Source organism: Podarcis melisellensis (genome assembly GCF_964234715.1).
Source record: "Podarcis melisellensis genome assembly, chromosome: 7".
Lineage (NCBI taxonomy): Eukaryota > Metazoa > Chordata > Lepidosauria > Squamata > Lacertidae > Podarcis > Podarcis melisellensis.
The window spans coordinates 25,812,873-25,884,961 of record NC_138539.1 but is presented as its reverse complement, the minus strand read 5'-3'; the positions used below and the strand labels follow the sequence as shown (position 1 = coordinate 25,884,961).

At 41.8% G+C, this 72,089-nt stretch overlaps 1 protein-coding gene and 2 long non-coding RNA genes across 7 annotated transcripts; 2 read left to right on the top strand and 1 right to left on the bottom strand.

Annotated features, from left to right (window-relative positions):
• The first annotated feature begins 15,499 nt into the window (after positions 1-15,499).
• Positions 15,500-22,876, top strand: LOC309374583. The gene is made up of 3 exons (XR_014170633.1): positions 15,500-15,626; positions 19,531-21,952; positions 22,326-22,876. It is a non-coding gene; the product is annotated as an uncharacterized lncRNA (long non-coding RNA).
• Positions 22,724-67,765, bottom strand: TRIQK (triple QxxK/R motif containing). Of its 5 annotated transcripts, none has more exons than XM_081919639.1 (5): positions 66,673-66,803; positions 63,720-63,906; positions 51,690-51,770; positions 34,336-34,421; positions 22,724-25,555 (listed from the first exon to the last, which is right to left on the bottom strand). In XM_081919639.1, the coding sequence occupies exons 3-5, from the start codon at positions 51,748-51,750 to the stop codon at positions 25,442-25,444; spliced, it is 261 nt and encodes an 86-aa protein (XP_081775765.1). In that variant the 5' UTR covers positions 51,751-51,770; positions 63,720-63,906; positions 66,673-66,803; the 3' UTR covers positions 22,724-25,441. The 5 variants fall into 5 exon arrangements, with proteins under 5 accessions (XP_081775765.1, XP_081775767.1, XP_081775764.1 ...); XM_081919641.1 differs by lacking the exon at positions 63,720-63,906 and adding an exon at positions 55,611-55,742 and having other exon boundaries at positions 66,673-66,767; XM_081919638.1 differs by lacking the exons at positions 63,720-63,906; positions 66,673-66,803 and adding an exon at positions 67,140-67,765.
• Positions 51,787-53,793, top strand: LOC309374584. The gene is made up of 2 exons (XR_014170634.1): positions 51,787-52,081; positions 53,713-53,793. It is a non-coding gene; the product is annotated as an uncharacterized lncRNA (long non-coding RNA).
• Positions 67,766-72,089: the final 4,324 nt, after the last annotated feature.

Sequence of the window (72,089 nt, the reverse complement as noted above, 5' to 3'; positions counted from 1 at the left end):
ATTGCATGCAGCATTAGGAGATTATCAGCCTTGGACTCAATCAATTAATCAGCCACTTTTAATTATATTTGCATATTACTATATCTCAGTATCAGGGCTTTTCTATATCGAGAAAGCTCTGATCACATGAGGACACCTGGCTTCCCATCAGCACTGCACTTCATGAAAAATAATCATGGGATCTAGGTGAGCCACATGATCAGTTCTTCGATACAATATCTTTATTGTCATTGTCCCATACAGAACAATGAAATTGAAAATCTACATAAAACATTCAAAACCCCCTAAAAACTCTGAAACCCCATTTTAAAATACACTATACTATAGAGACTCCTTACGCTGCGTTTAGAACCAGAATTGCATTTGCGTAGAAACTGTTTCTCAGGCCTGGTCTTTATAACCCTATACCTTCTTCCAGAAGGCAGAAGCTGAAAGAGATCATTTCCGGGGTATCCTGCGCTATCTCTGCAGCTTTCTTATGGCACCTGACAGCATAGATTCCATACTGTTAAGTTGTGGGTGAACATATCAGACAACACAGTGATTCTTCAAACAGCTCTTGTTTATTCACAGGCCAGAACAGAACTGAACTGAAGGGTTCAGTCAGCCTGCTTATATAGAGCTCCAGTACAACGTAACTGCAACAATTTTCTAAAACTATCCAATCACTGAACGCCACTTTCAATCCCTTATTTGCATAACTATCTACAGTTTCCCCTGCTGGCCCAGGGTGAGAACTTCAGTACATAACACATACCTTACCAATAGAATGTGGGGGTCAGTCACTGGGTATCGGGTTTCCATAAGCTAGCCTGCCACACTGAATATCATACATTAACAGTGGCTGTAGAAAAACTGACGCTCTGAGGTTGGCCTCCACATCACGCTAGTAATTTATAGAAGCTCTGATCATGTGGGTTACTCGGGTCTCTTGATTATTTGCATCTCTGTTAGACAGATAAACATGTGTTGTCCTCTGTCAATAATCCCTCAGCACTTAGGAAGCTTTATAGTTAATTCCAGCGGAAGCCAAGTTGTGGTCAGAATGATTTATTGCCACAATCAAATTCATTCACACATCATGCAGTCTTTATCTAACACGTTCTGCTGAAACCTCACCCATATGCCCTTGAGAATTAAGCTATCTCGCGAATAATTTCTGAAGATTTTCTTTTCTGCTGCAATTAAAAGCCCATTTTACATACAGTAGTCATCTCATTTTTGTAATTATTTTCAAACAGTTTCCAGTTGCTTATATATTTATCCTGGAGCCACCTTACTATTCCCTGCTGGAACGCCGCATATGCAGAAATGAATCCTTTGAATAGTGTAGTGACAAATTTTATTCTGATATATCTATCTGGAGCCTGACTAAATCTCATTGGAATTAATTTGCCAGAAAGTCTAAATCTGTGTTCTGTTCATTGTTGGGTAGAGGAAGAAGAGATCAATTAATCAGTATATCGAGCAGCAGAGCAAGGCCATTATATTATGGCCTGATAGTCAAATGACTTCACACATGTATCCCCTGTATCTGACACCCTTGTATTTGGGGACGGAGGCAGTTCAAAAGATACAGCCAACAAATGTCTTTGGCAGCATAATACCCTAATCTAAAATAGGGATGTGGGAGATGGTGCGAAGGGTTCACATTTGAAGGTGAATCGACCTAATTCACAGTACGCAAACCAAAACACAGTTGTCCTTCAAAAAATTCACACAAAAATTCTGAATTTTTCAGCGCAGTTCTCCAGCCAAGTAATGTGTACAAAAAAATTATATACTAGGGTGGAGGGCACATGAAATCCATATGGTTGCCGGTTCGTTTGTGTCTAAATGTAGCTAATTACATATGAAAGTACAATGTGGAAGGGGGAGGGAGTATAATCAATTAATTAAAAAACTAAATACAACCAAAACCAGATTTTAGAAACTCAAAGAAGGTCTACCATCAGCCAAGTGTTGCTTATGCGTAGCAATTTATCCCATGATAATGGCACCCAAGCAGTAAGCCAAATTTCAAGTGCCTTAAATAAAGGGTACTTAGTAGCACCCATTTTAGTTGTACCATGACTATGCCTCCCTGGCTTATTTGGACCGGTAGCAACCAGAATCTGCCCTATTCTCATGCAGACTGTCAGGTAGCATGGCCTCATGCTCAGTGATCCTGCCACTCAAAAATGTACTATGGAAAGCAACCTGATCCCGAGGGGGTTAAATAACAGGCCTTCATTCAGAGGAAGATTTTAAATGGCAGAGTTCTTAAAATAGCACTCACAAGCATACAAATTAGTCCTTGAAGCCTGACTTTTATTTTTAATGAGTTTCCAGGTATGATTGCAACAAGCCTCCTATTTAACAAGCAGAAGCTGATATCCCAGCTGTGTAATGTTCGAATGTCCCTCAACAAAAGAGAGGAGAGAGAGAGAGAGAGAGAGAGAGAGAGAGAGAGAGAGAGAGAGAGAGAGAGACTGCATACAAAAGGATAATGAAAGGATCTATGTCAAAGTTCGCCCATCGAGCACCTGCACATCAGAGACCCATGAAACTTTTTACCACCCCTCCCAGATAAATACCTGCTACCCAATGATTCTCATTGCCGGTCTCTACATACCTGGTAAATTAACCAAAACTGTTGCTTGAAAGCCTGGAGGAAAACAACAGTGGCCACACAAGTGACCTCGCTTTGTGGCGAAAAGGCAAAACAATCTGCCTGGGAAGATCTAATTAGAAGCAATTAGCTAGTAGCCAGGTGAAACAGGTCACACACGGACTGCTCCCCTCCTCTCTCTTTGCATTGATCAATAGATGTAGTTCTTTAAAATAATTTTTTTATTATTAATTTGCAAGAAACAGGCTGTAAGCGCCAACACAACATTATCAAAGCAATTAGTTTCCCCTCTCCCACCCCTCCCCCAGAACAAAAGACGGATACAACAAATTTTCCCATAAATCTATATGTGTAGTTGGCGGGTGCCAGTCACCAGGATGTTCATTTGAAAACAAGTGCCATTTTTTTCAGAAAAATTGTCCATAACAGTAGCGTCATTCAGGGTGTGTACTATCTTAGTTAGTTTCTCAGACAAAAAGATTGTTATCATTGTGTGATGTGCAGATGATCAACTCTTTTCTGGTTTGTTGTTGTTTTTGCTATGAGCAATCATGCCACTACCAGAAGAAAAGTGATAAATTCCTTGCACAATAATTGAAGTTGAGAGTCTTTTAAGATTGTTAATAAACCTAGGTATGGGTTGCATTGTACATCCTGATTTTTAATTCTGCTTATTTCTGTCTTCTTGAGGTAGATGTGGTGGATTTTTAATTTACTTGTTTTTAAATGAAGAGAATAAAGTCAGCTATATTTTCACATGAATTATTTTATGTTCATTACCTCAATATTTATGTGCAATTTTATTTATTTGCTTTATTCGAAAACCCAAAGCTTTGTGTCTCTCATTTCCCTGAGTGTTTCAGGTCTGTACTAAGACCCATGAGAGTTGTACACCCACACAGTTTATGCTACGACAGCAGTTGTATAATGAAAATGGGCTGGTGTGTGTTTTTTCCCCCAATTTAAATTAAAGCTACCTTTAATTTGCAATTTTAATATACTGTAAAAGATTATTATACGGCAGCAAGCTTGCCAAAGGAGATCTTTAATTTTAGTGTGAAGAAGGTCTTCTGTGAATGAATGTGACACCAGAGAAGGGAAACAGACAAAATCAAATGAAACACATTATGAATGTATAATAATTTCATACACCATAAATTCTTCTAAAGAAAGTTAGCTTCTCAAAAGAGAACTTACCTATGGCAGACTTTCATGATTCCCCCACCAAAAAACCCTAACCCCACCCAGTAGATAAGAGTTGCTATATTTATTTTTTAAAAAATACAGTGTAGTTTTAAAATACAGTGGTACCTCAGGTTAAGAACTTAATTCATTCCGGAGGTCCATTCTTAACCTGAAACTGTTCTTAACCTGAGGTACTACTTTAGCTAATGGGGCCTCCCACTGCCGCCATGCAATTTCTGTTCTCATCCTGAAGCAAAGTTCTTAACCCGAGGTGATATTTCTGGGATAACAGAGTCTGTAACCTGAAGCATCTGTAACCTGAGGCGCCTGTAACCCGAGGTACCCCTGTATGTATTTTATTGGTGTTGGGGTGGCAGTAATATTATACAGGCATGTGCATTTCATAAGACCCTTTCCCAGATACGACATGGGATGGAGCAGGAATTTGGTTCAATTTGCATTTTCCTGCGAACTTACATGATCTGCACTTTCCCAAACAATACACAAACTGTTTTGGAACAAGTTCTGTTAGTAAAGCTTTGGAACCATATTTTTGGTCTGGATAATTCCCCCCCCCCCCCGAAGAGTTAGTTTTTATTCATCCTATGGCTTCAAGCTGTGCAATATTAATAACTGCAATGGAGGATGCTGTCCCATTGGCAGAATTGAAGCAAGATTCAGTTGCTAATCCAGTACATGGAAAGGGATGGGCAGCTTGCCAGCTTGTTTTGGTTTTTTTGCCTCAATGTCAGGGACCGTGCTGAGGAGGAATGCAGGTCCCTTAGTGCAGGGACCGCTGCACTAAGGAGGAATGGTGGGAGCCTCCCCCCCCCCCGCTCCAGATCTGGATCCTCAATCTTCCCAGGAGCAGGAGGACAGTATAGATTTGGAACAGTGGTTTGCAGAGGGGCATCGTTCAGAAGGCAGAAGCTGGGAAGTACTGGATGGGGAGCAGCTAGGAGAAGAAACACTAGGAGAGAGAAGGTTAACAGATTCACTGTCTCTGGAAAGCATTCATCCGCTCTCCCCAAAGTCAATAAGAGCTGAGAAAGTGGCAGAACAGAAAGCACACAAAGCACAGAGGGGACAGGCTCAGATTCCAAAACGTAGCAGTGATATGGATTAATAGGGACGTAAGGGGGTGGGGAAGACAGTATGTTAAAAAGCAGAGACATCACCTTGCCAACAAAGGTCTGTATAGTTAAAGCCATGGTTTTCCCAGTAGTGATGTATGGAAGCGAGAGCTGGAGCATAAAGAAGGCTGATCGCCAAAGAATTGATGCTTTTGAATTATGGTGCTGGAGGAGACTCTTGAGAGTCCCATGAACTGCAAGAAGATCAAACCGATCCATTCTGAAGGAAATCAGCCCTGAGTGCTCACTGGAAGGACAGATCCTGAAGCTGAGACTCCAATACTTTGGCCACCTCATGAGAAGAGAAGACTCCCTGGAAAAGACCCTGATGTTGGCAAAGATGGAGGCCACAAGGAGAAGGGGACAACTGAGAACGAGATGGTTGGACGGTGTTCTCGAAGCTACAAACAAGAGTCTGACCAAACTGTGGGAGGCAGTGGAAGACAGGAGTGCCTGGCGTGCTCTGGTCCATGGGGTCACGAAGAGTCGGATACGACTAAATGACTAAACAACAACAAGGGGGTGGGATTCTTAATTGGGAGCACTGCCATTTCTAGGCATGTTCTTTGTTCTCTCGCTGTGATTATTAAAGCTTCTAACTGGTAAGATGACTCCTTTTCCTTTGTTCTGCTTATCTCCTGCCATGGAGAGAGGAAGCTGATTTCCTGAAGCCTGACACTCAAGTAGCAAAATTTCTTGGGCTGGTCCTGCTTCAGGAATTGACAGAAGACTCCTGACTACGGCCTGGGCAAGGATGCTGATCCTGAATGCCAGCTTTGATTTCCCCTGGATTCCATGGGGTTACCTGCATGTGGCATTTCTCTTTAAACCTAAAAATCACTTATTTGCACCATTTCCCATTCAGCTATATGTACACGCATCCAGATGCCAGATTCCCCACTTGTGTAGCCCTCGACTTCACTGGGATTTAAATAACCTAATGTTGCACGGGATTGCAGCCCGCAATTATTTCCCGACTAAAACAGTTCAGCTATTTTATTCTTTCAGCATATACTGTGTAAACACTATTTATTTCCATTCTCTCACTTTTAAAATTCAGTTGTCAACCAAGCACTGAGGTGCTATAGTCAACTGGTGCTTCAATTAACACCTTATTAACTTCCAGCAGTTTAGCTGGGAGCACTGGACCTTCCCTTCGATTTTCTAATTCGAAATTATACATTACATCATTCTTTTAAATGGTACTTTCCCAGCAAACGCCATTTGGCAATCTGCACACAGCTATTCTTTATGCCAGTACATTTTGCATCCTTCTCTGGAAAGAAGTTCTTTGAACATTTCTGTTAGCGTTGCACAATTATGTGTATGTTACAAAGTATTATGTAAAATGCTCAATCTACCTCCATTTGTATTTGTCATGGGCATGCTATTGTAAACCTCCATTTAAAAGAAAATGAATTCAAGGGCAGTATAAAATGTTTATTCTATTCTGTTTTGAATAAATGTAGGTCTAGGTACCATAGAACACTTTTAGAATCAATGGTTTTTTGGGGGTGAAATCATAGGCTATGGCCCCTTATTTGTCATAGTCTTCTTTAGACTTTCATAATATTTATAAAAGCAATTTGTGATAAAAGGGTGGTACTCAATGATAGTCCTACTCCAAGTAGACCCACTGAAGTTAATAAACATGACTTAGTTTCATTAAGTAGAGTCTTTTTGAGCAGGACTTAGTGGAATACAACCCATAGTTTATAAATAGTTTCCCACCAATATTTTGGATTTTTAAGGGGGAAGGGAGTTTCATAAATGTCTGAGAATTGAAAACCTGCCTTCAGGTTCATATACAGCATATTCATATTCAGTTAGAAGAGGGGACCCTAAATTAATGGGGGGAAATAGCCAAAGATGTGGGTGACGCCTTACAGGGTTGTTGTAAAGCAAAGGTGGGGAATCTTTTCTGGCTGATGTACCAGATTTTATTCTTCTTTATCCCAGCAAGCCAAGTGGGTGGAAGCACACAGTGGTCAGTCACCTGACACAATATGTTTGACTGTTTGCAAAAGGGCTTTCAAACAGCCCCGCACTGCTCTTTGAACCTCCCATTTTCAAAGTAGTTTCAAACAGCAGTGTGGGTCTCTTTGAAAGCCTTCCAAGGAGGGGAAAATCTTTAGCCGTGGTTTCAATGGAAATTGCTTTCCGCTTCCAGAGCAAGGTGTGACCTCACTGCAATGGTGCCCCCTCCCCATAAAACCCAGCTATTATGTGCTCTATCTTCTGGTGGTAGCCAAAAACAGTTCCCTTTCTGCCAGCCTTTGGATAGGCTTTTGAATATTTAGAACAGATATGACAGATGGATGTCTTAATGATATGTTTTAATTGTATTTTCTGGTAATTTTGTTTTTATATTGTTGAGATCTGTTCTGGCATCACTTGTGATGAGGGACAGAGTATGAAGTCTAAAAATAAAAAATAAAGTAATAACAACACTCTTGTTTCCCTTGGTTGTTTCCGTATCCGCATATTCCAACGAGTGTCAATAGTTTTGTTAGGAATGGTCCTTGTTATGGTGGAAGCGAGGAGAGTGACAGCTTTTAGCATTATATTTAATAGGCATGGTGGCAAATGTATGCTCTCTAAGTTTTGCTCCAGGGGATTTGGAACAACTCCTGTAGCTGAAATTAAGAGGGATACTAAATGAGCTCTGTTGACATGCTTTATTTCCAACATAGTATTGTGGTACTTTTCTTGTTGTTTTGTTCCTAAAGTTATATGTGAGAGGTATTTTAATATCTATCATAATGGCTGCTTTAGGGCAGGCATCCCCAACCTTCGGCCCACCAGATGTTTTGGACTACAGTTCCCATCATCCCTCATGACTGATACTGTTAGCTAGGGATCATGGGAGTTGTAGGCCAAAACATCTGGAGGGCCGCAGATTGGGGATGCCTGTTTTAGAGCTTCTGTTTCCCAGAATTTTATATGGTCAATAGGAACCTAGTGTTTATCTGACGTAATAGGAGGAAATGTCTAGTAAACCGAAAACACATTTCTAGCCTCTTTTCATTGCCATGCCTTCAAAACAAGCTTTCCCAGTCATAATAGTTTTGCGATATATATGTTAGATCATTGGTGCTGATATCTGTTATTAGTTCTGTCATGAGATCTGCACTCCACAACATCTTCACTCCATAACAGATCAGGATCTCAAGACTTTCCCTGGAAAACCATAATCGGCTAGGTGTGCAAGAAAGCCATTTTGCTCACCATTTCAGATCTTTATTTTCCACCTGATATTCAACATTCCATAGCATGCTCAGCCACACCCATCAAAAAATACAATGGGGAGACTGAAACTGCCTCAGCCCCTAGGAGTCTACTTCTATGTTAATGTCTCATTTCTATTGAAAAGGATATCAGGAGCCAGCCAATTTAATTGGATTGTCCCACTCAGGCTTCTGTCACACCACAAACCTATCACGGTGTCAAGCAAATCCAGTGTACACACAGAGATTGAAGAAACATCTGGGTTGATCATAATTCCGTCCCATTCCCTAGTCATGTTATCATTCACCTCATGGTCAGGTTAAAATAATAATAATAGCAATGAGAGAGAGAGAGAGAGAGAGAGAGAGAGAGAGAGAGAGAGAGAGAGAGAGAGAACGAGACAGAGGGCAGCTGCTCTCAACTCAAAATGCACAACAGTGGAGAACCCCCTCAGGAGAAGTTCTGACACCAAGGACTTTTACCTCATTGACAGCACAACACAGCTTGTCTGCTTGGCTGCTGCTCTCAGAAAAAGAAATGGCAAAGGTTCAGGCCGTTAAAGGCATGATTGATGGGTGCTGTCAGTCCCTACCTGTCAGCCTGCTGTAATGGCAGGAATGAGCAACCCTCCCGGGACTCGGCCCTTTGCAACACAGCCACCAATCCCTTTCGATGAGAGTATAATATCTGGTTGCCACTCCCCTCCCCTGCAGCAAGTGGCAGGCTGCTTCACAGGCTGCAGAAGAACAAAATAAGTCACTCTAGTCATGGTGATGCCAGGAAAGAGGCTTCCCGTGGGAGTACAAATAAGTCACTTAGAACACACAAGGCAGAAGGTTCAGGACAAATAAAGGGAAGTCTTTCTTTTCATGCTATATAATTACAGAATTCGTTGGCATAAGATGTGGCAGCAGCAGCTACATGACTTAAAGGTAAAGGTAAAGGGACCCCTGACCATTAGGTCTAGTCGTGGATGACTCTGGGGTTCATAGCTGTCAACTTTTCCCTTTTCTTGCGAAGAATCCTATTCAGAATAAGGGAATTTCCCTTTCAAAAAGGGAAACGCTGACAGCTATGCTGGGGTTGTGGCGCTCATCTCGCTTTATTGGCCAAGGGAGCTGGTGTACAGCTTCCAGGTCATGTGGCCAGCATGACTAAGCCGCTTCTGGTGAACCAGAACAGTGCACAGAAACACCGTTTACCTTCCCGCCGGAGTGGTACCTATTTATCTACTTGCACTTCAATGTGTTTCCAAACTGCTAAGTTGGCAGGCACAGGGACTGAGCAACGGGAGCTCACCCCAAATTCATAGAGGATGGCACTTGAAAGGCATTTATTTTGCATTTCCTTACATATCCTGCCTTCCTTCTAAATCTAATATTGAGATAAAAAAATCTCCATTTAGGAGGCTTGTTGAAAGAGGGACATCTTCAGTGGGCTCCAAAAAGGAAATGCCTGTCTGATAGCCCAACATAGCTCAGTTGGTACACCATGAGACTCTTAATCTCAGGGTTGTGGGTTTGAGCCCCACACTGAGCAAAATATTCCTGCATTGCAGGTGGTTGGACTAGATGATATTTGTGGTCCCTTCCAACTCTATGATTCTATATATAATGGGAGGGGTTCCAAATGATGGGCAGCTCCACACTAAAGGTCAGATTCTGACCTGGTGAAGAAAAGATCTCTTGCTAGGATGGTATTTGCAGGATTCCCTCTCCTGCAGAATGAAGCGATCAGTTAGGCATGTGAGGGATAAGACAATATCGCAGGTATCCTGGTTCTTAGCTGCATGGGGCTTTGTACACCAGTCCAACACCTTGAATTTAACCCGGTAGCTAATTGGCAGACAGTGTTGTTATTTCTTGGTTACAGACTGCTGTTAATTCGCAATACCCATGGGCTCAAAACATGAAATGCAAACCCAATGAATCAGGAAACAATCATCTGAAAGCCAAAGCATGTTGTTGTTGTTTAGTCGTTTAGTCGTGTCCGACTCTTCGTGACCCCATGGACCAGAGCACGCCAGGCACTCCTGTCTTCCACTGCCTCCCGCAGTTTGGTCAAACTCATGCTGGTAGCTTCGAGAACACTGTCCAACCATCTCGTCCTATGTTGTCCCCTTCTCCTTGTGCCTTCCATCTTTCCCAACATCAGGGTCTTTTCCAGGGAGTCTTCTCTTCTCATGAGGTGGCCCAAGTATTGGAGCCTCAGCTTCAGGATTTGTCCTTCCAGTGAGCACTCAGGGCTGATTTCCTTAAGAATGGAGAGGTTTGATCTTCTTGCAGTCCATGGGACTCTCAAGAGTCTCCTCCAGCGCCATAATTCAAAAGCATCAATTCTTTGGCTATCAGCCTTCTGAGCCTTCTAAGCCAAAGCATAATTCAGCTCAAAAAACCATAATACAGCAGGGAATAAAAACATTCTAAGTCACAGTCCACCATCTCTGTATATTCCAAAGGTTTTGGTGAATGGATACATGAATGGAAGTTCAGCACTGAAGATGCCCTCTGCGTCTCAAGAGGCAAGGAATTCCATAAGAGAGAAGGTCCTGTCCCAGGCCACCAATATTCATAGGCAGAACCACAAGCAGGACTTCCTCTGAAGACCTTAAAGATTGAGCGGGCGGATAACAGGAAGAGGTGCTCCTTCAAGCTATTTAGACCCAAGCTATTTAGGACCTTATACAATAACCAACTCTGCGCTACAAAGATGCAGAAGGCTGGCAACATCAACCCCACCATTTGGGAATCCCTTGCAGACCACAGTGCCTAGATACAGGCAGTCAGGACACAGTAGTGACCAGAGGAGGAGTGCAGAAAGAAGAAACGCCATGGTACATCTGCAGCAGCACAACCAATCTGCCCCAGCTGCAACAAAACATGACTCTCCTGTGTCAGGCTCTACAGCCACAGCAGGTGCTGAGACCTTCTAACAGTTTGATTTCACTCCTCCATTGTCACCCAAGACAGAAGGAAGCCAGCAGAAACATCAGAACCTTGAAATGAATCTGGAAGTGTATCAGCATGTGGTTCCCAGGCATTGACAAGACCTAGACGTTCTTAGGGTTCAGTAAGGAGGTGGCTTCCTGTACCCTGAGACTAGGCATCAAAGGCAATGCACCAGTTGGAGAGAGCAAACAATGGGGAATAGCTTTTGCTTGCTTGTGGGCTTCCCCAAGGTGTTAAGCTGGCTACAGTCAGAAAGAGAATGCTGAATGAGATAAACTTATGGGCTGATCCACCAGGCCCTGTATAGCATGTCCTAAGGATATTCACCTGCCTTAAAAATATATATATCAAGAAAGAGTGCCACAAGGAAGAAAGAGCTTTCATGTAGAAGAGTTAACTCTACAAAAGATTCAGGCAATAGACATTCAAATTCAAAGATGTGCTCCAGTGACTTCAGGTATTTCACAATTGTGAGTCTTTAGGGCAGAAAACCATCTCATTTTTATGTCTGCATTAAACCATTACCCATCTGGTGCTCTTGAGGTAGGGTGTAGCGTAGATCAGAAATAAACTTTTAAAACTGAGAATAAAATACCAGCGGAAGATCTGTTTATTCCATTGTGCACATATCAGAAGCAATCTGTGAGCAGGGTTTTTAATCATTCTGATTTCTCCTAAACCCAGGGTAACCATTGCAGCTGCCCAGCCAGCTCCCAGAGTTGTTGCTCTGTGGGGTTTGGGGGGGGGTTGCACCCCACTAGCCTGCACATCTGGATTATCCTGCTTTAAAAAGGAGCGTTGAATTTTGAAAGATACAAATAAGTCTTGCATCAAAATGATTCCACAGCTCCCTAAGTTAATTAAATGCTAATTTTCTAGTGAGGTGACAACAATGGCAGGGACCTGTTATCAGCATGGTAGCTGGTGCCAGCAACCAATGAGAGAGCTTGTGCTATTATTAAACCCCATTCCTACATTAATTAATTACCTTCACAGCTGTATTATTCAGAAGTGGGACAGCAGTGTGGATGGTAGTTAAAGAGGAAAAATATACATTATTAGCAGTCATTTGTGATAGTTATTGTTTCTATGACCTTGTTGTTCTCAAAACCTCTTGTGTGTTTGCATTCCTGTAGTGCTGCTTTAGAAAGAGCCATCCAGGGAAAACTCTCCTAAGTATAGGCTTCCTCTTGCTAAAGCCATTTCCGCAACTTAAGAACTGGGTACATGAGTGGAATGTTAATTAAGGGCAAGCTATTTCCCTGAAATGTGTGCATGTGGGGAAAATAACCGAGGAAGGACCTCTCCCTCATTTCCCTCACAATCCAGGGGCAAGGGACAAGGTAGATGTAAGCTTATCAATCTGGACTGTCAAAGGCAAGAAGACCAGCCCACCTTCTAAACAGCCGAATAACAAGTGACCAATGAAACCAAATTTAAGATAGCAGAATGCAATAATAATAATGCATTGCAAATATTTGTTAAGATTAAATAGGCAAGAACAAAAGTTAACTTGCAGGTCCGTTGTGCTACGGAGAAGAGGGCCAGATCAGAGACTACAACTTTTCTACAATCACCTATGAACTGTACTATTCCGTGTATAAGACGAGGTGTTTTTTTCTTAGAAAATTGTGCGTAAGTGACCGGCGGGTGAGAGATTTTCGGCAAACCCCCCCTAAAAAAAAGCTCAAGAACTCTGGGCAATCCTCCCCCCCCAAAGCTACACAACTCTGGGCAATCTCCCCCCATTTTTCTAATTTGGAGTCCCCCAAAATAGGGGGAGTCTTATACACAGGGGCGGGTTATACATGAAAAACAACAGTATGTCCATTAGAGAGTGGGAGAGAGATTGCATCTTATCTCTCCACCCGCTCTGTGCTGGGATGCACGAATCACACCAGTGGCATGCAGTGATTTTTTTTCATAGGGGAACAGTTAGGGCCAGAGGCACTGATTTGCGAGGGCAATTGGAGTGGGGAACGTGAGCCAGACCTCACAACGTCTCAACGTCACATGTATGAGCATTTTGCCCCACTCCCTAAGCCAGGCAGAGGCTTCCCAGGCTTTGGGAAGGAGGTGCCATGCTTTAATACTTTAATACTCTAAGACAGAGGGCCTTTTTAGTAGTGGCACCCACCCTGTGGAATGCCCTCCTATCAGATGTCAAGGAAATAAACAACTATCTGACTTTTAGAAGACATCTGAAGACAGCCCTGTTTAGGGAAGTTTTTAATGTCTGAAGTAGGGAGCCGTTACTACTTATAGAGGCTCCCTCCACAATACAAAACCCTAATTGTGAAGGGCTCTAAATCATGTGGAGAACCCTCAGGGCTCTAAAATGTGTAGGAATGATGAGCTGGAGGGGGTGGGGCTTTTCTTCATCTGTTTTTCGATGCACAGGGAGGAACCTAAATAGGGATTTTGTCCGGGGCACTTGGTTGGGATATAGCACCCTAGGAAACCAGTGCAAAATTTCATTTTGGTCCCCCCCCCCCCACTTTACACAGGGTGGAAGAAAATAAATCAAGTTCTGCTTCCATTTCAATCAATTGCGAAATTATGCTATGTGCTAATGATACAACAATATTTGCCCCAGGGAATTTTTAAAGAACATTATTCGCCTGGTTTCGACTGACACATCTAGTTAAACTGGTGGTAAATGCTTTCAAACCAAGAATGTTTTTCTATCTATTATTTTAGCAATACCAGTCCAGACATCGTAAGCAACAGGTAGGGCACACCTGTAACAATTCCTTGGAGTGCTCTATGCAGCAGATGTAATGATGTTCCATAAATGAATTCAAAAACCTGCCAGGATAATAAAGCTGTAATGTGAAAATCATGCTTGAAACTCTTGTTTATATATATATATATATATATATATATATATATATATATATATATATATATATATATATATATCCTACTTGCTTGTTCAACTCACATAAATATTTTTGAATGCCTCTTCTTACAAACTGCAACAGAGAACAAGAGCAAGCATCTGATACACCTTTATTAATTCATTCCTATAGCTGCAGTGGCATTGCAGGTCTGTCTTATTTGCCCCAGTTCCTAGCTGCCAATATGATAATTTGCATTTATGTACAGGCAGCAACCGTTTTAAGCGTGCCTGATATGGGGGCAACTGCACACGCAGGCATTGCACTGAGCCCGGAAGTGACATAAAAATGCCACAAAAAGGAGATGAACGGGCTGGCGCAGAGGCGAAATGAGGTGTTTGCAGGCTTTTTCAACAGTGTTCCAAATATACACGCTTTCACTTAAACATGCTGTGCCTTGGAACCTAACCCCCACATAAACTGGGAGTTGCCTGTAGCACATTTTCATTTGAGGCATCTGAGAAATGAGACGTAGGAACTTTGTAATTCTGGGATTAAGCTGCTTCTGTCACTACCTAGTTACAGATGCCCTTGTATTTTAAAATAACAGAAGGTGGTTGGGATGGGGGTTGGGGAGAGAAGATTTTCCAACGTAGAGTGAGATGTAGCAGTGTTGAGCAATGATTATTACATTTTGTTTCTCACTGGCGGTTTTATTAATTCTTTTTAAGGTACTGATTTTGGCAGGGTTTGCATCTTCTTATGAAACTGTCTTTCGTGCAGATGGCATCAAACTAAAACATGCGCAATCAGACCCTGTATTTTAGATATCCACCTCTTCCTAGATTTATTGAAAATCAGGTCTGGTCTGGTCAGACACAGACGTGGAATCTGGAGTGAAGCCAAACTGCATAGTTTTGACTCAGGCTGGTCTCCATTTTTTGATTATATAAACAGGGAGAGTCATACAAGTACTCCTCCCAAAGCCCTCATTGCATTTGGGCTATATAGGTAAAGGTAAAGGTACCCCTGCCCGTACGGGCCAGTCTTGACAGACTCTGGGGTTGTGCGCCCATCTCACTTAAGAGGCCAGGGGCCAGCGCTGTCCGGAGACACTTCCGGGTCACGTAGCCAGCGTGACATCGCTGCTCTGGCGAGCCAGAGCCGCACACGGAAACGCCGTTTACCTTCCCGCTGGTAAGCGGTCCCTATTTATCTACTTGCACCCGGAGGTGCTTTCGAACTGCTAGGTTGGCAGGCGCTGGGACCGAGCAGCGGGAGCGCACCCCGCCGCAGGGATTCGAACTGCCGACCTTTCGATCGGCAAGTCCTAGGCGCTGAGGCTTTAACCCACAGCGCCACCTGCGTCCCTAGTTGGGCTATATACACTCATCTTAAAACCTTGGTTATACAGTATATAACTGCATCTCTGTAATTTGTTTTTTATATATATACTGAATACTATTTGTGTATAGTTCTGTTATTGTATGGTTAAGTTAGTTTGTGCATGTTTATGATATATCACTAAAATTATTATTTAAAAAAAAGAAAATCAGATCTGACCTTGGCCCATATTAGGCAACGATGATGCCTTCAAGCCCTGGCATGCAACAAACATATCCTGCTCAGATGGACTTCACAGTGGGTAATGGACCCCACCACCTCCAAACCTCCACTTCCAGTAAGTAATTCAAAGTGGAGGAGATACATCTGGGAGAGCATTATTCACTGACAAGGCAAGGACTGACACCCATAGACTGCTAAAGCCCAGAAGCTAGGGTCCTAATGCAGACCAAGTATAGAGTCCAGAAAAAAGAATCAGATCTCCAGGTGCCAGTTAATCTGGGTGCTCTGGTTGATTTATGGACAGCGAAATCCAAACCACAGCTAGGGAGCTATGGCTCAGACCCACAGTATCCCAGGACCTACTGCTCATGTCAGCAGCAGGGAAATTGCTGTTGTGGTAACTCTGGACTGATATAGCTGAGGGGCCCAAACTGAACTCCATTCAGGGAATGGAATATCTTAGGATTCAGCAGATCCATAACTGCCTGTGGTCTGCCTCCATCCTGCAATTGCCAACTTTGGGAACCTACACTGGCATTTGACAATGGGGACATTGCTGGTGATAGCTTCTCAACTGCCTGGCTTCAGTGAATGCCTCCATGATGATGGAATTCCCTCTACCTCCAGCAGATGGGGTTGGCCACTGGATCCTAACCCTATCTAGCAGCACAGATTTGGGGATTTTTGTTGTTGTTTAGTCGTTTAGTCGTGTCTGACTCTTTGTGACCCCATGGGCCAGAGCACGCCAGGCACTCCTGTCTTCCACTGCCTCCCGCAGTTTGGTCAGACTCATGTTTGTAGCTTCGAGAACACCGTTCAACCATCTCATCCTCTGTCGTCCCCTTCTCCTTGTGCCCTCCATCTTTCCCAACATCAGGGTGTTTTCCAGGGAGTCTTGTCTTCTCATGAGGTGGCCAAAGTATTGGAGTCTCAGCTTCACAATCTGTCCTTCCAGTGAGCACTCAGGGCTGATTTCCTTAAGAATGGATATGTTTGATCTACTTGCAGTCCATGGGACTCTCAAGAGTCTCCTCCAGCACCATAATTCATAAGCATCAATTCTTCGGGGATCAGCCTTCTTGATGGTCCAGCTCTCACTTCCATACATCACTACTGGGAAAAATTGGGGATTAGTCTCCCTCTCTTCTTTATTTGCATTTATCCAGCCTTACTATGTGGTATACGCGCATGCACACACGCACGAGTTGGACTCAAGTAACTTTTACTCAGAGCAGATACCTTGGAAAGTTAGTCATGGTCATTAATTTCAATGGGTTTGCAAGTTAGTTGAATACAACCCTATATATTTTCATTTTATGCTCATCTCTTTTGTTTTTGGTAGTGTTTTATGCTTGGTTCCGAGGGGTGTTTTTTGGGCATTTGTATTGATTTTTGTAAATCGGCCAGAGAACTTGGGTCTCAAAATGGTGTAAGCAAATAAGTGATCTCTCTCTCTCTCTCTCTCTCTCTCTCTCTCTCTCTCTCTATATATATATATATATATATGTCAGATGACGTGGGTATGGGTGAACTCAGAATTGGCTGCCCACCCCAGGAACAAAACACTTTTTTGTTTTCTAATTCCAGTGGTTTCTAATTTACATCTTGAGTGCCTTTCAGCATTCAGCAGCTCTCTCACTATTTCTAACATGTATGAGTGCTAACAAGGAGGAGCAGGAAGGAGAGAAATCAGATGAACGTGTTTGCCAATGTAGAGTTTACATTTACGTTACAGAACAATTTAAGTGAAAATGTGTGTAATCCTCACCTTTGGAGTTTTCCTTTAGGTGCCCACCAGCCATCCATGCACGGAAATGTGTGCATGTGGCGGTAACATTTAGTTTTTCAGCAGTTCGAATGAGTCTGGAAAATGGGTTATTTATACCAAGCAACAAAAGCACAGGCCATTCTAGATAATATAGATCTGCCTCTATGTCCTGCTCTGAGTAGACCCAGTGGGCTTAACTTAATCATCACAGAGCTACCATCAGCAATAAAAAAATAATTAAAATTAAAATTAAAAATCAATCCTCCTTCTCAGAAAGCTTTATAAATTGTAGTACTGTGGCAGGAAAAGAGGTCTATGAAGAACTCTCAGCACCCATAACAAAATGCAGCTCCCATGATTCTTTGGGGAAGCACTGATTGTTTAAAGTGGCGTGATATTGCTTTAAATGTGTGGTACAGATGGGGAAGACCTTTGATTTTAATAGATCCACTCGGAGAATGACTTAGCTTGATATAACCCCAAAGTTCTGTTTGAAGAGTTTGACCTTCAGAGCTACCTACTAAAGAATAAATTCCGTATTATTTGCCAAGGGTGATATAATTTTGCAACCAACATGAATGCAAACTTGCATATTTTTTATTGTTTGCATAATTTGTTCTTTGGCTAGACAGGGGAAGAAAGTAGCTCCACATGCCACTCCAACCTACCTGCTCAGTTGCCCTAGTGACTTCTTGAGTTTCTCCAGGTACAGCCCAGTTTTAAGTCACCGAGTTTCTCCAGTTGGTGGATACTGTGCTGTGTAACAAATCCTGTGCTTCTACATATCCATGGAACATACACAGCTTCAACGAACCCCAGTGTTCATGCTCCTTGATGCAGTAACAGAGCAGAATCCAAATTCCTTAGATGCAGGCAACCTGGATATTCCTGCAGAGATGCAGGTGCTTGTAGGCTATTATACTCGGTCTCCGTGTCTCCTGCTCCTGTTTCATTTGACTGATTGTCTCTTTGTCAGCAGCTGCAACCAGTTCCATTCACCCTGCCAGCTTCAGCGTAAGCCAATTGCAAGGTCAATTTTCACTTTGCTACAGAGGAGTTGCAAGGCAGTAAAACCTGATCATGTGGCGTTTTCCATGTTACTGGCACATGTCATCTTGTTTGGCCCTTAGTGTTCCAAGTATATACATGCATGTGATGCATATCATTCCCATAGAAAAAGACCCACTCTGGTCTCTCTTCAGATCGTATAAATCTTTCGCCTTTTACTGAAAAAGACCCACATTAGTACAGTGGAAAGATGACCAGACCTAAGGAATCCAGAGTTCTCATCCTATCTTAGCTATGGCCACACTGTGACCAATTTTATGTGCATGCATCTATTTTTGAATCTCTCACATCTGTATCACACTCTTCCTCCAAATCCTTCAGGTCACCCACCTCACTACTCGCATGCCTGAGAGTTATGCACATTTCTGCTCTGCTTGCAAAAAGTTCTGTAGTCTAAAAGCTGACACCAACATTGCCTCAAGAAAACACATCAGCTGCACTACTCCTTGTTCATTCTAAAGGGTGTAAATGAGTTAAAGGTTAATCAAGGGGGTTAAGTGGTTTTAACTACAGTACAGGAAGGTAATAACAAAATACATACTTTTAAAAAAAATGTAATGTAATAAATTGTTGGGAAGGATTGTGTGTTTATCTGATACGCATAATTTACTGTGGAATCTGTTTGTAATTGGTTACTATATATACAAAATTATGTTGTTATGATGATTATTGGAACAAGTTTGCTAGAAAAGGCATTTCCCCCCTTGAAACAACCATTCCTTAGGCTCACCTTCAAGCACACACATTCTGGCAGAAATGTGCCATCCTTTAAGGCTTTTCCCTTGCTGTCATGCCAGAAGCCTTTATAAATGTGAACTGAGATGCCACTATTTCCTGCTGAAAGCAAGGCTGTTTGTAACAACTGTCTCAAGAGTTCTCACCGGCTTAATGAGCTGGTAGCTGCTTGTTCTGGAAAGGCAGGCAATCATATGTGTCTTTATCTGTTCATTAATCTTAGCCATTCTCAAGCTGCTCTTCTCTGGCAATTCTTTACCTTTGTGCTGCATCGCCTCTTCCTCAAATGCCACCGAGTTGCAATAAATAAAAGTCGAGAGTTCCAGGGCTCTTTCGTAGCATTATTAAATCTAATAATGAACCCAAAATGTTGGCAACCTATCCTGAGAGGAGATTTCCTTATAATTGGATGTTTTTTTTTTGCCTCTGCCCGGTGTCATTTCAGGAGCTAATGCCTTCAGAAAGCTGATCTATAGAGGTGTACCTCAATCTGACAATCTATTTGTCATCGAGAGCTTTCTCCAGATAAGCAAGGCACACTAATTTAAGTGCAACTTCCAACAGGACCCCTATTGCGCTGCAAAAAGATGCCGTGGTAAACTGAGTGTTTGGCTTCAGAATTCATGAAGAAATCAATTTTGTAAACATGGAAACTCAATGTGCAGCTGTCACACTGTATAGTACAGGGTACTCCAGGATAAATGTACTCTGGGATAAAGGGTACTCCAGGATAAATGGCTTGAGAACTTCAGCTCTAACATGTCTATTAACCACTGTTTCATTGCTTGAATCCATAAATGAATAAATCCATTTCCTTACTGGGCTCCATAATGTCTATTAAGAGCTCATTAAACGTTTCCAAAGAAATACTTGGTTGCAACAGTGGTCCCGGAAAAGGGTTTCTCGAAGTACTAGGAGAATGCACTCTCTTTGGGGAGTATTGTTGTACCAATTGGGGGCAGAGTTTGGCAGGCCTTGCCAGTATTTGTTAACACATGTGATTTCTGACCGCCGCTGCCCCCCAGGAATGCTGAGATGAAGTCACAAGCTCTTGACCCATTAAGGTTTTAGGAATAACACTTACAATTACATTAAAAGGTTTATCCTCCATTCAGTGAGAGAGACACCACTTCAAATTGTCCAGGAAATAAACATCCCAAATGCTAATATTCAGAGATGTGTAAACAATCACTCAGTGGATCATTCATTACCCTCAGGTGAGATGCTAGGGACCATTTGAAAATTAGCAGGGGTGGCTCTTTTCTGGGGGAAGGGCCAAAGATCTGTGGTAGAACATCTGTACTACATGCAGAATGACCCAGATTCAGTTGAGAGTAGGGTTGAGAGACTTCTGACTAAAACCCTGGAGAACTTCTGCCAATCAATATGGGCAATACTGACTATATGGACCAATGAGCTGACTCAGTGGAAGGCTGTGTCCTATGTCCCCTCCCTTTTAACATTACAGGTACTGTATGTTACAAATGACTTAATAGAGTCAAGTTCAAATAGGTGAAATGCTTTATCTATTATTTTTTGGTCAAGAAACTTCTGGACTTATTTACAAGGCTTCTGCCTAAAACCAAAAGGCAAGTTTCCCTTCCTAAGTTCTTTTCCAGATATCTGTAGATCCAACCATAACCGGCTGTTGGCTGGTATAACGTCTAAACACTTTGACCCTCCATGCATGTTTACTAGAGATATGTTCCACCAAGTTCAGTTCAACTTTCTTCCTAATATGTGCCCTTCGGATTGAAGCCTTAGCAATCCCTATTTTGGGGGAGTAAAGTGGAATGTTGATACATGAATTCACCTCCACAATTTCACCAAGTTAAAAATTATTCAGGGTGCCTGAGGTAAACACAGAGAGGGGGGAAATAGGACAGTGTTTTAATAATTATATGTTTGTCTTTGATTTAACATGCAAAACAAACTGAATACAATTATACAATAGTCCTGAAAGTTACAAGTTTTACGGTAAGGTTACCAGATGTCCCCGTTTCCCAGGGACAGTCCCTGGATTTACAAATCAGTTCCCTGACAAAATCCATCCATTCTGACTGAAGTTGAAAAGTGTCCCCGGATTCATTAAAAAAAACCTGGTAACCTTATTTACAGGCTATTGCAGCTCCCAGGTACTTGTCTGGTACTGGTAATTGCAGTGCCGCCCAAACTGGCAATAACTGATACTGTTGTCTCAACTGAGGACAGTAAACAGATTGGCCCATTTTTTAAAAATAAAAAGGCTCCTACAATGTAACATTTCACAGTTGTGCATGTTTATTCATCCAAAAAAGCTACAAAATAATGCTGAGGCATCTGTTTGAGAGACACTGGAACCTAACATTTTGGCTGTCTCTTCACAAATTTGGGATTCAGTAAACATTAGCAGAGAATGGTACTGGTTAAGGGCATTGACATGCCATATAAAGTTCCTTTTCCCCTTCTTGGTAACATTTTAAATCTATATGTTATTATATAAAACATGGCACACTGAGGTTAAGTTAAACGGTCACATAAAAGGATATGCATTCAAAATATTCTTTTTTTCTGATTTAAGTACAGTTCACACAACTTATCAGACCAGTGGTATGTGGTAAAGGAAGTGCTTTTTTTTCTGGGGGGGACGCAGACCCCTAAACATTTTGTGAATCTTTGTACTTTTGTCCATTTGCTGTATTTATTTTTCCTGATTTGAACTGTAAGATGGTGATTTTCTTGAGTCAAAATGAGAGTACTCCTAAACATTTTTTAAGAAGAAAAGCACTGGATAAAGGAACAAGCAAACACTCCTCCACTCCCATTCCAAAGAAAGCTGGTGCCAGGGTTGGGAATTGCTAGGCATTTGTCATGGCCCACACCCCTTGGAGGCGGGACGCAGGTGGCGCTGTGGGTTAAAGCCTCAGCGCCTAGGACTTGCCGATTGAAAGGTCGGCTGTTCGAATCCCTGCGGCGGGGTGCGCTCCCGCTGCTCGGTCCCAGCGCCTGCCAACCTAGCAGTTCGAAAGCACCTCCGGTGCAAGTAGATAAATAGGGACCGCTTACCAGCGGGAAGGTAAACGGCGTTTCCGTGTGCAGCTCTGGCTCGCCAGAGCAGCGATGTCACGCTGGCCACGTGACCCGGAAGTGTCTCCGGACAGCGCTGGCCCCCGGCCTCTTAAGTGAGATGGGCGCACAACCCCAGAGTCTGTCAAGACTGGCCCGTACGGGCAGGGGTACCTTTACCTTTTACACCCCTTGGAGAACTATTATGCTCTGAAACTGCTTGGTTCTGCTCTCTTCCTCCTTGCTAGTCCTGCCTGTTCACCTGCCCTCTCTGGCATGCAAGCAATGACAAAAGGGAGGAGATGGATGATGGGCTCACTGTCAGGCTGGTGTGCCGAAAAGTGAGTGGGCAATGGTGCATTGAAGAGGAAAAGGAAGGGCCATAGAGAAAGGGGTGCCAACTCAAGACTGCTTCCACCATACAGTGAGCATCACTAGTGCACTGTGCAAACAGTTGATCTCATAATTTTTCCTCCACAGACGGGAGAAATCATGCATGCTGGGTGCCAAAGTGCAATGATGGTGCCAGTTCTCTAAGTTGCATGAACCAGACCCCGGTTTGTTTATTGTTCCGTTGAGAGGGGAAAGTACACAAATAATCATAGCCAGTTTATTCATTTGCCAATTTCATTCCCACAATTACAAGCAGAATTCACTACAAAAAAATGCCAGGAAGCAATTCCAACACTACCTCTCTCTCTCTTTTTTGCAATTTCAGTCAAGTACCATATTATCATTTCTTTAGTCATCAAAAACCTGAATTATCCTGCCAAAAGAAGTAAAACTTTACATGTAAAGTGACCAATTTTTCAGTTTGGATTGATCTGCATTATGTTTCCTGTTTTTGGAATGTTTTCATGTTGTGTCTTTCAACTTGGATGCATTATGATAGCTGACTTTCAAAATCTTTATGACAAACAACAACGAAAGAAACACCTATGATTTGGTCCACAGACTGAGCAGAGTAGCTTTATGGTCAGGATGTTAAAATGAATTTCAAGGCTTCAATAAACATACCAAACAATTCTCTATTAAGCTTCCATATCCTCATCAGCACTAGGGCTTCTCTGATGCCCCATTAAAATGAACGAACCATGTGAACAGCATCATAAATTTCCCAACCATCAAATCTGCACAAATTCATCACAATTTAAAAAAAAAATTGCAGACCTTATCATATACTCAGATGCATTTTTTGTATTATCTATTTTTTCCTTGGAGCTGAGGTTAGGGGAAAAAAACCCTTATACAATATATTTAGAATTGTATCATACAAGAAAGTATTAAGGAGCCAGGATGTTTCAAATTTACTGGGAATTTGTATGGAAAAGGTTTGTTAACCGTTATTTGAACTTATGAAAAATGACTGCCTAATTGCCAAAGAGATTTTAAAAAAAAACAACCAGCAACCATGTATCTTCCATGTTGATATTGCAGGAGCAGCAATGGTATAATTAAAACAGAATTTCAACTTTATATTAATGAAGCAATGCGCTAATTAAAATCAACATCGACTGAACTTTCTATTTACATTCGTTAAGATAGCCCAAGAGGCAAGGAACTCTGCTTCAGAGGCATATGTGAATGCTTGAGCTTCTGTCATCCAGGTGCCATTTCTGACAGAACACATGTGCCTTGAACAGTTGGCAATGAATGAAAAAGATGACTGCTGATATATATGCACAAAGGAGCCAGGGTGACACTGAAAATAAACTTGCACCAAAAAATATTTTTTTAAAAAAAGGAATAGAAGGGTTCTTCTAAACAGAGAGGTTTGCCGTGTGATTCTATGTATAGATGTGCTACAATTACAAATTATTAAAGCATGCTTATTTGGGAAGTGTTTCTTCGGGCAACTCTTGATAATTTGGAAGCTTTGGATCGTAGAGTTTGATCAGAGTTGACTCCAAGTAGCTTTTACTGAGTCGAGGCTCTCCATATTCTATACAAACATCCATTGAAAGCCACAGCAGAGAATGCTTTGATGGTAGACGTAGGTCCCATTGGGAGAGGGAAGAGCAGTGTAGTGACCCGTCTGTTTCCATTAGCTCCAATCTTAAAATATTTGATTACACTTCTCTCGTCTGGTTCTTGGTTCTCTCACTGATGGCTATACTTGAGCACAGTTTAATTTGCTGTTAGGAAATAAATCCAAGTATATCAACTTGTACGCCAATACCATAAATTACCTTTAATTATTTTCTCGGTTAAAATCTGCTTTCATTGCAAATGGAAACGCGAGGTGGTTAACTCAAGGTGATCTTTGCAAATTAGTTTTTTTAAAATCCCTATGAATTAAGACTGCTTGTTTGATATCGACACTTGCAGAGGTTGCAACCAACCTAGGCTGCAATCCTATACACACCTATCTAGGAACAAGTCCAATTGAACTCAATAGGCCTTACCTATTCGTGAATTGTCCATAAATTGTGCTGTCCTGGTTAGCATCCTCTGGACTCTTTTGAGCTCTGGATCTTGGCATTGGGCTGTTTTGCAGTTAATAACAATGACCATCTTCCAGCCAACATTCAGCATTTTACAATCTCCTTATTCTGAATGGGATTTAAGCACGTTTTACTCTCTCACTAAAATCAATGCAACCTATGTGTGTTTTTGCAGCATTGTGGCCAATGGTGCAAGAGCGTACACTTGATGCATTGATATGGAGAAGACTGTGCTGGTGTGGTCGAATCCCTCTTCTCCAGCTTGTCTACACTTTTTGCTCGCAAAGTCAAAGTAAACCTTGGCATACTAATACTTGCTCTCACTAATTACTGGGTATGATCCAGCTATGGTTAAGCACATTTAAATTCTCACTGGTATTAGTCTAAGAATTAAACATATGCTTGAACCTTTCCTACTGCCTTTAATGCAACTTAACATTCTTAATAATGGAAGCATGCCCACAGACTGCATAGACAATGTAACTTCATCCAGTTCCATCCTGTTTGGTTTTGGTTTGTCATCCTTTGAAAATAACAAATTAATTCCAAGATGAGTCCAGGGAAATCAGAGTCTGCCCTCCAACATGGTAATGCTCATAAATGTAGGAAATTGTATTCCGGAATCAAATATTTTCCAGCTCAAATTATGAAACAAACTATGAAAAGGCTCTATATCATTGAATAAGCCAGGCTGAATAACAGAGGTTTGGTCAGTGGGCTTCATCATTAAAACCCGTAAGCCTTGCTACAATATTTCAAAAGTTTCCAAAGTGCAGGAACTTGTTCAAGTTATGGCCACCTCTGTGAAGAGACGGCTTGTTCTTCATCATCATCTTTTCTAGAAAAAAAAGCTTGCAAAAAAGACATCTGCTAGTTTTCATCTTGATCCAGTTCAAGGTCAACCTCTTCGGACAGGTTAAGATAAAAGAAAGCATAACATGCTACCAGAAATACCAATATAGCTCCAAGGATGAGGCTGACTTCCTGTAGCAATGATAAGATCGGGGTTGAAAGAAAAAAAGTTAGACAAGTCATCATTTCAGTTTAATTAAGAACAAATGACATTTTTCATTCATAAATACATTAACACTGTATGCAATTTACTCAACACATTGTAAATTATCATGGTAGGAAACTTACCCTGTAATTTACTCAAGCACAGTCTGATGACCCTCCTCATGCAAGGCCCCAAAGCAATGAGCTACACAGTTTACTTAACCAATGTCAAAATACACTTTAAAAAAACAATAACCGTGAACAAACACCCTGACCAAATAATGATATAATCTAAACTGAAGGCCACTTTTGGTTTGTTGGTTTGTTTTACCACATGAGCAAACCTAACCTTCCTCATGATCTTCAAATTTCTAAAGGGCTTTCACATGGAAGATGGAGCAAACTTGTTTTCTCCCGCTCTGGAGGCATCAAGCTACAAGAAAGGAGATTCCGACTAAACGTCAGGAATAACTTTCTGACAGCAAGAGTGGAACAAGTCTCTCTGCACTCGCCTTCCTTGGAGGTTGTTCAGCAGAAGTTGGATGGCCATCTGTCATGCATGGGGTCCCTTCCATCTCTACAATTCTATGATTTGGTGGTTAACATGCATTAACAGTAAGGGCTAAAGCAGATGTGATATTAATGCATTTCTTACGTTTAACACACACATCTTTATTAATGTAAATAGCTGTGGGGATGAAGAACAGCACGGGATTTTTGTAGGTGAGGAATTCAATTCCTTTCCCCCTGGCACAAATCTGATGACAATCTCCACCCCTCAAGCTACTGCTTTGGCCAACAACTTCTATTAAGGCCAATAGGACCAATCACTGGGGTGGGGCTGGGGCTTTTCACTGGAATCACAGCAGAAGCAAAGGCTTCATTTCTCTCTCTTCACCCACTGTGGTCCTAATCTTCTTCAAATCCCCCCCTTTTTTTAAACTGCACATTTTTTAAAAGTGCATTTAATGTCGCTTCTAGTCTGGTTATCAGAACTGAATCTGGTGACCATGCGGCTAAAGAAGAAAGATTACTGTATAACAGACTTAGCAAGAGGTTTGCCCAGGACTCTGAAGAGGGACAGAATTCACAGAGTACTTTAAAGGTATCCAAGTGCCCACCAGTAGCATCACACATTTTTAACAGCACCCTCTTCCTAGGCAATATATGTGAACTTTGAAAGTTCCCTATCTTTTCTGGGAGCTGGAAACAACCTACCATACCGATTAAAAAAAAATGTTAAGGAAACACCCCCCCCCCCAGGCACTTGGAACTTAAATTATAGCCCGTGTCTCAAACTTACTGCAGGAAGAACGTGGGGCAGGTGGACAAAGACCAAGGCTCTTGCACCTTCTGAAAAGACTATTTAAAGCTAAGAGCCATTTCACCCAGGCAGTTTCATCTAATGCTGAAAGGCTGTGACCTGACACAACGAGGCCTGGCTCTAGGGTTGACATGCATAAATGGGGCCTTTGGGAGACGATCTTCCTCATTTGAACGGCATACATAATTAAGGCCTCTCTCACACACATGTGTTTGCACATTGTGTAACTCGAGCCTACTTTATAACTTCGAGCTGGATTTAATAATTTCATGTAGCATGCAAGTTCTCTCTCTGCAAGCACTTCTGAAAGTACTCACGTCAGAGAGAAAGCAAAACAATGTCATCCCGAGAAAGAGTTAACGTTCCTCTGTCAATTCTCTCCCCCGTCGCAAACTCCTCTGGAACACACTTCATTTGCATTTACATGAATCCGTTTTATATTTTATCAGTATTTCATATCCATAATTCAGTATATGCCACCGCATACACTTTTCAAATATTATCGCTTCTTGGGGCGAAGATTTCTCAGTGGATTGTCATTCTGCAGGTAGCACAAATTTCCTTTTCCACACAAATAATGTGACTCACAGGTTTGAAACAACAACAACGCCATTTAAAAACTGTTGGTGTGCTTTTGTTCCCAACCCATAATTATAAGGATCGTCAGGTTGGTCTAAACTTTGGGATCTTCTTTTGGTTTTATCTAACGGAATTTCAAAGAAAAGATCTTTGTAAAATTTGTTTTCAGAAAGCGATGGGAATAAAAAAGAAAGCAAGAGATGGGGGACTGCAGGCACACATCTTCTCTATGTCAAAATGCAATGGTCATATAAAGCAGAATTCATTCATTTTCTTGTATCTACTACAGTTGTGCTCCTAGACCTATCTGGGCCCAGCAATAATGCTTAAGGGGGTCCTGGGCAGGAGGACCTCAGGTGGTTTTCCACTCTCTGGGTCGTTTGTAGTCTTCTGATTTCTTCTATCATTGCTTGCTCTCCTCCTCAGCTTCTTCTTTCCTGCAATCTGATAATTAGGGGCAATAGAGAAGGAAGGAAGGAGTCCCCTTCTCTTTACTTTGTCAAAAAAAGGGGGAATTTGCTACACCCCAGAAGGTTAGAGGATAATCCAGAACACACTTAGTGAGGCAGGGCATGCAGGTCATTGCAGGAGGAAGGAAGTTCTTGCCATAGATGGCTTCCCTCATTTTTCTGCTGACAAATTCCCTTCTAGCAACTGACAATCACCATTAGATGCTACCCTATGTAACAAGCACTGCTTGTTTTTAAGGGGAAAGTATGATAGAACTGTAAGAGACGTGGGTGGCGCTGTGGGTTAAACCACAGAGCCTAGGGCTTGCCGATCAGGTCAGCAGTTTGAATCCCCGCAACGGGGTGAGCTCCCGTTGCTCGGTCCCTGCTCCTGCCAACCTAGCAGTTCGAAAGCACATCAAAGTGCAAGTAGATAAATAGGTACCGCTCCGGCAGGAAGGTAAATGGCGTTTCCGTGTGCCGCTCTGGTTCGCCAGAAGCGGCTTAGTCATGCTGGCCACATGACCCAGAAGCTATACGCCGGCTCCCTCAGCCAATAAAGCGAGATGAGCACTGCAACCCCAGAGTTGGCCACGAACAGACCTAATGGTCAGGGGTCCCTTTACCTTTATGATAGAACTGAAGACATTCACAGTAAGGATTGTGACTCTTAATTTTTTGTTGAGCAGCAGAAAATCTATTCTGGTTTTCAGCATAAGATAAGGAGTTTGCAGACTGGCTGGATGATTCCTTTGCATCTGTCTTTGCAGATAGGACAGATCCCTTTGCTTAAACTTTTTCGGAAGGAAAACCAAGGAGCTGAGGGAAATGGGAGTTAGAAGAGATGGCTGTGTTGTACCTTCGCTGCTGGAGGCAGTAAGCCTCTGAATACCAGTTTGCTTGAAATCAGAAGTGAGGAGGAGGATGCTGCTGCACTCAGTTTCTGCTTGTGGGCTTCCCACAGACATCTAGACTTGACAAGCCATTGGCCTAATGCCTTTCTTTTAACAGGAAAACTATTTACGCATGGAGAGGTTTTAATAGACATAGGAAAGCACATAAATTCTGCAGTCTACCACAGTCATCCTGCTTCAACAACACGGAGTCAAAAACACTGGATATTTATTGCCCACAAGTTACTGTGTTGACATTATCAACAAAAGATAAAAATCACTCATTGGGGAAATTAAAAAAGTATTAAATGGCAATGACTAAATGAAAGTTTGTTACTTTCAATCCAGCATAAAAATGATAGGCAATCAAAATGTGACAGGATAGACTAATTAGCATGCCAGTTTTGAAATTAAAAGTACCCTACTGGGGTTGGTTTAGAAAAGTTTAGGGCCCGTTTTGAAGTAAGGGGGGAACCATACATTTTTTTTAAAGACTAAGTTTGTGCAAAATGCATCCCTGGTGAAAACTCAACCTGTCTACCTGGGTAAATAATAGAAAAATAAGCAATAATCAAGATTATTATTATTTTAAGAATAATGTTTAATTAAATTAGTGTTTATGAAACTCCATGAAATCAAAATGTCGTTCTAAGCTGAATTGATCTTCTGTGCCCCCCAAATCTAAAAAACTTCGTATTAAGCACCTAAATATTCTACCTTATTCTTAATATGTCCCGTTCCTACTGCTCCAACTTACTGCTGCCTCAAATGTGATGAATCTTCAGTATGGCTATTTCCTTCAGTACAGATAGGAAAATGAATGCAAATTGTGTATATGTTACCACAGCTTGCTTATAAATATAGCCCATGGAAATATTGTACTGGCATGCTGGCAGAGAATGCAAAACTCTGAAACTGGCATTTAGGTCGCAGGCATTCGATTTCACACCATTTTTCAGGCCAGACACGGAGGTCCAGCTCCGAGGACCTTCTGGCGGTTCCCTCACTGCGAGAAGTGAGGTTACAGGGAACCAGGCAGAGGGCCTTCTCGGTAGTGGTGCCTGCCTTGTGGAACGCCCTCCCATCAGATGTCAAGGAAATAAACAACTATCTGACTTTTTGAAGACATCTGGAGGCAACCCTGTATCGGGAGATTTTTAATGTCTGACGTTTTACAATTTTTTATGTGGTGTAAGCCGTTCAGATGGGCTGGCTATAAATTTTATTATTATTATTATTATTATTATTATTATTATTATTATTATTATTACAGTGATACCTCGGATTACATACGCTTCAGGTTACATACGCTTCAGGTTACAGACTCTGCTAACCCAGAAATAGTACCTCGGGTTAAGAACTTTGCTTCAGGATGAGAACAGAAATTGTGCCATGGCTAAAGTGTTACCTCAGGTTAAGAACAGTTTCAGGTTAAGAACGGACCTCCAGAACAAATTAAGTTCTCAACCCGAGATACCACTGTATTTAGGTGCAAGGATACCCAGGTCCTTGCACAGGTTGTATGAGCTAATGTGCATTGTGGGAGTTGAAATTAAGGTACAAGGGACTGCTGAATTTAGAGACTGTTTGGATTAACCCATTGGCTAGACTTTCATATCACAGCAAGTTGGTTCAAATGCAACATTCCCAGTCTCCCAAAGCGAAGTTTCAATAACCAAGAACATGCTACAGGCTTACATCCGCCCTCCTTCTACTTCCTCCTCTTTTCAGTTACTCATATCCGATTATTTCCTCTTTAACACAAACCACACTTTGCTACAATATCCAAACTAATAAGCTGTTTTTACTTCCTTATACTCCAAAGAGCTAAAACATAACCAAGCCATGCTTTGCAATTCTGGTTTAGAGGGCAAGTATAAACCATTATTTTCCAGGTTTTGATGTCAAGGTAACTTATAGGTAAAGGTAAAAGTAAAGGTAAAGGTAAAGCACCCGTGGGCAGTTAAGTCTACTCAAAGGTGACTATGGGGTGCAGCACTCAGCTTGCTTTTCAGGCCCAGGGAGCCGGCATTCATCTGCAGATAGTTTTCCAGGTCTTGTGGCCAGCATGACTGAACCACTTCTGGTGCAACGAGACACCGTGACTTAAGCCAGAGTTCACAGAAACGCCATTTACCTTACCACCACAGTGGTACCTATTTCTCTACCTGCACTGGTATGCTTTCGAACTGCTAGGTTGGCAGAAGATAACTGAACCTGAGGACATGAGGGCAGAGAGACATAAGGAAATGGCTTGCTCATGCAACACTAAACAATGGTTTGACTTTACATCAATACTTCAAGAAGCTTGCTTCTCATTCAGTTGCCAACCAAGTTGTACAATCAAGTGTCCAGAAATCGTGTGAGGAGTGTGCATATGTGACTCAACCCTATGCTTCAACACTGAAAACACAACACTGAAGTATAATTCTGCTTCTGCAAGATTTCCTTTTACTCTCATTATCAATTTGCATAGTACTTTTCACATGCCACATACTGCACAATCTTTATCTTCTTTAACTACCATCATCCAGCCAGGAAAAGGCACACCTATTTTACAGATGGCAACTGAAGCTGAAAAATAGTTCTTTCCCAGCAGCTCTGCTGGGAATTCGTTATATGTTTTTTACGTTATATTTGCTATTGTTCTGCTTTGTAATTATGAAATTGTTACTATGCTATTGTTTAGCTATGTTAGTATGAAACTGTTACTATGTTACTTGGCTGTGTTATTATGAAATTGTTTTTGTAGCATTTGAAATGTGTTCCTGTGTTGTTGTTGTTTTGTAAACCACTTTGAGCATGATTTTTGTGTGTGGAAAAGCGCTATACAAATCTAAAGAATGAACAAATGAATTCAAGACTCCAATATATGCATTGTTTGAGGCTATCCTCAACCCTATGCTGTGAGGCCACTTGTCCGGATAGCTCAGTTGGTGGATCATGAGACTCTTAATCTCATGGTTGTGGATTCAAGCCCCATATTCGACAAAAGATTTCTGCATTGCAGGGGGTTGAACTAGATTACCCTTGTGGCCCCTTCTACGATGTAAAATTAAATCAGAAAGGTAAAATTAAATCAGAAAGGGACAGAGAAAATTGCATAACTTGATAGGTTAATAATCTGCCTTTTAAACAAACAACAAAAACGGCAATCTATTTTTTCCCCATTAAAACCTGGCACACTGCACTAACTTAGGAGACGATGTTGTGAAAGCAGACCACATTGCGTGGCAATGCTTGATCGAGATCAGCTATCAGAGAGCGAAAAGAAACCACTGTTTCGTGATTATAATAGCAAATTTTGGAAGACAACCAAATACATCATCTGGCGGCTCAACAGCTGTTACAGCATGGTAGTAATACCTTGCCATTTGCTGTAAGCTATAACTTGGGGAGGGGGGGAATTGATTTCTCATCTGCCAGAAACAAGGAAATGTACTTCTTTGAACATTACTGACATTCTTCTCATTAGGAATAGCTCATTTTTGCATCTATTTTTCCTGATCTGCATCCTTCCCTCAGCATGGGTTGCTAAGCTGATTTTATGTTAATTTATTTTGAACCAAAAATAAATTGAGAGGAAAGTATTGGAAGCAATTTAAACAAACTACATATGTTTAGCCAAACTCTACGACAGGGTCATGTGTGGGTGTGAAAATATTATAAATATCCTTCAGATTATTATTTATTACCTTCACTTGTTCTCCTTCCTTTCTTTAAGCTTTAAAAACAGAAGTTCCAAAATAACTGAGTCCACCAGCTTCCTTGCTGGGTCATAAGAGAAGGCAATCGTTTTCCATGCTGGACAGAAAGATGAAAACTGTAGGCTGGATATCAGTTATACAGTGGTACCTCGTGTTGCATACGCTTCAGGTTACACACATTTCAGGTTACAGACTCCGCTAACCCAGAAATATTACCTCGGGTAATATTCAGGATGCGACCAGAAATGCTTCAGGATGAGAACAGAAATTGTGCTCTGGCAGCGCAGCAGCAGGAGGCCCCATTAGCTAAAGTGGTGCTTCAGGTTAAGAACAGTTTCAGGTTAAGAACGGACCTCCAGAACAAATTAAGTACTTAACCCGAGGTACCACTGTATGTATTTATGACAAAACTGTAACCGTTTACAGTAACATCTAGACAAAAAATTCCATCATGGTCAACAGTCAGGGTTCTCTCTCTCTCTCTCTCTCTCTCTCTGTGTGTGTGTAGGTAACAGTACTTGCCATACATGCTGGCTCCAGGGGGCTAAGGCACTATTGACCCCCTCTATGGTTTTTTTGAGGGGGATAGTCCCTCCCATTGTAAAAACTGGACAAAGAGGGACATTAGGACATCACGCAATGTAGCTCATGTGGCGTCAGTACATTGTGCAACATCACACACGCGAGGTCAGAACGCTGCATCAGGGTCCCTCAATGTGGTTCAGAAGATGGAGCTTCTGGTACTCACTAGTTAGAGGAGTTCTGGCACCACATATTTTGCTGCCTTGCAGAAGCCATTTTGTGCTGACCCCCACTTTTATCAAAGCATGGGTACCAGTACATTGTGGGGTTTTTAACCAAAGAAAGCACTGATGTGCAATAATAATGAGGGCTACAATCCTACGCACGTTCTTTGGGATTATGGCCTGCTGGGACTTACTGTTGAATAGATATGAGCCAAACTGGGATAGCTCATTTGGTAGAGCATGAGAGTCTTCACCTCAGAGTCGTGGGTTTGAGCCCCACATTGTGCAAAAGATTCCTGCATTGCAGGGGCGAGGACTAGATGATCCTCATGGTCCCTTCCAGTTCTCCAAGTCTATTATTCTATGCTGTAAAACATTCACTGTCTGCCTATGGGAGTTGTTTTAAAAAAATATTCCATGACACACAGTAGTTGATAAGAAGCTTTAAAAATAAATAAAATGCTGCCTATCAAAATTACTTTGCAGCTTTATTCTATGCACCCTGCATAGACAAGGAGAGGATGGCATCACCGAAGAAGGGGATTTTCATAGCAGACCCTAAGTAGCATCTTCACTGCACAGATTTCACTGCATGCTGAAGAGAGACCTCTTTGCCCTGGCCTTTGACAGTGAAGGTATTTTGTTTTGTGGGACCCACCTCTTTTGTTGAATTTATACCCATCTGTTGCCTTTGGAATGGCTTTATAATTGGAATGGTTTTACAATTGCATATTTCATCGTTGCAACTCGCCCTTGGACTTTATGGTGGCGTAGGGGCAAGAGATCTTAAAAATAGGTAAACTGAAGCTTAATTCATAAATAACAAAATGGGACTGATTCCTAAGCAGAGCCGTGTCAGATTGCAGCCTCCGAGTTTCAGTTATTCCAGCTTGGCTGTAGGTTAACGCAAAAGAAATCAGTCATGAATATTTTAGATCCTGGCATTCCACTTAGGGTTTTGAAGTGTCATAAACAATATCTTTCAAAGATCAATATTCACACAGGACATCTATGGGGAAAAGAAACTCAACATCTCTAGGATGTTGGTGTAAGCTATCAGTTAGATATACCTTCATGCCTGGCGCAGTTTTCTTGGCCTCTGCTTTTAATCTTGTTGCTTTTAACATTGGCCTGGTTTTCTTGTAATCTTGTTTTCCTATTGACGGGGGGGGGGGGAGAAAAAAACAGTTACTGAAAACACTCCATGGTAAATGAGGGACAATTATTTTAATGTCTGCAGCATATCCAAATTTTCCTTTACAAAGCACAAAAAGACCACTGTATGTTAGAGCTGCTTGTAGAGTGACAAACTTTGAAATGTTTGCTCTAATAGGGAATACATATGACAGTATAATTTATTATTTACGAATGGTCAGCCTAAAAGACTGATGCTACGCCACATCATGCCACATCCAATGTAGAAAATTAAAAAGGGAAAGCCCATGATGAGAAAAGTTTGACGAAATTGAGAACAATTGTGCATAGTATTTGCATGGGTTGTGGGGTTAATTAGGCATAAGATAAAACTCTTACTTTTTCCGAGACAATTTTCAAGAGTTCGTAACCACTCCGCCTGTAAATTGGAAGGTTATTAGGCCTACACCCAAATTCAGTTCTAGAAAAAATAAAAAGCACTTCCTGCCTAGTAATAACAGGTTTTGGCCATGTTGAAATTGTTTTCACAGTATCCCTTTTCATGCCTCATGTCACAAGACTGCATTATGGCGGCTGGCTGGCAGATCAGTGTTAGATTAGCTGAAAGCTATACTTTGCAGCCTTGTAGTCATTAAGGGCTCTGATCTTAAGCAAATGCATTCAGGACTACTGCTAGGCCAATGCCTGAGAGATTGTTTCTGCTGCTAAAGTTACTGTTTTGGGAAGGGTGGTGGAAAACTTACCTTCCATACTTACGCACATTTTTACTGCCTTTTTAGTTTTCCTACTCTGCTGTGGCCTGAGTGCCAAAACAGACCAACAAACCAACCTGGAAAGGGCTTTTTCACTCTTATGGGCAGATCCACACCTTAGATTTAAAGCACATGACTACCCCAAAGAATCCTGGGAACTTAAGAGGCCAACTAAGTTTGTTCTTGGTATGAACTTCCGTGTGCATGCACGCTTCTTCAGAAGTGTGCATGCACACGAAAGTACATACCAAGAACAAACTTAGATGGTCTCTAAGGCGCAATTGCCAATTTTTTAAATTTTATTTATATATTTCTACTGCATCAGACCAACACGGCTACCTACCTGAATCTAGAATCCTGGGAACTGTAAGGGTGTTGAGAATTATAGCTCTATGAAGGGAAAACTACAGTTCCCAGCTTTCTTTGCTGGAGGGGGGAGCAGCTATCTGTGGTGTGACCATCAGGGAGTATGTGGTAAACATTATAAAGCCATGTAGCCATATAGCTAATTAGACACGGCTATAGGATGATGTCACTGAGGGCAAATGAAGCCCCACCACCATTTTCGGTGAGAGGGCAAAGAAGGAACTTATCCCCTTTGCCCAACTGAGGCAACTGAGTTGACGCTCCTTGCCTTGCCCCTCCAGTTGTACATGACTTGGGGCAGAATGCGGATGAATCTACAAAAGATGTACACCACACCCCAATCCCCGTGTGCGTTCAGGGAAATGCCTGGATGGTGCTTTGGTCTCCCGGTTGCACTGCGCTCCTACTCTTCCTGTACAAGAGCTTTCTTGTCCTACAACTGTGCCCAACATGTGGTTGCTTCGGCAGGGAATGGGGAGGAGATGAGACAATGCATGGGTGAACTATGGAACTCCCGCAGGAGGCAGTGATGGTCACCAACTTGGATGGCTTTAAAAGAGGGCTGGACAACTTCAAAGGCTTAGCAACGGCTACTAGCCACAATGGCATACACTTCTGAATACCAGTTGCTGGAAACCACAGGAGGGGAGAGTGCTCTTGTGCTTGGATCTCGCTTGAGGGTTCGCCACAGGCATCTGGTTGGCCACTGTGAGAACAGAATGCTGGACTAGATAGGCCATTGAGCTAATCCAGCAGGGAGCAGGAATAAAACCATGGTCTCACCCCTCGCTATACAAACACATGTTCTACATGTGAGTAACACATAAACAGGGCTTATGTTTTCTCTCTGGTAATTGGAGGTGCAAGTTGTTATTGTTGTTGTTTTTAAGTGACTCCCAGTCCTTAAAAAAAAATAAAAATCTAAGATTAGGAGAAATGTTTTCCTTACCGAGAAGTCTCAAGATGCATTTCTCTGGTGATCTGTATTATATACCAGAGGAGCAGTGGAGATTTTAAAGTCTAAAGCATGGGAAAAATTGTTCTTTTCTCAGAGGAAAGTATGGTCATCATGGAATAAGGGGGAAAGAGTTTACATGACTAGAGCTCCCCGCCAGTCATTATGATATTACCATGTGCTATGCAATAGTAAAGGACCTGTCAGAATTTCCATTATGAATTGACTGAGTTTATATGCTCGTAAAAATTCACTCCAGGGTGAAACTTGGCTTAAAAATATATCTGAACCTGTAATACTGTTTGGAGCCAATTTCAACTAAGACATGCAGCTGCTAAAAACTTTTACTTGCGAACAAACTGCAGACATTTATTCACATGGGGCTTTGAACACAGATTTATAAGACTTTAAGAAGAAAACAAGGGGGAAATAATTGTTTCACTTCAAGATCTCAGAAAGTCTGAAATATACCCTCATGTCTACACTGAAAATGAAAGGTGGGACAACTAAGACGTGATTTACATCACAGAGACCTGCTGTTTCTAGAGATCAGCCAAAATGAAATAGGTGCAGCTTTGGGAAAGCAGAGGGAATGGTGTAGATGAGCTATCCTATGTGCTTGGCATTTCCTCAGAGTAAATTTGAGTACAACCTTACTGTAGATATTTTGGAAGTACAGCGGTGCAAAATGCAATGGGTGAAAAGCAGAAGAGCTCAAGTATATAGATGATATAGATGTTGATAAAATGTTAGAAGGGGGTTCGTTCATCTTCCCTTTCCCCTGGGTTTAGGATCTAATTTATCTTGTGGGTTTTATGGACAATGAACTAATATACATAACCAACAATTCACTCTGGCTTTAGACCAATGTGCGCTACAACTAGCTAGATGGTGAAGTGACCACCTGATTGTCCTGTCTTGGAAACCATATCTAATTTTATGCCTAGGTTGCCTGAATAACTTTTACCATTCACTTCACCGGGCTTTGCCATGCAGCCAACTACAAAGTGCAGTGGATGGGCAGAGCCAATTTTGGCTTTGACCAGTTTTGGGAATGGACCAAGCATCCCCCTTGCCCTCCAAGCATAAACATGGAGAGCAAGGCATCCTTGCCGTCTCAATGAGCCACTCGTCTTTGAGGCAAATGTGTGGTGCAGAGCAATTGTATGCAGGTACCATTTCCGCGAGGGATGCGGGTGGCGCTGTGGGTTAAACCACAGAGCCTAGGACTTGCCAATCAGAAGGTCGCCGGTTTGAATCCCCACGACAGGGTGAGCTCCTGTTGCTTGGTCCCTGCTCCTGCCAACCTAGCAGTTCAAAAGCATGTCAAAGTGCAAGTAGATAAATAGGTACCGCTCCGGCGGAAAGGTAAACGGCGTTTCCGTGCGCTGCTCTGGTTCGCCAGAAGCGGCTTAGTCATGCTGGCCACGTGACCCGGTAGATGTACACCGGCTGCCTCGGCCAATAAAGCGAGATAAGCGGCGCAACCCCAGAGTCGGCCACAACTGGACCTAATGGTCAGGGGTCCCTTTACCTTTATCTTACCATTTCTGCAACCATGTAAACTCCACCAAACCCATGACTGTAAGTGCTGTTAAAGTGGAGTGGCATGTGACCTGTGTCATAGTAAAGATGACATAGATTAAGTGTACATCAGAGTGCATCAAAGGTAGAGGCAATAATGGATTATTAATATTTCTGCATCATTATGCCCTAAGAATAACTAGTTATTTCTCAACAAAGAAAGTTTATCGATCCTCTTCAAGATTATATTCTAGCAACTACCCATTCCAGAGGAGAACCATGAGCAGAAATAGAACTGCGTCTGAGAAAGTGGCTTTAAGATTTCAAATGAATTGAATTCGATGATCTATATGACTGTTTCCCTAAAACTTACCTCGGTGCAAGTTAACAGTGACAATATTTGCAGGCTGAAATTGAAGTCGATATTAACAACTGAAACTCTCTTTATTGCAAACAATCTATTTTAATAATGACTCTACAGCTGGTAAGTCTCCAAAACAAAGCATCTGTGATTAATTTACCACTCTCCTTGCTAAATGCTGTAGCCAGAAGAGAAAGTACATACCAGAGAATACAAGTCTGAATCAAATGTGTGTAAAAATTTACAAAGGACATCTGTTAAGTCCTTGGTAATGAAAACCACATTTTAGTACCGGACTTTTTAAAAACACCTCTTTAAACAGCTGAACTCCCCTCCCCCCCAAAAAAATCCCAAGATAACCACCTGTACTGAAAAATGGCATATGTGCCCCAGAAGTTGCCACCTGAAATATCTAGTTTATATAAGCAATGCAAACACCTTTGACTGTTGCTAGCTGGAATGTAAATTCACGTTAATTTAAACTAGCATCAATTATAGTGGAGGATATTTTCAGAGCCTAAGGTGGCGTGAAAGGGGTCTGGCTGCTGTTCGTGCATATGTATACTTATCCCTGTTTTGCAGTGAGACCTGTTGGTGCATATGGCGCAACCACTCCGCTTTGAGTGGGACACCCCGGATTTACAGAATCTTTAAGTTTACTATGAACACTTTCCTCCCTAACAGATTTCCCACATCTCGCAGGGCTGCGAAGACTGCATTCCTCTCTTCTTCGCATCCAAAGATGGACCAATGCCAGGGATTTAACCTGGAAACTTCTGCGTGCACTTTTATGTCCTGCGTGGGACTTTAACTCTCATCAGTATCATCTGGCATGGTTAAGTGTCACAGATGATGGGAGCTGGAGCCTAAAACAACCAGAGGGCTCCAGGTTATGGAAGGCTGCTTGAGAATATCTCAGAATGACCATCAGTAGAACGTGAGACTCTTAATCTCAGGGTTGTGCGTTCGAGCCCCACGTTGGGCAAAAGATTCCTGCATTGCAAGGGGTTGGGCTAGATGACCCTTGTGGTTTCCTCCAGCTCTACCATTCTATAATTCTGTGTCTACCTGGAGTCCACTCCCAATACTTTACTGCCTAAGGGTATTACACTTACTCCCATTAGTAAAGCTACAACTCCCATTAGTGCCAGTTCTCGGTAGCAGGTGAATTCATTTTTGCCAAACTCTAGCTAACAACGCTGCGGTGATATAAATATTTGAACCTTGAAATATGCAAGCGTTTCAGCAAGTTTACTACTGGGCTTAACCAACTAAGAGTATAGGGCTTCTCTTTAGTTAATAATGGGGTCTTCATCTTTGCCCTTTGTTTGTTTTGCTGTCCAAGCTCATTATCATTTGTGTGCCTGGCTATTGTTTTATGAATGTTCACATTTCAGAAGCTCCTTCTCTGTCCCACCCCCACCCACCCACAGACTTTCCAATATCCACCCTCATTATCATCATGAGGCAGTGTTGCTCTTTGCCTGCATTTGCAACTTTAAAAATTAATGCACTCCGATTTTCTGAATACTGTGAAGCGTAAGCTGCTTAGGAGCACATTATGCTATCAAGCAAGCACATTCTTTCATAGAAAATACAGCTGGTTCTGATTCAAAGACGTTTCTTTTCACCTGCAAATGGACTTGCTTCTAACTTGTTCCTCGATTCATTGTCTTTTATGGGTGCCTGCAAATCTTTAATTGTCTTTAATTCAAAAACAAAAGTAAATTCCGTTCTTTAACTCTCGCAAACATGTTCAATCATAATTCCTCCTGGGATGATTACCAAGTTCTATTCACTGCCTGATCTTCAAACAAAAGTCCATAAATTTATTGCCCATTTATATAGACCGCACCAATTATGCCACAACTGAATGGCAGACAAGGAAGAGTCAAAATATTTGAAAGGAGAAGTGTGCAATCTAAATTTAATTACACAGGCAAATTATTTGAAAATGAGTTATTTACTGCATGCCAAAAACTGACAGATAGTAAAAGAAATCAACATTACAGATTTAAAGTCCCTTTCAGCGCTTTCTCTCCAATTTGTAACTGCCAAGAAACTGCTGCCCTGAATATTTTTGTGCTGGTACCACAACAATAAGTAAAACAAAAACATTATATCTTTCCCATAGTTCAGTACCATCACAATAATAAATGGTACTGAAATGCAAGGAAATGCAGCATCAAAAAAACTGAACTCAAATATCCTTGTTACTAGAATCTACAGCAACCCACTTCTCAATCCAGGTGTGGCTGGCCACCTTCCCACTTATCAGGACTTTCAAAAGACTCCTGTATAGTAGGGATGGACAATCTATGACTCTCCAGATGTTGGATTCCGACTCCTAGCCAGCATGGCTAATGATAAGAGATGACAGGTCCCCCATCTTACAGCCTTATAGACACAGACAATAGCTGGATGGCATATCTCTGCATCAGGAGGAGAAACTGACCTTTAAAAAATAGCCCCACATGCAGAATACCTTGAAACCTTAGAAGAGAAAGATTAGATGTCCACAGTGTCCTTTATTTTGAATCAGCTATCCTTAAACCTTGACATATATTTTAAAATGATAGAGGGGGAAGGAAACATTGACAGCATTACGGAAGTGTTGGGTGGATTCAATATTACCCACTGCCAAGCTCACATGTATTTCTCCCTCTTTTCTAATCCTCCATTACAGCCATTTAAACATGTGGTATGAAAGAGATAAATTTAAACTACACGGAAGGGGAGTTCGAAAGCTGCAGGGCCTTCACAGGTGTTGTTCCAGCAAGCCTGTCTGTTGCTTTCTCTAGCCACAATGCCTGAGCTATGCTAAACTGTGCTGCCAATTCCAGCTGTCCCTCAAGCAAGAAAGCATGGAAACTATTTTACATTCAATCAGCAAGCAAAAGAGCCACAATCTAATTCCCAAGCTGGCACGATAAATAACGCTGATACCTTTGCATTAAGACGAGGGAGTTGTCCGGGAAGTAGTAGGAATGTAGAAAATGTACATTTTGTAGTGAAAGCATTTCAAAAATCGTTTGGCCATGCATGCAACCACACGCCGTTAAGTGGTTTGCTCGCTATCGCGCCATAAATCCCTCCTTTGCATAATAGGAAATAAGGGCGCTCATTTCCCTCCAACTAATACAAAATGATACGAAAGGCTCTATCACACGGGGAGCTGGGATATTTAGAATATTAATTGAAAATTTCAATTGTAAAAAAAGTGCTGCTTCAAATAAAAGGGCTCCCATTTCATCATCGCTCAAGTTAATAGCAAGCCAATTGACTGCAACATAAGCAGCATTCATAGCGGTCTTCTGCAACATCTTACGATGAACATCCCTGGTATAGAGAGCTCTCCCCACCCCCGCCCCTGGCACACGGGGGGGGGGGGCGGGAAGAGGAAGAGAGGTTTGCTTTAATACCATTTCAATTGCTGCGATTAAAGATGTTTTAGGAGTCTTCAGCTAACGGAAACATTTTGATATATATTGAATATAGTCAAAGCGTTAGTACTCAAAAGAGAGAGCATGGGAACCCCCCACAGCTCTTCTCTTTTTTTTTTTATTCAGGTTTAATGGTAGCTCAAATCACTGGCCATTTTTCAATCTTGAGAGATGGAACAGCTTGACACTAATAATACATTTGCAAAGGACACATCATCATTTAACACAACATTAAGTGCTCAGGAACAACTTTTTTTTACAATAGACACAACGTGTTCTGAGCTCAGGGTTGACATATCATTACATTTTATGCTACAAAGATAATCCAGCCAGCCATTCATGAGAGGTAAATTAATTTTCAAGCAACTGTATTTCAGCTTTAAGCCAACAAGAAGGATGCATTAAAGTGAATAAGTTTATTTTATGCTATCAGCAAGGGTTTCTTTAGCCTGAATAAAAGACTTTCTTGAGTATACCAGTATCTATACCTTCAATTATTTCCACTCTCCCTGCAGTTTCGACTCAGAATTCTGCTTGTATAAGTTAAGCTACAATTTTAAACCCATAAAGCAGCCATCTCACGCAGGCTGAATGAACACGGGAGGCAAAAGTGATACAAGGAGGTGGGAAATGAAGAGCGACTTCATATGCTGCAGCCTCTGTAGGGAGGCCGCTCAAACCACAAATATGCATAGTGGACCAGAGCGTTTGTAAAACTTACTGAGTGCCAGAAAGGTGGTGGGAGGTTCTCTGCAAACCAATCAAGGCAGCAGATATGAATGCTTTCTGCATAATTGCAGGCATGTCCAAGCCAGCTTGATCAGACCAAGGGGAGCAGGAATGGTTTTTCATCAGAAATCTCAATGATCTTCACCATAGCTGCTACTGGCATTGAGACACTAAGTAATTTAATGTTCCATATCCACGTAGCTTTTAAAGATCAAGCTTTTACTTTTGTGCTGCTTTCAAACCTACATTCACTAGTTCATGGGCAGGTCCTAAGGGCCTGTGGCATCATTTCAGCTCTCCAAAGGGAGGTCCCTAGAAATCACTTCATGCAAGGAATGATTTGCCACAGTGCCCTGGGACCAACAGTCCAGTCATCCACGTTCAACTGGACTGCAGAGAAGCTGTAATACATTTCAGATAGCATTTCTGTAGTACTGAGCTGAAGAAATGTGAGTGGAGTGCACCTTGGTACAGGGATGTAACATGGAGCTTTCTCCACAAGGATGTGTTTCAAATGACAAGGTTGCAAGTATAAAGACTGAAACAAAAGCAGAACAAATTGAATCTGAGAGGAACTCAGCTCCTATAAACTGGAAGGGCTTGGTCTTTTGAGATATTCGGCCCAGAACGTTTGCATCTCAGAGCTATTCAGGAAACAACTGGCGGGAAAATCTGACTTCCCAATTAAAGTTGACCACTTTATAGCAGTAGTCTTTCTTTTTCTTTTTTAAATAAAATACGCCAGGCTGATGCATTGATACTTTAGAAGGGACATGCTTCTCCAAATATATCATCATTGTTTGCACATGCCATGCTAATTAAGTATATTCTAAGAGCAGCACAGCATTGCATATGTTAATGCACTGGCGGCCATGATAGGAAGATATTAGATGTGGAAAATAGTGTGGGAAATGACAAAAAAGCCCATCATGTTCTTCAAAGATTTATTCAAAAACTGAAACATTTAACAGAATTGACAGGAAAGAGATCTCTTCTTGTATGCAGCGGTATTATCTCCCACTAAATTTACTTGTGAGGAATAATCTCCCCAAATCACTCATAATTTTAGCACTCCAAAGTCTTCAGGGCACTTGTAATTCCACACTACTTCGCTTCAACATAAATGCCACCTGACAGGTCTTAACGAAAAGATGAATGACATCAATAACAGCTTACACTAAAGAGTAGAGGCTGTACATATTTATGAGCAACTGGAGCATTGGACCTCAGGTGAAATGAAATAATGAACAACAGTTATACCAGGAAATATTAGCAACCAGCTAGATTCAAAGGTATCCATGCTGATGTCAAGAAAAGGTACTGGAATTCCCAAGCCTCTTAACTCAACAGCAGACGAACTAATTTAAATAGAACACTTTAAAGCAGAGGTAGGGAACCCCAACCCACAGGCCAGATATGGCAGCCAAATTTCATCAAGTCTTCTGGGTCCCCTTCTCACCATCAGCTGTTCAGCAGGGAGGGGAAAGGGCTTTGATGTGGTACAAAGCACAGGATTGCAACTCCTTTCTCTGCATGAAGATCAAAGCAGAGTTAGAAATGTCTCAGCAGACTTGCATTCCTTGCAAATATGCAAAAAGTGGTCCATATATTTTGCAACTGCATGCATAACATTTGTGGGTTACAATTTCATCTTGAAGCTTGAGACTTTAACTAGTTATAAGGCAGGACTTGCAATTCAGCTGTGCATTGACTTTATTTGCGTTCATTTTCCAATATTGTTGAGGTGGATATTTCTTTTGGCCCTTTGCACAGTCAGAACAGAAAAAGGGTCTTGCAAAGGAGCCACTGGGAACTGTCTCCCTGCACACCATTTCTGTTTGAAGTAGCTGCACAGATGCTATAGTGAAGGAGTAATGGATCAAAGGAGAGAAACAATCTCTGTCTATCGTAACAGGAGGACCCACACCTTGCCTGAGCCTTTTGCTTATAATGAGGACATTTTTAGCTTGCCCACTTGCAATTTTAATTCAGTTTGTATTTATTAACTTCCCCATTAACACGTTTCCCATTTTACACGGGGGCGAATTTCATTGGCTTTATTTACTAAGCTTTTAAAAAGCAATCATGTTTGAAGGCTTAATGATTGTTTCAAAGAGATTTTACGACACCCCTTATAAAATTATTATTGGTCCTTAACCTTCCAAAGTACTTCTAAACTGCACAAAACACTGCTTCACCCATATATGACGGGCTCTCTGGATTTGCCTGCAATGGTTTCAAAACTTCCTGTTCTCTTACAGTGGGGCACAAAAGCAGAAATCAACATGCAGTTTGTGGAATTTGTGGCTTTTTCAATCAAGTGCTCGGTGACTTTGAGAAGTAATCGGGAGATCCTTCCCAACCACACGCTGGGATAGAGGTTTTTAAGCCTTGGGTGCTCTCTTAGGGCACCTAGGGCACCGTATGAGTGAAGAGGACACAGCGGCAATGAGCTGGGGAGACAACTCTAAAGCAGGATGGTTTCCGGACAATCTTACTCGGAGGCTGTTGGTTTGGTCTTTGTTTCCGCTCCATCTCCTCTCCCCATGCCTTCCCTCAACTGCTGGGCCTTCTGGCTCTCGTCTTTGCAGTTTATACATTTACCACACTGAAGTTTTAAAACAGAATGATGAACTAATGCTCATGTTCACTCTCCGTGATTTTTTTGCATTGGCTGCTACAACCCTCTTTTGCCTCTTCCTTCAAATCTTCAGTCTTGAGTTTCATCTCTTTCTCTATTCTGCTCATTGTTACATTACTCCTCTACACTGGGCTCCCTTCTTCCCTCCTCTCACATTCTTTTAAGACTTCTATTGCCTTGCAGAGGTCTTCAGTCTCTTTCTTCCTCTTCTGCCAACTCCTCCCTCTCTCCATATCCCTCCGCTCTTCCCTTCCTCTTCCATGAACCCGCAAAGTACATTTTTTTCCTGCTACTTCCTGACATTTGGAACTTCTTCCTGCCATCTGGCTCCTCCAACTCATGTGTGTAGAAACACCAATTAAAAACTCACCTTTTTCAACTCTGGCATTCTCAAACTCATTCCCCCCCCCCCTCTACCTTTCTGTTGATTTGCTGCGTTTGTTGATTATTATCATTTCTAGAGCATAAGCTTGAGGTTGGGATCTGTAGCTTTTCTTTGGATCCACGTGCAGCACCGAAAGCTACTGTGTTGCTCTAGAAATAAATAATAAATGCAGGAGTAAAAGATCCACTAGAATTCTTCTCGGCCGTAAAACATAGAAAAGAGGCTGCCATGACCTCCAACCCTGATCAGCAGCCTGGACTCTTGACAAATAAGGAATCAGCTGAATTGAGGAGACAGTGCAAACTGTGGGGGCAATCTAGAGTCTGTCAGTCAGGATCCCTTGGGCCAGAGAACCCTAAATAGCACCCCTTGAGCCAGATCCCCTGAGGAACCAGTTCCTGAATGCCACTGCACGCAGTGCACAAGGCAGAAACTGAAAGAGAAGTGACTCCTTTAAGGCTGCCTGTTCTTCCTTTGCCTTTTCAGATCAGTGATTCCGGAAACCTTTCTTCAAACCATCATGTGACAACTAACCAGTTCAGAGTTGGGGAGAACACTTCTGAGTATATACCTACTCTTCACAACTCCCAATTTAGGTGGACCAGGCTTGCCATCTTTAAAAAACAACAAACCAGGACAAAAGTAGTCCAGCTGACTCGCCCAATTAAAATTAACCCAAGTTGCATCAACTGTCTACTTTCTGAAACGTAACCAGGTAATCAAACAGTCAAGTAGTCCTTGTAAAGCATTTGGACTTTGTTGGATACAAGGTGCTACACATATGAAAAAGTATTAAGTGTAATTATTGGTTCAATATCATAATGTATTGCAAGAGCCATCTCCCTGATGGCATGTTATAAAAAGGCTCATAAATTATATTTACTACTAGTATGGAAAACAATTGCAAAAGAACCTCTTTCAAATTGACTCTTGCTATTACCGGACTTCAAAATCAATTTCTCATTTATAAAAAATTAGTATTAAATATTTATAGACAAATGCATAACGATTTCACTTTCTGGAATTAAACACAGGCCATGGCAGGGCACATGCACAAAAGCCTTATTAATAAAAAATAAAAAATGGTCAGCTTTCAAAATCTTCAAAGCCAGTCAGATGAATTCATGGAGAATAGGCTTGTGATCATGACAGTCAAGATAGAGAAAACAGACCCTCCACCTAGCTGTTCATCCCAAGGCACAATAAAGAATCTATTTTTACAGTGTTGAGACTGGAATTGTGCTCTATGGATATCACATGTTGACTTTCTTATTGTTTTGTCATATGACTACTAGCCACAAGGTGCAGGTAGTGCATACTCAGTACTTCTTCCCAGTAACAACACACCCCGTTTGTCTATAACCTTTTTGTGAGGATTATATATCCCTGCCTTCTTAATGTCCCACATCGTCCCTCAAGCTCCTGCATGCTACCCACTAATCCATCTCTCTAACCCCCATGCAGTACAAAGTCTGTATTACATGTGTGAAGGATGCACACATGCCAAGCCAAACTAATGCAACATTTTCTCTCCAAATTTTATAGATTTCCAGCATTCTATAGACTAGTCCTTCCCCCACAGCAGTTGGGATCATTTGTGACATTACAGCAGCTTCAGCCAATGTGAGAGTGGGAAACTGGCAAGAGGCATCAGGCACTTAAAAAACGAACAAAAAACAAAAAAAAACCCTCAAAGTATATATATTGTGGTTCATAAGTTTTATATGACTGTAAGATACATCAGTGACAATCAGGTATTTATTTGACAGGTTAAAAATACTGTACTGTTAAAAAGTGCCGTGCTGGAAACAAGCACATTTCTGCTTCTTTAACCTGTGTCACTTTGATGGTTTTACTGTTTTGTGCTGGGAGCTCAAGGGATGCATGACAAAGGTTAATAGTTACTACAGTCGCTCAGCATGAATTTCCTATTCACTTCAACAAAAGGAAACAACCTGTTTAATTCATGATCGTATTCTTCCATTCTTTTGAATTGTACAGTTGACTGTGATGGAAATAGCATCCATTCTCTTTAAAATAAACTAGAATAACACACATGGCAGAAATACCTCGGAACTTCGGATGTGTTCATTTGCAATGCAAGGAATATAGTCCAGGTTTGTGGAAGACATGCCCCTTCTTCTCTTTTACGACTTTTCAAAACTGAACACGGAGGTAGCAGAAGGAATCAGGAAGGGGCAGTAAGCACCCTCTTTTTCATGTCACCCCAATCCTCATAACGCCCCAGTGTGCTGCTTCCATGCACAACTGTACACAAAGGAAGGGAGGGAGCAGGAGCTCCATGGCTAATTCTTCCACATGTTGGTAATGTATGTCTACAAGGAATGGCTGTAGATTAATGGTAAACCTGTTGCCTTGCATGCAGAATGCATCAAGTTCAACCCCTTGCTTCTCCAGGAAGGGCTGAGAATGACTACTGCGCTAGTAGGACCAATGATCTGATTTGGTATAAGGCAGCTTCCTACATCCCTATGGATCATGCTCTTAATTGGTGTTGGGACCAAGTACACACTGCTCTTATCTAATCTTTCTGGAGAAGCTGAATGTTACCAGTGGAGCATGGAGTTACTGCTGGTTGGAATATGTGGCAGCCCACGTCCAATGGGAGGAGAAAACACTGTCGACACAATCCCTTTCTCCTTCTTCTAAGGTAGAAGCAGAAAGTCCACATGACAGTGATTTTTCAGGAGGATATGTGTTCGAATTTAAACAGGAGAAGGTCTTTTTTAAAGAAAGGAAGCTATTTATGTATTCAGAGCAGTTGCAGTCTACATTTTGCATCCCCATTACACTGGTGATGGCAGAGGTGGTTTTCAGATTAATAATAATATATCATAGAACATAATCAGCATCCCAGTAAATAACACACTTGCTTAACTAGAACAGTTGTAATGAAGAAGAGTTCATGGAGAGAACTTCCCTGACTTGAAACAATGGATTAAAGACAAGCCTTGGCTGTCTGTAAATTGATTCTCAGTAGTTAATGAATATGAATTTGTGCTACCTAAAATACCTGACAGCACAGGCTTTGGTTCTCTTTACATAGTTTTTCTTCTTTGGTGTGACTGCTAAAACCAATCAATTAATGATAAATTGAGATTCTAATACTATATATGCCCCCTTTTGATCCAAAGGTTTTCCCCAAGCTTACAAGATGCCTTGATATTATCTAATATGTGCCAAAATGTAAGAGCAGGCAACCAGTTCCATTCTGAATGCCTTGTGGTGCATTTAAGTGTTGTGCAATTAACAGACCATTTTTGTGGTGTTTTGCGATGATTAACAACTTTACACCCCCCAAAGTCTAAACTAATTTGGTAAGCCTCTTTTATGTTTTCTGAATTCAAATTATTAATGGCTGCAAATCCCTCTGCTGTACAACTCCAGTGCAAAAGTACTTATTCAGCCATCTTTACTAAGAACCAGCAAGTCTGCCTTACTGTGCTCCACAGCAATACCTTACCATTGTGTTAGTCTTTTTTGTGTTGCTGTTAGTTATGTCAGTGAAGTTCATGATTAAATAAATTATCATTATAATTACCTGTCTCAGAATATGAACCTGGACTGTTCATGTTTGGTAGAATGACAATACAAGCACCTATTTCCCTAAAAATTTCTTCTCCATTTCAGATTGTAATGAATACGGCAACAGCAGCATTTCAGCTTAAGAAATGCTCCCCACCCCCGGTATCTGAGTCCTTAGCTCGGCCATCAGACGCCCAGAAAACTAGGGCTTGGTGCTCATGGGAATTTTGTGCTTCAGGTTGTCCCCGATGTACTGTGTACAAACACGATATTCTACTTAGGGATGACACATGAATTCTCCTGATTCAATCTCCATTGCAAGTACTGCTGTTCTGTTAGCACGGGAAAGTATCCTAATGCTTTGTGGTGTCTAATTCTATTCAATATAATTCCCACAAGGAAATAAAAATAATCAGTGGCTGGATATGTAAGCTCTGGAGCATGCAGCTCAGACAAAGGAAAAAATAGATGCAGCTGGCTATGTAACAACCCAGAAAAGTTCTACAAGGGCTGCAAAGAGACAGTTTGAAACTGACATGCTTGAGTTCAGAGAAGTCATTTCACAGTAGAGGTGAAATTAACTAGCTTGAGCCAATTTGGCAACCCCTTGCATTCATTGCAGAGGCAGGAAGCAAGTATTGTATGCAAACCCGAGAAGGAGCAATCAGGGTTGAATTTTCCAGAACTGACTGCTGGTTGTGCAAACCGTTGCACAACCAAGTGGGAGGGTGGGGAGGAGGGAAAATACTTGAAGTCATTGGTAAATTCCACGGAAATCTGAAACACCCTACAAAGCTTCCATATTGGAGATGATGAAGGGAATGAAAACTCTGCAGTCTCCCTAATTCCACTATTGTAACTGAAGAGGTACCTGAAGGAGTTAATGCACAGAGACTAAATGCTGTTTGGATATTTGGAGTAGTTGTGCAGGAAGCCTTTCTGTCTGCTATCCACACACAAAAAATGCCAAGGTGGTGGTGTGTGCATGCCATATAAACTCTAGCTGATGAAACCTATGGTAACTGAGGTACCTAAACAGATAATGTGAGAACAAAGGAAGGTTTTGTGTCAATTTTTTAAAAAAAGATTTTAATTCTCGTGATAGAAAATTGAAGCAGAGCTCAACAGTCTATACAGGAGAAGGAAAAGCAGTGGGCCACATGAAATCTACCCTGATCTAGAAGTCCTTCCCCATGTGAATCAGAACATTCATTCTTATTTCTTTTTTCAGTTTGACTTGCCTTAAGTGAGGGCAACTTAGGCAGAAGAAGAATATCTAGTAATTGATGCTCATCACTGCAACAAACTAAGGCAAATAACATGTGTTCCCTGGATTCAACCCTCTGGAATGGCCTGCAAGCTATTTGGCTTCAGACTGAAGGCCAACTCTCATTCAGATGCAGATGGAAAAAACAGTGTCAGAGTTTGGACCTGCAGTGAAGCACATGTGTGATTAATTGCACCCAAACCTCTGTTTTTCAGTTCCAGTCCACATCCCAGCACACCTTTGCTGAACAACTCACTGTGCTGATTCGGCTCATGCTGGGTGGCACCATTTCTGACTGCAAGTGGGGAATCACACTGTGAATGCTCAATCATATACAATGGCTTCTCTACAAATGCAAAACAATGCCTCGCCTTCTTCCCGGCAACTATTTCTAAATGTGCAGGTACATTTTTTATATGATAATCTAATTTACAGCTTTCAGTCTAATGCGGTACAGCCCACCAAGAGCAGCAGCATATGATTCTCTGGCTAATGTGCTGTAGCAATGCAGGATAATGCCCACATGGGAAACTGAAGAATTGGATGCACAGTGAAGCAATCACATGTTCACTTCATCACAGGTCCAGACTTAGTGTGAATGCAGCCTCAATGCAACAGATTCTCTATATTCAAACAACCCACAGTTCAAGCTACCCTCACCATTAATCAGTTTGGAATGTGCTATATCCAGCTACTCTTCTTTTAACCGAAAGAGTCATGTTATCACACTGAGTTTCACTTTGCCTCCAATACTTTGAGTTAATCTGAGAGTACATCATATCCAGTGAAACCATTACAGCAAGATGGCTCTCCAGATGTTGTTGGTCTCCAACTCTCATCGGCTTGAGACTAATGGCGAATAGTCAAGAATGATAGTCCAGCAACATGCATTAGAAAGTTGAATCAATTCAAAACATGTTGTTAGAAGGCAAGTAAAGTACAGTCATACCTCAGGATAAATACGCTTCAGGTTGAGAGCTTTCGTGTTGTGCTCCGCAGCGACCCAGAAGTAACGGAGCGTGTTACTTCCGGGCTTCGCCACTCGCGCATGCAAAGATGGTCAAAATGACATCACACGCATGCACGGAAGCGGTAAAATGCGACCCGTGCACGCACAGACGCGCTGCCGCGTCTTACGTTCTGTTCAGGATGCGAACGGGGCTCCGGAACGGATCCCATTCGCATCCCGAGGTACCACTGTAATCTGCTTTAGAACTCACTATCTTTCCTACAGGAATGTAGCACTCACAAAAACTAAAAAGAGAAAGAAATATATTAAGTAAAAAGGGAAATGTTTTACCTATTTGTTTTCTGTGCTGCTCAACAGGAGCTCTTGCAGAAGAAGAATCTTTTCTACCCATTTTTTATGTGTCCCAGAACTCTGTAAGGAAAGAGGGAAAGAGTTTATCAATATCTATGGTTGTAAATGGTGTGAGTCATCCTGAATGCTGTCCTTGCAGCAGGGCAGCATACCAATACATCTAATAATTGACTCAAGAAATAACTACACAGATGCACACATGATTCTATGATTCCAAGTGGGTGGAGCAATTAATGTAAATTTCACCTTTGTACAGTACGTTAGCTCCTACACACCCCTCACAGTCCTCCATCAGGTAAGCAAGGGACATTATCAGAGTCCAGGGACACACCTAGAGGAAAACACTAAAGGATGTGTGAGAGAGACAGCAGGTACGTATGGCTGGGGAGAGGATCTGGCCTGGGGAGAGTCCAGAGGATCAGTCAGAGAGGCTTAGAGGCTGACATTTCCCCCCATGGTGCTTGAAATTCCCCATTCTTGATCTAACCTAACGCGTTTCACATCAACAATAACTTTATAGATTACGTGGCTATTCATCATCAGCTCTCTACAAAGGCACACTACAGGCTTAAAAGGATACTGGAAGATAGTTCAGTTGGTAGAACTGTAGAGACTCTTAATCTCAGGGCTGTGGGTTAGAGTCCCACGTTGGGCGAAAAGGTCCTGAATAGCAGGGAGTTGGACGAGATGATCCAACCCTACGGTTCTATGAAAACAGGTTTAACAGTGTCTCCCTCCCCCTTTTCTCAGGAAAACCTAGGAATGTGGTTCAGTCAGGGAAGGGGGGCTACAGAACTGCTAGAATCCCAGCCACATTACAATTCCTTGGATTCTTTATGGGAAGTTCTAAGTGGTATGAAACTGATGCAGATTCATAATGTAGATGTGACCCATGTAATACAATGAATGCAATAAGGATAACCTCCTCACCTACCAATCCTACACCTCACCTCACACAGAGACCTATGTGCTTGTCTCCCCCCACCATCAAATCTGCAATGCTGCCATATTCCAGATGACACAAAACAGGAACAAAGGCTAGTAAAGTTGATGATACACAAACTTTTATGTGCAACATCCACTTCGCAGCTTACTTTATTTGCTTGAAGAAATAGGGTTTTTTATTTGCCTTTTGCTAATTCAATACCCTTGGAACGTTTGCAACAAAATGTCAGCAGTGAAAAAAGACTGCACTTTTTGCAGCTGCCAGTAAACTATGAAGCGAAAAAATAATATCTATTTTGTTCTTTAAAAAAACAAAAAAGTTTGGCCTAGTTAATATGAGCCACAGAGACCCTCCTGGATGTCTGTGTGGTTCAAGCTGTCACTGATTTTGCAGTAACCAAGACCTCTAAAATTGCTGTGACTTTTCTTTGTTCTTCAAAGCTGCGCAGTAATCATCATTCATTTCGACTGCTTTGATGGTTAGATAGCAAACTCCCAAGAAACCCAGAGAGACATTAGCACATACAGCCACAATGTCTAATAAGACAGCTATTTGCATAAAAGATCAGCCACAATTTAAAATGTCTTGCAATAGATGTGGAAAGGGAATAACAGATCTATATTAGCATGTACGAAACCGAGATTGTTTTCACAATTTAATTCCCAGGGGACCATAGCTCATCACCTTCCCTTGTAGAAAAAAAACCACACCAAAAACTAAAACCTGCATTCCCTGAGGAACTAACTTGCTATGAGCCCAAGTTAAACTAAAATATGGATTAATAAGAAAATATATTCATTATTTATGAATCCTGCTCAGGAATGGTTTTCATTGTATCAGTTTTTTATACCTCATGAAATACTTTGAAAAGAAAACTGTCAGCCTTTCATTAAACTAAAATGGTTTCCGTAAAATGATGCAAAACACTGAGGGTTTTTTTTTTTTAAGTAAACAAGAAATGAGTTCAATCCTTTCCCCGCTGTACTATTACCAAAGAGTAATAAAAAGATGCTGATTGAAACCGAAACAATAATTATCTTTCTTTTTCTTTTCCAGCAAAGGAGAGTTGAGTAGCAGCTTTTGGAAGGCCTGAGTCAAAAAATAATAGGAACATTATTTGGGAAAGCTTTATGCAGGTATGAAAAGCTTCCTGAAGGTCTGTATAGGGAATGAAAAGGCTTGCCCATTCAGAGTGATGGCAATGTCAGTTCAGGAAACATAACTATCCTCTGAATAGGCTTGGTGATGTTGTCACATGGCTTTATCTGACCAGCTGTATAGTGTTCTGTTATCACTCTCACTTACATGATCCCTGACTGGCAGAGATCACTCTTCCCATGAAGACATGTGATTTTCTTACATTGCTGTGGGGTCATGTAGGAAAAACTTCACGTGTTGTTCTTGAACCTGAGTGTCCTATTATCAGCACAGGGGGCACTAATGTCAGACTATAATTGGGGAGGCCCAGAATAAAATCCCTTCTCAACCAAGAAGCTTGTTGGGTGACCTTGAGAAAGTCACTATTTTTCAAGGATAAAATGGAGAGAAGGAACCATTTACAGTGGTAACTCAGGTTAAGAACTTAATTCGTTCCAGAGGTCTGTTCTTAACCTGAAACTGTTCTTAATCTGAAGCACCACTTTAGCTAATGGGGCCTCCCACTGCTGCTGTGCCGCCAGAGCACGATTTCTGTTCTCAACCTGAAGCAAAGTTCTTAACCCGAGGTAATATTTCTAGGTTAGCAGAGTCTGTAATCTGAAGGGTCTGTAACCTGAAGCATCTGTAACCCGAGGTACCACTGTATGAGCTCACTGGAAGAAAGGCAGGCTACAAATATGACAAATAACTAAATCTTGCCTGCCAATGCTTTCGCCCCCATAAAAGCTTCTCCTGGGGTGACCTAACTAGAGATAAGTCCCATGGCTGTGAAAGCCTGTTCCCCTTATAATCCAGTACACTGGTACCTTGGTTCTCAAACTTAATCCGTTCCAGAAGTCCGTTCCAAAATCAAGGCACACTTTCCCATAGAACGTAATGTAAAAAGGATTAATCCATTCCAGACTTTTAAAAACAACCCCTAAAACAGCAATTTAACATGAATTTTACTATCTAAGAAGACCATTGAGCCATAAAACGAAAGCAACATTCCATGTACTGTACTATAAAATAAGTAAGACAGTATTGTAGATGATAAAAAATTAAAATTATTTTTTTTTCTTAACTACACTGATGATAGTCATTGTTTGGATCAAACAATCAATCAGTAGCTGAACTGAATTTCACACAGTCACAAAAACAAATTAACTGAAAAAGCCTCAAAAACAAAACGCAAAACAAATAGCAAAACAAAAGCGCCAAACTTAATTCATTCTGGAAGTCTGTTTGACTTCCAAAATGTTCAGAAACGAAGGCACAGCTTCTGATTGGTGCAGGTGCCCGAGAAACAATAGCCAACAACTGCATCGAACATTTGGCTTCCAAAAAACGTTTGAAAACCAGAACACTTACTTCCAGGTTTTTGGCGTTTGGGAACCAAGGCATTTGAGTATCAGGGCATTTGAGAACCAAGGTACCACTGTACCTGGACCATAGTAATTTAAACACTATAGCAGCAGTGGTAACAGCTGACCCACAGCCCAGGCTTAACCTTCCAAGTAATTTATCTCCCACCCCTGCCCGCCATTTTGCCTATGGTGGTAGCAACAGAATCTGCAGCAGGTACAAAAGGAAAACTGCACTGTCTCTTACTTGCTCCCCATGAATCATGCTCTGAAACATCACACACTCCTTTAAAGCCAAGTGCTTTCCTCAACATGTGGCAGGGCATAATTCACTGCTGAATCCCTCTGGTTATTTTAAAGGACCTATATGTCAGATGGTGAATTCTATAACCAGCTTAGACATGGATACATTGAATCATGACCTATGTACTTTTTCAAGTATATATTTCTGACCTTATTGGGATTCTCATTTCAATAGCCTGGGACAGTCTTGGTGAAATCTTAATGTCCAATCAGGTGTGAGTGATGCAAGCCCGTCCAGAAATGATGAGACCCTTTAATTTTGCACAGCAGATTGTTTTTTCCCTACCATTGCAAATGGAAGAATAGAGTTTGGTTCACTTTAGAAAAAGTTATATAATTTATGCACAGCCTCTAGGAGAATATATTTGAGCTTGCCACTCATGAAGTACCCATTATTTTTACATTTTAAGGAAATTTATCACCTTGTTCCTCACTATCTCAGGGATCACACATTCCCATTCATATATATAGATATATACAGTGAATGAGTAATATAATAAAAATGAATATAAAAGCTATAAACTACATGGCACTGTGCTTTACACATTTATGGTCCCATATAAATGATTAATAAGAATAATAAGGTCCAACGGGACTTCCAGTGTACATAGCAATATCTACTGGCACACAAAATTTCATGAAAATTAGACTAGATCTTTTATAATAGATTTGGGTTCCTCAATAGTGGAAGATACTTAAATATTAATACCAAATATTTTTTTGATCATAAAGATAATGAAATCTTGAAGGCAGTCCTTCATTATATAGAAAATGAATTAAGAATTTGCGCTAACCAAATGAGCTACGTTTTTGGACTATGGTCCAGCGGCTAATGCAGAAATAAGGGGAGAACAATAGCTTATCCCATGGAATAGAACAAGCCATTGTTCCCTCTTCTGCAGAAAGATCAATTTTAGTTAACCACAATGGCAGGTCAGTAAGGGAATAAATTGCCTGGTGAGCTATGGAGTTTCTTTCTTCCGATCATTTCAAAAGAAGGTTGGGCTATCATCTATGTGTAATTAACCTCTAGAACAGCATAGAAAAAATAATTTATGAAATTCATACTCAGATCATTCTTATTCCAAGCTATTATGGTGGCCAACAGCTTAGCATACTTAAAAAAAAATAGACCTATTTATGGGAATCTAACCATGATTACTGGTCATTTTAACTAAGTGTACCATCCATTTTTAGAAGCAGTGACCTGTTGATTATCAGGTGCTAGAAATGAACAGCAGTAATCATCAGAGGCCTTTCTTTGTGTGCCACCTCCACGAGAGGTCCAGAGGGTGGCAACACAAGAATGTGCCTTTTCTGTGCTGGCTCCCAGTTTGTGGAATGCTCTCTCCAGGTAGGCTCGCCTGGCGCCTTCATTACATATCTCTAGGCGCCAGGCAAACATGATTCTCTATAACCAGATCTTTGGCTGGTTAACATTTATGGCCTTCTCAATGTGTTTGTGGGATGGGGGTTATTTGGTTGGCTTTCGGTTTATCATGTACAGTATTTTGTGTTCTCATTTTGTATTTTTATGCTGTGAACCCCCCTGTGATCTTCGGATGAAAAGCGGAATACAAACATAATGAGTAACAATAGCAGCGGCAGCAGGGGTTGGAAAACATTATCATGTCCTGGTTGTGGAACCCCCAGAAACATCTGGAAAGACACTTTTCAAAACAAACAAGTGCTGGACTAGCTGGGTCTTAGCCTGACACCACAGGACACAACTATTATGCTCTTACTTCATTGTCAAGGGAAAGTGTTGGGTTTGGTGGTCCATGTAGAGTATCCAACTCTGTGTATTTAAATACACCAGTAAGATAGGTAAAAGACTGCCTGTGGGAGCTCAACAATGGCAAATGTGAGGCATATCATGTTGCAATTTGAACATATTGCTGGGAAACTACCACGTCTTACATACAGAGCATGGGCACAGAAGATACCAAGTTCAATTCTTAATGTCTCCAGTTTTCTTTTTTTTAAGGAACAAATGGCCGATGATGAGAAAGACTTTGTTTTTCCAAGAGCCTGCAGAGCCACTGCCAATCCAAGTAAGCTATATATAGGTCACGATGGACAAAGAGTCTGACCTGGTGTAAGACATCTTCCTCGACTCCATATAAAAGATAGACAGTAGCCGTGGAGCATTATGTGAATGCTGTGTGAATGCCATTTAGGCTGTGGGAATCAGAGATAATCCCCATTATTCAATGATGTGGAAATCAGCGATAAGCCTCACAGTAGACTACCATCCTGAGCATTGCTTTTTTGTGGAGGAGGAGAAACAGTCATATACAAACAACTAGCTATGAGAAGTAGGCACAGCATATGCAGGATGCTGTGCATTCCCAAATAATCCTGAGTGTAAATAAAGCTAACCTTTTCCAGACAGTTTAATTAATAAGGTTCTAGTGCATCGATAAAAAATAGGAAACAATGTGCCTAAAACGAAGAAACAATATTTTAGCAACGGGGTTTTTTTTCTTGGTAGCATCCACAATGTTATAAATAGGGAGAATGTGTGTGTGCGTGTTTTGTGTGTAATTATATATCAATCACATATACACACACAGCTTGCACGCCAACAACACAAACATTATGCTTTTTCCATTAACAGGAAAAGCATGGTTGATGCATTCATAAATGTTATTTAGCTGTCGTTTCCTCTTTGCAAAGCAATATTAGAGTTTTCAACATCTGCTACATTGAAATAGGAAGGGCTTGATCCAAAGACTTGCTATGCATGCATATGTGCTCACTGTGGATTACTTCATCTACCACACTTGCATTCTGGATTGCAATGACAGCTGTGAGGGGCTTCGGTAATATTAAAAGCTCCTTCTATGACAATTCCATTTTAATCCCCCTCCTCAATAAAAAAGTTAGTTTTCCAATTGTTGTCTGTACAAAAAAAGGAAGAAAAATGTGCAAACAGCAGTCTACCCAACTGTTTGGCATTAAACAACCCACTCCCAAATTCCTGTGTAGGAGCGAAGAACTGCAAGGGTTACTAGGATGGGTGACAAGCATATTTGCTAATATAAACATATTGATCTTTTTTTCTTTTTTCTTTTTGCTGTTTTGCATTGACTTACAGGAGGTGTACGCAAATGTACCTTTAGGCTTCATCAGTATAAATCTGTGAACAACATGCCTCGCAGCATTGCTGCCAGACATGTCACTGCAATTGTTTAGGATCAGAGTGACGGGCTCTGTGGACACCCTGCAGTTCCTTTGGCTTTCATAACAATGTAGGAAGGGTCTTGCTAGATCAAAGGAAAGGTCCACCTTGTCGGGCATCCTGATTCCCACCTTGGCCAACCAAATGGGAAACTTACAAGCAGTCACAAAGGCAATGATTATTCACCACTTGTTAGCAATGCCGTTTTCCTCCTTCTGCAAGGCTGCATGTTAAGCAAAATAGTTTTGAAGATCGCTATGCTGTGGGAACTCTTAACCTTGGGACAACCCAAGGACTGCATGTTCTCTTACTGCAACTTAAATTTGTATTGTGGGGGTAGGAGGGATATCAGCTCTTCTGCATGTTCTGCTCCCCTCAGGGTTTTACGGGATGGAGTACATGCAGCCAGCTTTGGTGAAAAAAATACCAGGCGACAGAAGATCCAGCAGGATGATCATATTATGTAAACAGCCTGAGCACAAATACGGAAACTGTGCCATGTTGAGTATTATTAAAAGTTAAACTGGAAGAGTTCAGGAATCTGCCACTGTTAGGCAATATAAAAATACAGCACACTTCCATGTATATAAAAAAAAAATAAAAGCTACTAGAGGTAATTATTTCTTCTGCCCTAGTGATTAAGGAGATCAGCAGCAAACATGATATGGAAACGGTTTAATTCCCTCTTTTATCCTTAACACTCACAAACCCCTTTTGAATTTTCTTTCCTTTGATGCAGGAGGGGAAATAACTGAAATAAAAGCTGTAGCAATAAAGGTCATTGATCACATGTTTTCAAAATCATCTGAGGCTTCTAAAGCAGTTCCGTTATCATAATGGTTTTTGCAGGGTTCCACTATATGGGTCATCAAGACTGCCAAGGTGCACACATCGCACCATGTTTAAAACATCAAAAAGAAAGTGTATGATCATTTAAGTTATTTAATGGAGAGAAGATAAATTTTTGTAGCTCTTTTGAGTTGTGATTGTCTACTACACACTGGGAATAGCATAACTTTTCTTCACATACACACACACACACACAATCCCTTTGTCTTTTTCTTCACATGCCATTTATTCTACATTGGAAAATTACATATGAATTAAACAAACACAGCTTTAAAATTATATCATCACACACACAATATTCAGTGTTCCTTCTCTTGGTTTCATTTCTTTTTCGCTTACTGTTTTGCTTAACATCAGGGGATGAGTCAAAAGAGGAAGGTGGGTGGGTTGTGTTGAAAGTTATGGTTTGTTAACCACTGCTGTGGAATGTTAACAAAACTTTGCATTATTATTATTATTATTATTATTATTATTATTATTATTATTATTATTAAAAAGCTGCCCAAAACAATCCAGTTCATTCTTTGACCACCATTGGTAGTCAAAGGCATCATACTACCAGGTAGTTGTTAATTTTAAAAGCCTCCCATGACAGTTCTAACTACATGGAAAGAAATAGGAAGCTGCTTCCTACTGAATTAATGAGCACTGGCTCAGTAGTCTAGGATTTCAGACAAGAGGCATTCCCAGCCCTACCTGGAAATGAGCATTGAACCCAGAACCTTCTGTATGCAAAGCAGATGCTCTGCCAATGAGCTACAGCCCTTTCCTTGTCACTCATGGTAACTTTGCACCTGCCCTGTGCATGGTCTACATATGCAGAAGGAGATGGAAGACTTCGAGGACAGGAGACTTGACCACTTTAGACTATAGGCTTGCGTTATGGCGACAGCTTCATGAGATATACAAGCCCGACTTCCTGACTGCCCCCCATGTTAGTCCTTCCCCCATGCAGTTTTCTAAAAACAGCATGTGGCATGTTTTAAGCACCAATCACATGGTAAGTGGTTATCCATTTCCACTTGTGTTTGACAGATAAGGGATTTCCTTATGGATTGAGAAGTTAACTTCAATAAAACTTTCCCCAAGGTTTCATATGACATCCTGTTCACTAAACTGCAGAAGTGTGGTTTAGTAGGCGTTGCCATGAGCACAGCAGAGCACAGTAATGGATTGCCATTTAAATCAGAAGAAGGCCTCATCTGACCTCTTGAGGCTTTTGCACCAGAACAGTTTTCACACATGTGTACCCAAATGGCCACCCTGCAAGATGAGCTTGTTTCCTTCTCAAAGCAGCTTCCTATATCAGAATCAAAACACTGTACAACACTGAAATCCCACAATAAAATTATCAACACCAATAGCAGACCAGCATAACATGAAAATAGTTTAAACTATAAAACACTTTAAAAAGTCACAGCACCATTATCTGCCTAAGTCCCAAAGCCCATTTGAAGGCATGAATTAATGGGACCATGTGTAGAATCAAAGAATCCTAGAGTTGGAAGGGACTCCGAGGGTGGGCTTGCCCAACCCCCAGCAATGCAGGAATCACAGCTAAAGCATCCATGACGGATGAGTAGTATTCTACAGATGTGGAGCCCCATCATGGATGCTCAGGTGGGGACATTGTTGGACGCACTGATCTTATGCTGCCAACACTTGATCTAATAAGCTAATACCCTTCAAGGAATGCTGTGTGATTTTACTGCGTGTAAGTAAACCTGTTCCTAGTGTTCCCATGCTCTCATGCCTTTTCTGGTACAGTAAAGTGAAACAAAGAATCTTAGAATTGTAGAGTTGGAAGGGACCACAAGGGTCATCTAGTCAAACTACCAGCAATGCAGGAATCTCAACTAGATCATCCATGACAGATGGCCATACAATCTCTGCTTAAAAACCAAAAAGTGCACTCTTTGACCAGGACAACTTAATCGTAAACTAAGATACATGTGTATTAAAAAAAGATAATAGAGGGGGAAATCCCAAACAGTAATCCACTTAGCTATTTGGAACCTGTGAAATTTATAATACTTTTTCCTTCCTAATCAATACAGGAGTCTGAAACTGACATCAACCCATTCCTGACTGTTCTATAAACTGATTAGAATTCAGAGGGAATTAGAGCGGGGGTACTTATATCGTTGGGCTCTTGCAGATGCCAGAAAGAACTCCTTCCGTCAACTTCAGAAGGCAACATGGAGAACTTAGTAGAGGGCACCTTTGCACCAGGTGTGGGTGTTGGGGGAGTCACAAGAAAAGGCACTTGCCACTTGTGAGTCAATTAGTGGAAGCCTGCGCACTGCTGTGTTTAGGGAAAATCATTCTGATATGGGGGGTGATGAAGCTCAGGTGTGCCAATACAGCTGTACACAGAATGCTTTTTCAGTTCACAACAGTCTCATGGCAGCTCTCCAAGTCAAGGCTGATAGATTTGCTGCAGACGACAGACTGGGCTGCCAGATGTGCCTTATTCTGAAGGATTATCTCTTATTCCAAAACATCACAATCCTATAGAAAACAACACACATCCTTTACTCCAGGCACAACAGCTCAAGAGTGTTTTGTTACTAAAACTGTGATCTGCCAAACCTAACTATAGACAAACTGGTTTGCACTCCAGAGTGATGTAGAAACACAGCATTTTAATTTTATGTATGACAGCCAAACTACATACTGCCTGAAAACGTGTGTGATGATCGCCTAATAGCTATTGCTCTTATTTTGCTGTAAAAGCCATTTCACGAGCGAAGCACTGGAAACTGAAAAACAGGGTGTGATTAACCCTTTCCCCACCCCAAAAGCCCTCCATTCTTGAAGTTTTCAAACACCTGCTGGGAATACCAGTTTGGTAGTGGGGAGCTGTTTAGTAAGGCACTTTTGGGTGTGGAAATAATTAAGTACAGGCCCTCACTTCCCTGCTTATAATCACTACCGTGCTCATGTCCTGCCTGTGGGTTTTCCATAGGTATCTGGTTTTCTACTGTAGGAAATAGGAAGCTAGGCTAGATAGGCCTTTGGCTGATTCAGTAAGACTCTTCTTAGGTTGACACACATCTCAAAGCACCTTCTATCCTGCAAGACCCCAGTGAGGCAAGATGATACTAAAGAAATGCTTTGCATTTATTAGATGTTTGCACTCTTTTTTCTGAGACCTCACAGAATGCTTTCTTTCAAGCAAGGCCTGATTTGTATCAATGTTTCTTCTTCCTATTCCTCTATATTCTAGATAGCAAGGTGAGGAATAGAGATGTGGCTTCTTTTACTTCTGAACACCAAAGAGCTCACTAACATTATTTTAAGGGCTAGTTGGTTCAATGAATGTTATTGTCTCATTCATTGTTTATAAAATCTAAACAAACACCTATACCAATCACCATACCCAAGATTCCTGTTGAAACTGTCTACTGTACTACAAATTGCACAAGCAGGTATTCAAATCCTAATGCAGCTAGAACAGTAAAAGTTAATGATTGCCTCCTCCCGGTCCACCTCACATACAGCTTGGCATATTTTCCTTGGGACACCCAGGAGCAAAATGGCAAATGTTACCGCTTGGAGCTAAAATGAAATAGCAAAGGTTCATGCAGAACTTCTAAACTTCATACCATCCCCCTTGCTTGTCAAAGCTAATGCTTTCACTATCACATCTTCATAAGCACTAAATTTGCTGCTAATGTGCTGAAAAATTGCTTCAGCTCAGGTTTCTATTTACAATTTGCCAAGATCATCGGCTTTGTAAAGAGAAACAAGGAACAGCCAAAACACTACACTAAATGTTTGGTAACTGAATCCACGATCGGACTCCTGGGGCATTTCCATCATACAACCCAGAAATGAATAGACACAAATTTATCATAATCTATGGTTATCAGTTCCAATGACATTTTCTACAGCACTACATGGAATCCAGCTAACACAACATATTTTACCTCCACAGCTACAAAAGCATTTCAAAACAGTACAGCTAGATACTCTTAACAAAGATTTGCATACTATGTTCAATTTTAATGGGCATTCATTCACAGATTCTGAAAAATATCCACCCCTAAAAATTATCTCAAAGTGCTTTTAGTACCACACATTCTCATTAATATGTCAAAGTAAAAAAATCTCAAAATAAAAAGATTATATTTTGCCACTGAACAAGAGATGGACTGTATACTGTATCTGCACCATTGCCTTACTCTTCATTTTTAACCGTTTTTATATTTGAAGATACTGACCCGAGTCTTCTGTGGAATGTTAATCTCAGAGAGTTCCACGTAGGCAGATCATACAGAATGAGCACAAGAGCAAATAAACTTGGCCAATAATAATACTGCTGAACTAAATGCTTTGTGTGGTCAAACCAGGTATTTCTTAAAACAAACAAATCGGGGTGGATGCAGAGTGGTATGCTTATGCGCATACCTGAAAAGAAGTGGAGAAAGGCTTCTCTTAGAAATTGCTGCCTTAACCTAGAAATTCATTGCCACTATGATGCTCAGCCCTTAACCCTGAGTAAAGCTATAGTTCAGCAGTACAGCATCTACTTTGCATGCATAAAGTCCCATGTTCAATCCCCGGCATCTCCAGTTAAGGCAGGGAATGTCCCATCTGATATCTTGGAGAACCACAGCCGATCAGTGTAGAAAACACTCAACTAGATGGACCAGTGGAGAGACTCAGTATAAGGCAGCTTCCTATGACCTATGTTTTAAGTAACGTTAACAAAACAAGCTTAGGCATATTAATATTTGACTTCATTCTCCGTTTTTTTTAAAAAAACAACCCACTACAGCTGCCTGCAGTCTTATTTACAGTATACTAAGGATTGTTTGATTCAGTAAGTGAAATCAATGGAACCTAAACCTACTTAGGAGCACACTACACAATCTTTTTTTATCTTTGCATGTGTTAATCCTGAGTAATAAAGTTAAGCCTTCTTATTCTACTTTGGTTTTAAAGTCTTAATTTCATTGACTTCCAGCTGAACATTCACAATTTGCACAGAGCAGGAGGAGCATCTTCTAGGACTACTAGCAGGCTGGCTTTTTTAAAAAACAAGTTTGCATGTTTTTCTAATGGCCAGACCAGCTACCAGCACAATATTAAACTTTAACTTTAATCCAATGAAAAATTCATTCCAGGTGCATGGACAAATGTCTTAGGGAAGGAATGGGTGTGGCACTACTTATCACACATTAGAACTTTGCTTCTAGCAGCGAACTTGCACACTGCTCCATCCACATTGCCCAGCCCACCAACCTAACCACCAGCTTGACCCAGGAGCAACATCAAGGGCTACCACCGAACAATAGGAGTGCAGAGGTTTTGCCAAGCCAACACCATGCAGACTGACAGCAGCAGCACCGGCCAGTACCAGTGGATGAGGAAGAAAGGCCACAGGGCAAGGCTCAGTGGTGGAACACATGTTTTGCATGCAAAGAGTTCCATATTCAACTCATGGCATCTCCAGATATGGCTGGAAAGGATTCATGCCTTAAAAACAACAATCCTGCAGTCACTGCCAGTCAGTGTTGGCAATACTGAGCTACATGGATCAGTGGTCTGACTTGGTAGGAAAGCAGCTTCCTGTGTACCTACACAATGGAGATGGCAGAGGACTGAGTGTTGTGGGTGAGAAGTGTGAATGTGTGAATGTGAGGCATCGTGTTGATAGGTTGAAAAAATAAATAAATGTGGCACCTTTTATGGACTATGATACTGCACACTAGTCACTAGAATATAGTTTACTTATTGTGGTTCACCACTGATATTTGACCAGTTTGGTCCATGACAATCTTGTGGCTGAAAGAAGCCTTTTAGCCTCAGGAAATCTAATAATTTCCTTGCAGTGAGAAAAAGCTGCCAAACACACACACACACACACACACACACACACACACAATCAAACAAGGTTAGTCAGTGTCATTCACCGAGAGGAACTTGGCCTTTCTTTTTTATACACCACCAACCACAGTTTTTAGGAGGACATACAGGCAAAGCACCCTTAGGTTCCAGGGATTCATCAGGTGAGGTGGACAATGTGCATCTTCTGCGGGTATGTGGAACTTCTGTGCATCCCTGCGGCAAATCAGAAGAGATCAGCCCATTCCAGCTCAGCTGTATTGTTTTTTTAGCATTCCCTCAAACTGTGAGAGGTACATGAGCACTAACTATGCCAAAAGACTTGGCAGGTCTACAGAAGGTCGATTGCATTGTCAGAGTGACATGAGCGTGGCTGGGAGATCCAACTGGTTCTAGGCAGTGTTGTTGTTTTTTCTGGGGGGACTCATGGGATCCGCATAAACATTTTGTGAATCTAAGTTTGGCCTCACTGAGGTGCAGTATTTCAATATGAGTAGGAAAATGAGAGTAGCCCTAAACATTTTGGGGGGGGGGGAACGCTGGTTCAAGGTCAGGAGGGAGGGAGGCATCATCATCCAGAGCATAAAGGTAAAGGGACCCCTGACCATTAGGTCCAGTCGTGACCGACTCTGGGGTTGCAGCGCTCATCTCGCTTTATTGGCCAAGGGAGCCGGTGTACAGCTTCCGGGTCATGTGGCCAGCATGACTAAGCCGCTTCTGGCAAACCAGAGCAGCACACAGAAATGCCGGTTTACCTTCCCACCGGAGCAGTACCTATTTATCTACTTGCACTTTGACGTGCTTTTGAACTGCTAGGTTGGCAGGAGCAGGGACCGAGCAACGGGAGCTCACCCCGTCGTGGGGATTCGAACCGCAGACCTTCTGATCGGCAGGTCCTAGGCTCTGTGGTTTAACCCACAGCGCCACCCACGTCCCTGTCATCGAGAGAATAGCTGTCAACTTTTCCCTTTTCTTGCGAGGAATCCTATTCGGAATAAGGGAATTTCCCTTAAAAAGGGGAAAACGTTGACAGCTAGGATCCAGAGCCTCCACTCCAAATACAGTCCCCATTTCCTGCCCTCTCCGCAATCTTGGCGTCAAAGGGAAGCCTGCAACTAATCAGGGATGATTTAAGCAGGTCGATGATGGGCCACGGGATCTCACAAAAGAGACCTGCGCTGGGTGTCCAAGAAGCAGCTAACTGGACCTGTAATGACTTTAAACGGGCGTGGGAGGACGACAAGCGCACCCTAACAAATGATGCTGAAGGGCAAGGTTAACAACACACATCCCCTCATCTTTCCCCTTTTTGTTTCCCTGGCTTACAGCTAGTCGCTCTTCCTCCTCAGCTGAGATTTCTTCCTCTCCACTCCAACCTCCCCCACCCCCACCCCGGGCTACCTCACCACCCTAAAGCAATATGGCCACCGCGGCGCATTTCAACGCCCTCCCCTCCGAAGACAAAAGGACGCGTGGACTTCGAAACAAACCAAGATTGGCAGCAGGGCCTAGCCAATCGCGAAGCCGAGCCCTTCCGCGGTGGCCAATGGGAGGCAAGGAAATGGAGCTGGGCAAAGCGTCCCTTGAGCAAGCCCCGGCCTTCGCCAGCCTGGCGGGCGCGCGAATTCCTGCTAGGTCGGCCGTTAGCTGGGGGCTGGCCAGGCGCGTGCGCTCGAGTGTGGGAGGGGCCGGCTGCGCCGCGGCTGTCAATTCTCCCTCCGTTCTGTCCCCTCCTCGCTCGCTACCCCCCTCCCCGCGCGGATCCCGCCAAACACCGGCCAGCGCCTCAATACCTTCACTGAACGTGTCGGCTCCGCCTCCTCCTCCTCCTCTAATGGCGGGCGGGTTCTCCGTGTCCGAGGGACGCCCCCCCCCTCGTTCGGGCGGGGACGGGTCCGCCTCTCCCTCCCGTCCGTGTCAACCCAGCCCGATGGAGGAGGCGGCAGACCTGACTTTTGCTCTGAAACGGGGCAGGTGGAGGACAGAAATAAAATCACGAGGACAGAAATAAAACATGCAACTCAATCTCTACTGAGAACCGTTTTCTTCTAAGCACCCCCTCGCCTCCCAACAGAACTTGATTTCTTGTCCAAAGACATGGAGAAACCTTCCCCAAATATGTGGGCGGCGTTGTAAGAAAAACGGCCCTCAGCACATGCTCAGAGGCACTTCGCCGGCGCCAGAAGAGGGTCCCGGGCAGGGCCGGTGCTATCATTATGCAGTCGCCCAGGGCACAGGCTGAGGGGCGGGGGGGGGGGGGAGGTTCATATAGATCAGCTTAGGTCATGTCCTATAAATATCTAGTAAGATTTCACTTCTGTTTTACATTTGAAGAATTTCTATTATATCTGCCAGACATCTGTTTTTGAAAATTGAAGTCGGCAAAAAGTAATTTGGGGGGATAGCAGGCTGGCGGGCGTAGAAAACAGCCTGGCCCAGAATCAGGGCTAAGCCTTCATTAACCCTCGGAAGTTATAATGATCAACGTTATAATATAAAGTGGTGTCCAGCAGTGTTTTAGAGTTTTTATGATAACTACAGTGGGGTTGCTTTTGTTCTGTTTATTTAAAAAAATGTATCAAATGCTTAATATAAAAGATGCCAATATGATGGTACAAAAATAAATATTGCACAGCTCATAATAATTTAGAAACAATGTAATAACATGTAATAAATAAAACTACTTAATACTTTTTATTATTATTTTTAAATGTATAGTTTTAATTCTTGGATATGGTATTCCAGGGGAAGTACGTTCCAGGTAGCAGGTGCCACTACACCAAAGACCCTGCTCTGGGCAGCCACAAGCTGAATTGCAGGAGCATGTGGCACCATCGGGAAAACCTCAGCAGATGACCGCAGCCACCATGCAGAAGCCTTCCCAAAGTGCCCCATGTACTATTTCCCCTCATATATCAGTGAATATTTACCTCTCATTCCTATGGGGGGAAATGCCTTGGTGCAAAAATGGTTCTCCAGCCCTGACACTGGATGGTCTGGTCCTTGCCGATACAGATGTCGATGAGGGTGTACACAGTGCATCTTTGTGTAGAGATACAAATGGTATGTTTTTGTGCAATATCTCCACACACAGCTGTCTATATAATGATGGCTGCATCATCATAATTATTATACAGAGTATACCTAAAATTTTCTTTGTACTGTTGAGAGATGAAAAGCAACACAGTCGCTACCCATGGGTTTGCAGACTTGATAAACACAATGCAAAAAGGATGGAGGGGGAAGACGAAAACAAGAAATGAGTAATAATTGAAAAAGGAAAATGGAAGAGAATGACTGTGTTTGTAGGAAATAGGCGGAACCCTGAACAGGAACGATCCTTTTAGAAGGGAGGATGCAACGCACATTCTGTTGGAGGGCTCACTTGTGATTACTAGGAGACAGGCACTCTCCAATGGCTGATTAGTACGCATACATGAAACAAAAATTTTCTTTTTTAACACCATACAAGATTATTCCTGTTGTTGTTGTTTAGGTGTTTAGTTGTGTCCAAGTGTTCGTGACCCCATGGACCAGAGCATGCCAGGCACTCCTGTCTTCCACTGCCTCCCGCAGTTTGGTCAAACTCATGCTGGTAACTTCGAGAACACCATCCAACCACCTCGTCCTCTGTCATCCCCTTCTCCTTGTGCCCTCCATCTTTCCCAACACCAGGGTCTTTTCCAGGGAGTCTTCTCATGAAGAGGCCAAAGTATTGGAGCCTCAGCTTCATGATCTGTCCTTCCAGTGAGCACTCAGGGTTGATTTCCTTAAGAATGGATACGTTTATTCTTCTTGCAGTCCATGGGACTCTCAAGAGTCTCCTCCAGCACCATAATTCAAAAGCATCAATTCTTCGGCGATCAGCCTTCTTTATGGTCCAGCTCTCACTTCCATACATCACTACTGGGAAAACCATAGCTTTAACTATACGAACATACTCAATGCATTTATAATCTACTGGGAAAACCATAGCTATACAGACCTTTGTCGGCAAGGTGATATCTCTGCTTTTTAAGATGCTGTCTAGGTTTTGGGGGCTCATTCACACTTCTCTTGCCTGATGCCTAGAAAGCATGGGTCAGATAAGTTTTCTGCTTGCTTCTCCAGGAAAACCTCCTATCTGCAGCTGAATCAGAGCAAACATCAGTCCATGGAAAACCCGACTGACTGACGTTTGCTCTGATTCAGTGATAAAGAGCAGGTTTTCCCAGGGGGAAGCAGCAAGAAAGTGGAAGTTTATGGATGAGCCTTTGGTTTCAATACTCAAGATCATCTGAGAAATTAGCTACTGCTTAACATCCTTTAACCACCCTGTCACCCACTGGATGGCAAAAGCTCTGAGCTCCTTGTAACTTCAGTGTAAACTTTTAAATGAATGAGCATTGTAATCTATATGTGAATACTGGCCACTCCTGATGCTAATTCTTCTAGGTGCAAGAGTGTGATTTTTTCATGTTTGGTGTCAAGGTAGAGTTTACCACAAGTTTTTTGGGGTGGTTTTTTTTAAAATGCATTGACTTTGATTAGTCATGTTGAGGATATACGTTGACCTACATAAGTTTATTTCAAGGTCAGGGGGAAACCTAAGGCTTCTGCTTTCTACGTTCTATTGACGTTGAATTTGCAGCACAAAGGGAATGACCTACTGCTGTGATTCCATTCCTTACATCTTCATGAGTATCTGCTGGACCTTAATGACTGTGTGAAAAGGTTTATATCTTTACTGATTCTGGATAATTTGAAGAAGCATGAGTTAACTTTGTGATGCAAACACCTGTCTATTATAAAAGGAAGCTCATTCAATGTAGGCTTCCAACCAGCCTTTGGAAAGCTGTCCTGTTCAGCCACCTCGGCCTCTCTCCATTGGTGAGGGAAGGACAAATGGCTCCATATTCCATTACCCGGACTCTGAGCCATCAAGTCTGCTCCTGCCCGCTCCCCACTTTCTCTCTATTGATTTAATAGCATTTTGCTAAATGCTATCATCCATATAGATGTCTGCCATCATTTTGTTGACATAGCGAGTCAATACTTCATTAAATGTTACCTTTCAGCTTTACCCTTAATTGGCTAAAGTATATGTAGTGTTTTCATTATTTATGTGACTGTGCCATTAAATTATGCGTTTTAGAATATAAAAAAAATAAAAGGTTTTGTTTACATTTATTATTATTGCTCTGGCGTCAACTTTTGGATTCCTATGTAAAGAAATTAATCTTCCTTTGGAGGGGGAAATGGGAGATGACAAGCACTAGCTCCTGCTGCCTCGGGGACATAATTATGCTCACAAATACAAAAACAGAAAAATCATAAGCTCAACACAGTTGAGACTCTTGAAAGTTTCATCTCAGCATGAAGCTATGTTTTAATTATTATTTTTGTCTGCATTGTTCAGATTGTCAGTGCACCAGATAGAATAAGTGCTTATCCTACTTAATTCTTCATGAGACTTGTGTCACTGGAAGAAGCATTTAATTTATTTTCTTCTTCTTCTTCCTTCTTCATGCCAGTACTGACAGAATTTTATTTTACAGCTGGATTCAAAGCCTTGCAATATCAGTGGAAAGATTCTGAAGCAAAGGTTTGGCCAGAGCTAATTCCAAAAGACCGGGATACAACCAATGAAAGTCTACAATTAGGGTTAAACTAGACATTTGCTTCATTGTGTAGGATGCAGCTATGTATCTGCTTTCCCTTAAATAATTATAAGTGCAGGAGTGTCTGTTTCTTACTGGGAAAGCAGCACATGGGAAGGAAAGGCTTATATCTTCATTCCCCAAACATTATCAAAAGAGACTTTGCCTCCCTGTCTGCATGGCTAAGAGCGTTAAGGTGCTTCTAGGTGGTTATTTATCATGTGACCAGTGTTCCTCACACATTGAAGTTTTTGACCTGTCCACACAACACAATTTTCATCAATATGCCAGCCTGTATTCCCCCCTTCCAGTTTAATCCAGATTTACACTTTCTTGGGAAAATCCAGTGTTAAAAAACTTTGTTGCCAATAGCCCATTTGCAATATCTCAATGACCTGTTAACCATAATAAGCCACCATCTGGAAGTGCCCATTGATTGTCTAGCTGGATTAGAAAACGTTTGTGGCAGAAATGTGCTCCATTACTATAAATTAACATCTTACTTGTTTTCTGAGGAGGTTTAGAGCAGTGGTTTTTTTGACTCACAGAAAACAGTATAGGTTAGGCTGAGAGAGACTTATCTGCCCAAGGTTATCCCATGTACCTCTCGACTGAAGAGGGGTTTGAACCAGGTGATTCTTGCATCTAGCTCCCAATATTGCAGTTCAACAGAAAGGCTGTGTTTTTGGGTTGGCATCTTTACCAGCTGCCAGACCCTGCAGTGCCTTCTGCCCCCTTTCTCTGGAGGGAAAAGCCTGGAAACCAGACTGCATCACCAACAGCCAGACACCAGAAGATGCTGCAAATCAACAGAAGGGCAACTTTACTGTCAGCCAGATCTGGAGCTCATCTGCAAATCCTTCTGCTCCATTCTTCTGGAATGACTTGTCTGTTCTGACAAGAAGAAAGGACTTCACACGCACACACATATCTGTAATATATTGCATAATTGTGCAGACTTTAACAGTAAGCTACTTTGGGAGCCAATCTTGCATGGAATGCACAGAATCATAGAATTCTATACAGTGGTACCTCAGGTTACATACGCTTCAGGTTACAGACTCCGCTAACCCAGAAATAGTACCTCGGGTTAAGAACTTTGCT

Coding starts and splice junctions, on each gene's coding strand:
- TRIQK (XM_081919638.1), bottom strand. CDS start 51,750: ATGGGTAGAAAAGATTCTTCTTCTGCAAGAGCTCCTGTTGAGCAGCAC. Junction 34,422..51,689: donor GCAGCACAGAAAACAAATAG/GTAAAACATTTC, acceptor CCCCGTCAATAG/GAAAACAAGATTACAAGAAA. Junction 25,556..34,335: donor AAACTGCGCCAGGCATGAAG/GTATATCTAACT, acceptor TCATTGCTACAG/GAAGTCAGCCTCATCCTTGG.